The 71056-nt window shown below is 40.6% G+C and overlaps 2 protein-coding genes and 1 long non-coding RNA gene across 4 annotated transcripts; all 3 read right to left on the bottom strand.

Annotated features, from left to right (window-relative positions):
- Positions 1-9966: 9966 nt before the first annotated feature.
- Positions 9967-10896, bottom strand: LOC142139779 (odorant receptor 131-2-like). Its single transcript, XM_075197649.1, has one exon. It carries the CDS (start codon positions 10894-10896, stop codon positions 9967-9969), a length of 930 nt encoding a protein of 309 aa, XP_075053750.1.
- A 36008-nt stretch (positions 10897-46904) lies between these two features.
- Positions 46905-53662, bottom strand: LOC142140035 (odorant receptor 131-2-like). Of its 2 annotated transcripts, none has more exons than XM_075197896.1 (3): positions 53603-53662; positions 51054-51194; positions 46905-47945 (listed from the first exon to the last, which is right to left on the bottom strand). In XM_075197896.1, the coding sequence occupies exon 3, from the start codon at positions 47907-47909 to the stop codon at positions 46992-46994; it is 918 nt and encodes a 305-aa protein (XP_075053997.1). In that variant the 5' UTR covers positions 47910-47945; positions 51054-51194; positions 53603-53662; the 3' UTR covers positions 46905-46991. The 2 variants fall into 2 exon arrangements, with proteins under 2 accessions (XP_075053997.1, XP_075053998.1); XM_075197897.1 differs by lacking the exon at positions 53603-53662 and adding an exon at positions 51661-52142.
- Positions 53663-63195: 9533 nt separating this feature from the next.
- LOC142140698 (uncharacterized) lies at positions 63196-69558 on the bottom strand. The gene is made up of 3 exons (XR_012688555.1): positions 67510-69558; positions 67109-67184; positions 63196-63934 (listed from the first exon to the last, which is right to left on the bottom strand). It is a non-coding gene; the product is annotated as an uncharacterized LOC142140698 (long non-coding RNA).
- Between the last annotated feature and the right edge of the window lie 1498 nt (positions 69559-71056).

Here is a 71056-nt window from a genome sequence, read left to right on the forward strand (position 1 = left end):
AGAGAAAATCTAAATATAAGAGATTTAATAAGGTAAGTGTTCTCTTCTCATAGCTATATGGTGCATCTCTATTACTGCACAGCTGGTACCATTTAAAACACAAGTAAGGCCAAGCACTGGCTTATTTCTTCCTCTGTAAAATCAGTGAATATAATGCAGGACAGTTAATGTCGTACAGTGTTCTATGTTTTATTATGTGCTAGATATGAACATTATAAAAAAATGTAAGAATGTTGCTGATATCCTACTATATCATAGTATCCTCCTTTATCTTACTAAATTATAGTTAAAATATTATGTTGCAAAATATCATAGTTGTAGCTGTTACATTTAACCTCCTGACAATTGGTGGGATAGGAAGGCAGGTGTAGTTCACGTATTTCATGTCTGTAATTGTTCATAACAAATCAGAACAAATAACTTTCTATCTGAACCTCTTACAGACAGATCAGTGGCGTCATTAAAAGTCTTGGGACCCCAGTATAAGATATAAGCCAGTGACCCTGCCACATCCCTGCAGCACTAATAACTCCCAGCTCACAGACAGCCATCACACACATACTTAATCAGTGGACAAAGCTCTGTCTTTCTGGGGACCCTCCAAAATCTACCTTTAGTCTTTTGTCTGATATTTGAAAGTGGTCATAATGTTCACATACACTGGTAGACATGTAGACCCACAGGCCCATTGGCCCAGTATCAGTTGTCATGGTTACCCCTATTGTGATGCAATTGAAACAGAGCAGCGAAATTACTAAGCATGAAACAACATTTTTCACAGCTGTTTCTATATCAATAAAAGAAAACAAAATAATTGGAAATGTTGATTTGAAAACCGCCCTTTCTAAAAAAAAATTAATGTCATTTTGGATAATAATTTTATGTAGTAATAAATGCCATATAAATACATATACTCACATACTCACAATGGTGATGCTCATTACACTGTGGTGTGTGTAGAAAGCTCAGGACATGTCAGTCTGGTTCCTTACTGCAGGCGTTCATGTGATATCAACTTATATACCTGTTTCATGCTCCCTGTAGTATTTTACACCATTGACCTTTTGCTTGGATAATTAGCATATTTTGCAATTAACTTTAGCTGTACAAAAGTTCCTTTGGGGTTTAATGTCTTGCTGCGTTTAGGGAAATTGTTTTGCACGAAGGATCCTGGTGGAGTCACAGACACACAGGCACACAGAAATTGTCACCAGTCAGAGAATTCAGGAAGCCTAAAATATTTTATTATATTTGGTTATGATGAAGAAGCAACAATATAATCACTATGGGCCTGATTTATTAAGGCAAAATAGGTGTATGTTTTCTCCTGGACAAACCATGTAACCATGCAAGGGGTGTAAATTAGTTTATTGTTTTGCACATAAGTTAAATACTGGCTGTTTTTTCATGCATCACACAAATACTTGATAGCTTTATTTGTACACTGACATTTAAAGTTGATCTAGGACATGCCCTACCCCAACTATAAGTCTCTCCCCACATTTTAAATTTACCTTCCTTTCCAATGCAACATGGTTTTGCCAAAGTGCAAAGTTACACCTTTTTTTTACTTTAAATTCCTTAATGAATCAGGCCATGTATCTCTCAGGGGAACTTTAGTAGTCCAAGCAAGTGAGAGACATGATGACATTTCAGTCACAACTTTGTCCAGCATGAGGCTCAATCAGGGACTCCGTATTTTGTATTTTCCTACTCACAATATTTTCGGGTTTGTACCAATTATATTTAATTGTGCGACATAAAAGTAGCATAATTGACAATGATAAACTTTGCATGTGACACCACAGCACAATTTGCATCTGTTAACAAAGTTATGCTTTGTGGTTTATGCCTTACAAAGCTGTGACATTACGTTTCATGAGCTATTTCTGTCACAGATATAATAAAACCAGCATCAAGCTTAACAAACCACCATTTTGTTTTGAGGCGGCTTAACCTCTGAGTATTTATCTGGGTTGTCATTCATACACTGTTGATAATACACTTCAGTAAAGAATGACTAATATAAAACCACCCTAGAAATGGGTCTGCCAAGCAGATGACTGTAAGTTTTTTTACTTTTAAGACATGTTCCGAAATAAATTTATTATAGTTTTGTAAACCCTTGATCCCATATAAAATCCAGCAACATGTATCAATCTTTGCTGATCAGTTATTAAATGGGTGTATATCCAACAATTAAAAGAAAGTTAAACTCTATGGTGATTCACATCCACAAGTATTCAGTGTATAGTCTGGTGGACTATGGAAACCAACCTGTGGGGAGGAAATTATTTATGTTAAGTTTTATCAGGACAGTAGTGCCCTGCGTCCGACAAAATGTCTCCCCATACATTATAGCTGCCATTTGCCAGAAAGCAGGGATAATCCCAACGTTATAACTCACATGATACTGTTCCATCCCCTCTCTACTTTTTTCCTGATTTCTATAAAAACTTGACAAGATGTGTTCCCTTGTGGAATGGTCAGGTTTGAGTTTCCTGACCCTTTTCCCCGCAGGTCATGTGGTTCCAACTAACCAGTTGGTATCCCCACCTGACTCTTCATCATCATCACCATTTATTTATATAACGCCACTGATTCACAGCACTGTACAGAGAACTCACTCACATCAGTCCCTGCCTCATTGGAGCTTACAGTCTAAATTCCTTAGTACACACACACACAGAGACAGACAGAGAGAGAGAGAGAGAGAGACAGAGAGAGAGAGAGAGAGAGACAGAGAGAGAGAGACTAGGATCAATTTTGATAAAAAAAAGTTTTTCTGCGAAGGCTAAGACTATCTCATCTCTTCCTTTTAAAGGAACCCTGATGCCTAACTATACTAATGTCTCCATTTTTACCATGCGTGGTGTTCCTTCTATACAAATGTCTGTTGAGACTGCCAAATTCAGAATTCCCCAGAGTAATGTTTACAACATATTTGACTAGAAATCTTCTAGATCTATAACATTAACCGGACATAAGGTGTTTGTGTACATGTTTAAACACACAACTGCCTGCACTAATAATTTGTCCAACTTCCTCAGTGTGTGTGTTGGTGTAAAATTGCCTATCAATTATTTCATTTCAGTAGGACATTCTTGTGATCAACAAGAGTGGCAGCCTGAGTGTGGTATAGAATGTGTAACACTCAGTGCACTCTAGTGTCTTTGGTCCAGTGTACAAAATGTATTATTAATATTATTATTATTATTATTATTATTATATTTTATTTATAAGGTGCCACAAAGGGTCAGCAGTGCCGTACATGACATATACTGAAAACAGTGATTCATGACACAACATGATACATGAAGAACAAAGTACAAAGATCAGACATACTGAATGAATAAATAAAATAAAAAAATACAGATAACACAGTAATGCAGATCAAAATATTTCTGGAACAGTGAGTGAGAGTGATGGTAGTAATCAGTGAAAAGTAGGCCAAAGCTAAGAAAACAAGGCTAGGGAAGCAGGCCAAGATAGAATATTAGTAGGAGAACACAAAGAATGAGGGCCCTGATTGTGAGAGCTTACATCCTAAAGGAAAGGGGGGGACACAAATAGGGTGGTACTGACAAGGGTAGAAAGCAGGAACATGGAAGTTAGGAGGAGAACTGATAGGCTTGAACAAAGAAATGAGTCTTAAGGGCGCGCTTGAAGCCTTCGAGAGTAGAGTCTAACCTGATGGAATGTGGAAGATTATTCCACAGCTGGGGAGCAACCCGAGCAAAGTCCTGAAGACGGGAGAGGGATGAAGTGATTAGTGAGGTAGTGAGGCGGAGATCACTTGCAGAGTAGAGGGGGCGGCGAGGTTTGTAGGTAGAAATGAGGTTGGAGATGTAGAGGGGGGAAGGATTGATTGAGAGCTTTGAAGATGAGAGTGAGTAGTTTAAATTTAATTCTGTAGGCCATAGGGAGCCAAAGTAGGGACTGGTGGAGGGGGACAGCAGAGATTGAGCATCGGGAGAGAAAAATGAGGCGGGCAGCAGCATTGAGGATAGACTTTTTGAGGATCAAGGTGAGAATCGGGTAGGCCAGAGAGAAGGAGGTTACAGTAGTCAAGTCGAGAGATAACAAGAGAGTGAACAAGGGTTTTGCTGGCTTCCATGACGAGAAAGGGTCATATATTGGATATTTTCCAAAGGTGGAAGTTTAAGGATTTTGAGAGGGACAGAATGTGAGGTTTGAAGGAGAGGGAAGAATCAAGGATGATCCCAAGGCATCAGACTTGAGGGACAGAAAAGAGATTAGTGTTATTAACAGAAATAGAGAGAGGGGGAGGTGGGAGAGCCCTGGACAGGGGGAAGACGATAAGTTCAGTCTTGGAAATATTGAGTTTAAGAAAGCGCTGAGACATCCAAGATGAGATGGTCAAGAGACAGCAGGAGACACAAGACAAAAGGGAAGGGGAAAGGACAGGGTATGAAAGATAAATTTGGGTATCATCAGCATAGAGGTGGTACTGGAGGTCAAAGGAGCGGATGAAGACGCAAAGGGAGGAGGTGTAGAGGGAGAAAAGCAGGGGGCCAAGAACGTCGACAGGTAAGGGAAGAGGGGGGGATGTGGAGTCATGTTTAGAGACTGAGAAGAAGCGGTAAGTGAATAAGAGGAAAACCAGGAGAGGACAGTATAACAGAGGCCTATAGAATTGAGAATTTGCAAAAGGAGTGCATGGTCAACGGTATCAAAGGCAGCAGAGTGGTGAAGAAGGATAAGAAGGGAGAAGTGTCTTTTGGATTTAGCAAAGAGAAGGTCATTAGCGACCTTAGTAGGGCAGTTTCAGTGGAGTGGAGGGGCAAAAACCGGATAGGAGTGGGTCAAAGAGTGAGTGAGAAGAGAGAAAGAAGGTTAGATGGTTAAAGACAACCCGTTTTGTATTCAAAAGATATGTGTTATCTGTCTGTATCTTCTGCAGTAGTCCGTAAGCAATTGTCAAGTTCTTGATTGCTGTTTGGTTAGTGTGCTTTCAGAGGTTGCTAGTACTCCCAAGAATATGTTTACAACTACACACAAATATTGAACTTTTCTTCAGCTCTAGTAGGCCAGGTCAAGTGGCTCTGCGAAGCACCATCTGTGGCTTTCTTTCCACTACGACTGATGGAACAGTTTGCAGATACAGTCTTTATAATGTCTATTGTCCCCATGTTTTTGTGCCCATTTTTTCAAGGTCTCTCTCCCATGTCCAGATTTGATGTTGGCTATATTTAACATGTGGTACAAATCCAGCTGCATCAATTCTGTCAGTTATATATTGTTGGGGTTGTTGAAATCTGGTATCATCAGTAAATTTGTATCTACATGGCCCACCAGTAATTCCGTCTCAAAGGCAGTTTTCCAAATAAAATCCCAAATATCTAAACCACCTCTAATGGGTATCAGTACCAGCAGTCTTGGCCTCCTCCAACACTCAGCTGTCCACTGATTGCTGCCTTCCTAACTAGAAACCTTAAAAGAACCCAGCTGGGCTCAGCCTCAGGCTACAAATGACATCACACCTCTCTCAGGTGTTACCACTAACCTCCAGTACTGATGACACATGTGGGGAATCACCAACCAGCCACTGTAAGAACCTGCTCAGTGTACTCCTCAGCGCCTGAGTATTAATTGTGTCCAACATCAATAATCCCATTCAAGCAATATACTAGGAAGTATAGGAGCTATTTGTGTTTCTTATCTGCTGTCCAATCAGTGCCAACACCTCTGTGTACCTTTTTGCATGCTACTCTTTCTGTCTGATCGAGCAGCAAGGAACGATGCTGCAGAACGGTGCCAGCAATCACAACTAAAGGTAAGCTAGGGAGCTGTAAATAGAACTATAATGTGGGGGCTGTAACTAAAACTAAAGGGAGGGGGCTGCAAATAGAACTATAGGGAGGGGCTGCAAATAGAACTATAGGGAGGGGGCTGTATAGAAAACTATAAGGAGGGGGCTGTAGCGAGAGCTACAAAGAAGGGGCTGCATTTAGAACTACAGGGGATCTGCAATGAGAGCTTGAAGGCAGCAATGAGAGACATGGAGGGGTCTACAATAAGAGACACATGCAGGGGCGAAAGTAGAGACACAGAGGTGACAATGGGAGAGGCATGAAGGGGGCAATGGGAGAGACATGAAGAGGGCAATAGAAGAGATATGGAGGGGGAAATGAGAGAGATGAGGGTAAGAAAAACAGTTTTTCTCTTTCTTTTTTTGTGTATGATGACACTATGCCCATAAATTTAGATCATAGGGACCCACCTGTCTTTAGTGCCCAGAGCCCCCTAAAGCCTTAATCCAGCCCTGCTCTAATGAGACTTTATGCAGTGCTGTTCTGTTTCTCCCAGACAAATGTCATCTGCGCCATGGAATCAGAGTCAACAGCACACATGCCTAAACAGGTAGGAACAACAGGCAGCAGACTAACATGCTAATGTAAAAAGTACACATAAAATACATACATTATATTGTTGAGAGGGTTTTTTTAGGGCAGCTTCATTTTTTTCTTGTTTTTGTCTTAATGTGATGGCTTTTTTTTTTATCAATAATGGCTATTTGGTTTCCTTACATCAACATTACAGACATTAATGTGTCATAGAAATAGCTGATAATGTGATATGTGCTTGCAAAATACAACCTTACATCCGCAATTAGACCCCAAAAACCTACAACAGATTGTAATATTTGTATAAATTGTAATATACTTGTTAAGTTAATTGTGCAAAGGAAAGCACATCTGATATAGCAGTAAAATAACTTATATTGCGGAAAATAGTTGTAAATATGACTCAGTCTACCACAATATGTCTATGGATAACTATGCTAACCCCGCCTACTTTAGTGTTGGCCCCACCTACAGTTGATTTGGGCTCACCCACTTGAGGCCGCTGCCAGAATTTTTCCCAGGGCCATTTTAAGTTCCCAATCGTCCCTGTCCTCACTCACTTTAACCTGTCACACTTTAACCAGTGCACTCATGACTTGGCTACTGTAATGGGCCACACAGATTTCCAGCACCCTCTGCATACTGATAGCTAAAAGAGTTAACTCTTTCACACTTGCATTTAAAGAGTTAACATAGCCAAGCAATATATCTTTTCTAAACAGACTATGAATTTGCTTAGGTCAATAAGAATATCCACTTATTAAATTGAAATTTAGTATATGAAAAAAGTTACAAGGCTTACAGAATGTAAAAACAATTAAGAAAAATGACATACAACATACTGCAAAACCAATTATAAAATAAAAGGAGATTATTCAGAATATAAACTTACATACAAGTTATATATCTGGTACCTGGGTCTGTCAGGAGAGCTTGACAGCTTACATTTTGATTGTGTTCCCAAAAGACTGACCCCCATAATTAGGTGAGCTGGTCTTTTTAAATATTGTTTCTCACTGCCCTCCACCCCGTAATGTAATGGTCTGTGACAGAATTCTTTCTCAGCTTTATAACTTCCCCAATGCTCATAAGTAGCATCGCTATTTCTGGTGAGTGTCATGCCAACCCATTTTTATCATAAATCATTCCAGTATAAATTTACCAATGTATAGATACCAAATAAGGCTATGTATAGATGATCAGTTGAGCCAAATCTCATTTTCTCCACTACCTGCGTGACAGACACCTTTATTCAACGTATGGGTTGCGGATCATCTTCCTATTTTGGAATATATGTTTGGTCACTATTAATATCATTATAGGAGCAACATTTAGGAGGAAATATGTAATTACTATATGTTATAGGGCAGCCATTATTATTATTATTATTATTATCCTTTATTTGTTAGGCGCCACAAGGTTTCCGCAGCACCGTACACAGTACAAACAGTAGACTAAACAGGGTAAAACAGTACAAACCAATAAACAAAAATACCAATGCTTCAGAAACTTTAGGCTGGCCGATGTAGTAAACAAGGAGCAGAAGAACGGTAAGGAGGCAGGAGGGAAGAGGGCCCTGCTCATGTGAGCTTACATCCTAAGGGAGGGAAAACAGACTGGCACAGGGGGAGCCAGATAAGGCACGGGGGAGCCAGCTAAGGCAAGGGGAGAGCGAGTGGAGTATAGAGAAAGGGGTTATGTGGATGATTGGTAGGCTTTGAGGGATGTGGTTTGAGGTGCTCTCAAACCACATCCCCCTTTGCGTGTGAATGGCAGGTTCCCCCTGAGCCCTTATGTACACATGTCCACTTTCCTAGAATGTCCGGGAGACACCCGAATTCCTGGCAAGTCTCCCGGACTTCTGGGAGAGCAAGCCATTCTCCCGCTTCCTGCCCATTTATCTCATAGTTCCAGAGTTTGTAAATACCCTGCTGGATACTGTCACAGGCTAACACAGGCAAATTCATCCCTGATATCACATTTCATATAAGATCTGTGTTTGATAGCACAACCTATTTGTGTCATTTCTACAGGAACCTCACATCACTGCTCTGCGCTCAATGCTGTTGGAGGACCTTGTTTCTTCTTCTATCTAACTCTTAGACTGATACTTTTATTTCCTCACACTATGGCAGGCTCTATCACATGGAGCCCTGTCCTCATACAATTGGAAGTGGTAACTGCTTTCCGTAAGATCAGCACCTCTATTTACTGAAATACTCTGTGATCCAAGTTGTTCTATGCCTACCTGCTTTACAACTGGTTACATGCAGATTAGTAGGAGATTAAGATCTACAAGGTGATCAGGCTCTAGTCCAAGGTACTTTAAAAATGCTAATTAATTTATTTTGTTTTATGGTAACAAAAATCATACTTCTACTTATGTATATTATTATTTATTTGTTAAAATATTCAGTACTTTGGTTTCTTTCAAACCCTGAATATCTTAGTAAAAATAGACCTGGTAAAAATTGGTACAAACTCACCTTTCTCTTTTATCCTTTTTAAGTATAACTGAATAAATTAAGGGATGTGCCTAGAACATTTTTATTATTCTTATAAAAGTCTGGCATTATATGTTCTTTGTATCGTTGTGCTTTTTGACCACTAAGGCCAAGGGGAACTCATTCTCCTATAAATGAAGCACTAGCTCCTTCAATCCTGCGCCTCCTGTAAACAGGGTATACGTTTTTTAAAAAGTGCTGTGCAAAACAGTGCTGCTTTAAATATCCATGTAAAAAAAGCCTACATAAAATTATACATTTAGAAATGTAGACGTGTTGAACAGTGGTTAGCATTGCTGTCGCACAGCGCTGGGGTCATGGGTTAGATTCTGTCCATGGCCATAACTGTTTGGAGTTTGTATGTTCTCCTCATGCCTGCATGGCTGTACTATGAGTACATTGGCATCCTCCGACACAGTCCATGAACATACTTTTAAGTGAATTGGCTTCCAACAAAAATGAACCCTAAAAGTCTACACACCCTTATTGAAATTATATGTATTTGTGATGTAAAGCATCTGACATCATTTATCTTGATTTCAGGCTATATATCACAAACACCTGCAATTTCAATAGGGGAGAGTAGACCATATGTAGCTTAGAGTTCTCCTTAACTCTTCTCGTTACTGTAGTAAGGGAGTCTCTAGACTCTTCACATGTGGAGAGAATATCTTATCTTTCAGTGAGGAGACAAAACTGTAATGGGAGGTCTATAGAGGGTTGTCCTGTGAGACCACAAGCCAGTGTGTGCCATGCTCTTACGAAACCCAGTGGGTGGGGCATTCATTCAGAATTTTGACATTAAATGAAATTAATGACTCTTGCAGAAGGTTTATTATCCTATTGAGTGTTTTAGATTGTAGCTGGAAATTTATCTTAACTTTTCTCGTTGTCTTAAAAAATAAACATACATATTGAAATATTGCATACATGTACAGTATATGTAATTCTAACATAAACTGCTTATTATAGAGTTATGTGTATTATGACTTTTTAATGCATATTGGGATTATCAGGTTTGCAATGATCGACATAATGACCAATGAGTAAAAAAAAAACTGGAAGACTTGCAATATAAATTTTATTTCCCTCTTTTAATTTTGTTGAACAGATTTGTCGCTACAGATTGTGGAAAACATATTTCTTATGCATTTTCTGAACACTTCATCTCTTACGCCATATATAAGAGGGCTGAGAAGCCGTGGTACACACATGAACACCAGGAAATTGACCAGGGTCACGTAACCTCCGCCATACGACTCCGTAATTGTGGAGGTTAGAGATACCATGCATAAAAGGAGCTGAAACGCGTGGAGCATGATAGTTTTTCTAGCTTTGGAGGCTGATGATTGGCCAGAGCCAGTTTTCCGAGCTACTAACATAACTTTGATGTAGGTGAACAGAATAACAAAAGCCACCAGAATTAAAATGCCTATGAAGGTGAAGGATCTTATAGTGTTTTGCACAGGATGTACGATAAAGTTTTCATGTTTGCATACCAAGCTCTGAGAAAAAAAATTCTTCTTAGCCAAGGTGCTCAGGACGATGACGTCAGCTATGTTAGGGAGTAATCCAAGATACCAAATAACTATAATAACAGAATAGGACCTTTGTACTGTACAAAACATTAAGTATCTCAGCGGGTAGCAGATAGCTAAGTAGCGCTCAAGGGCCATGGCTGCCAAGTTGTACGGTGTGACTCTAAATGTGGTTGTTGTAATGACAAGGATAAAATAGCAAATGGATGCGGGAATATATAAAAACTGATAGGCCAAAGCAAGAAACAGTCCCAGCGACAGATACATTGTGTCATTGATGAGCATGTGAGCGAAGAGGACATATCGGGAGTTGTCTCGCACATGAGCGGCTGTGAAGTAGACAATCAGCACAATACAGATGAAATAGAGGAAGAAGCAAAAGCAAATCACGGTCAAGATGAGGAAAACCATCATTATGATTTCAAATGTTCTACTGTTGTGAATTGGCATTTGAGTGACATTATTGTATGATCCTGTGATATTCATTCCCTTTGCACAATAGGGACAGATCTGTCGTCTTCAGATTTTCTCACTGAAATAATACTAAAATGTAATTTAGTAATTTTACAAAGTAAGTTTTTTTCCTCTAGTTTGAAAAATAATAAAAATGAAAAAATAAACTTTATTGGACTATGAATTCTTAGTCCTGAATATTAATGTACTTGAATTGCAACCTACTAAGTACTGAAAAACAAATAGAAAGTAAAGTTCAATTCAACATATCTGAAAGGTTCCTGACCAGGTTAAGATGAAGGATACGTATAAAAATAAACTGGAAACAATGTCCTGCATTTGGCAACATAGGATTAGCTCTACCGGCTGCTGACCATTGCACTTTCCATGTCTTGTCATTGTCTGTCCAATGCAGAACTGAGTAACAGACAGAAGCAGGTGTGACTGGTCCTGGTGTGATACCCACTAGGACCCAGTGAATCAGGACTGTCTCACAGCAGGATACTGGAGAGACTTTAAGACCCAGAAAAGTCCAGTCTGTGAGGGCTGCTGGAAAGTTCTGTGTTGTGTGTGACAGGAAAAATTATGAGACTGTGGAGATAGTGATTCAAGGAAGTAGAGTAACAGAGAGAGGGCTGAGGAGCCTTGTTGAAAGAGAATATTGAGGAAAACAGATAAAAAAGACAGCTAATGTATTGGAGTGACAGCAGCAGTGACCAGGAAAACTGACAGAGTGCCAGAGGAGCAGCAGTGAGCAGAGGTGATGTGACACAGTGAGAAAGAAATCTTATAAAGTTTAAGAAAGATAGCATTATAAAGAGAGATTGATAAAGAGGAAAATAGATAACAGAAGAGGACTAGACAGTGAGATATATTTACCTGTTTGCAAGTGACATTTACTCTGACAGGAAAACAACAAATGTTTCACATATTTATCAGAATATCAGTATTATTTATTCCTCCCAATTTATAAGAAGAAATGTACCTAACATTTGGCTGAAAGTTATTTTTAATCACCAGATAAGTGTGATGTGTGTCCAGTGACAGAGACTCTTACCTCACAGTCACACAGAAACTCCATTATAACTGTAATCAACTGTCACCTCAGAGATACCCTCCATCTTGTGGTTGTCACCTCAGAGACATCCTCCATCTTGTGGTTGCCATCCCTATTGCCTAGCTACATTCATTACCACAAAGACTACTGATTTTTCATAGAGAAAGGAGAATAGTAAGTGTTCTATCTGATATGCTGTATGTGGAAATGTAAAAATGTGTTTAAATCCGCTGTGATATTTCTGTAACTGTTGCCAAAACACTCAAAGGCAGTGAATATTGATTTAGATTAAGAGTAAAATATTTGTGAGTTGCATTTCTTATAACTAGAAAATTGTAATTATATGGCATTTGTAGCTAATCGTTATTTGACACCCCCCTCCCCCCCCAAAAAAAACATTTTTTCGTAATATATTGTCCCTGAATAATAAATTTGACGTTAATCTTTGGTGTCCTACTTGTTTTGGGGACCCGAGGGTTCTCTGTCCCACTGCTATGTCGTGATGCAAAGAAGAACATCCAGAGACCAGGTATGATCCGCATTACACCAATAGAAGTGTTAGACTGGAGTCGGCAGTTACCGCTTCATCAGACAGGTCTCTGGAGACAGGGCCCTGCTGTCTACTACTTGCTTTGTCCGGGAGAGGGGCGTGCCTGGTGGGCAGGAGGGGGCAAAAATGTTGTTTTGTCGCGGGGGCGGTACCAAAATTACGCGATTCACCCGCGAACCGCTCCATTTTGGGGTGCCAGGTGCGGGTTGCGGGAGATTTCCCAGCTCTCCCGGGAGTCCGTGAGACTGACCAGAATTTCGGGAGTCCCGGGAGAGATGGCAAGTATGATCTATGTATGATATGGAATGGGGCCAGCAGCTGGAAGGGCCTCTGGTCAAGGAATGAGAGACTAACAATTGCTGACATTAGAGGACACAATCCATGTCTGATAAACAGCTACAGGAACTGTGACAACCTGGGTTATTACATGTTCATAATCCATTTTTATTCTTGAAATTTGTAATTCAGACCCAAAATTGTTTGCAATGACATATATTTGGTGCATCATGAAAAAGAAAAAGAAAAGCACAGTATAAAATAAACACCTAAGGGTATATTTACTAAACTGCGGGTTTCAAAAAGGGGAGATGTTGCCTATAGTAAAAAAATCAGATTCTAGCTCTCATTTTGTTGAATGTACTAAAGAAATGATAACTAGAATCCGATTGGTTGCTACAGGCAACATCTCTACTTTTTCAAACCCGCAGATTAGTAAATATACCCCCATAGAGACAGAAAAAGAGACTTAAGGCAAATAAAATTACAGATTGCACTGGAATCCCACACTTTACCAAATCCAAGTTAATGGTGAGTCCATCGGACTGTTATGCTACGTTATGTTCTGTTGTCTGGGGTGTTATGACATCTATTTCTTTTAAGTTAAAAAATCTCTATTTTAATGGTATAATATTATATAATATTATTTGACATATAGCAACAATGGTACTGAGAACTAACAAGCTAGCAAAACATTGGTTTCAACAGATAAATTGCCAATATTTCTCAAACCCTATATGACCTCTTGCATCTTAATGGCTCATTTGATTTAGATATTGAAATAATCTATGAACGCTAAAAAACTGCAGCCTCACTATTTCTACTTATATGCACAAGTACATTTACATGTCTGCTTAGCGCATTTGAAGGTGCTTGAGCAGAGCCGTATCTTAGAATTCTAGCGTCTGGGGCGAGAAAGACAAATGCCGCCCCCCTAGCCCTCAATTTTAACCAAATTAACCTAAAATATTATTAAATTGCACCCCCCTTTAGCGTTCCGCCGTGGGCGGCCGCCCCTGTCGCACAGCCCTAGTTACGGCCCTGTGCTTGAGCACTGCACAACGTTTGGGGAGCCTGCCCATAGTTTGCAGGGCTTTGGCAAAACCTGAAAATGTACATGGTGGAAACAGTAAAAACATTGCATCAAAGTTCAGCAAAATTTAATTTCAGAATCAATCATTTCATTTACTTTTACATTTTTCTTCTAAAATAATGCTTGGCTTTGCCTCATTCATGCCTTGAATGAATCACGAGAGTGAGAGTCTTTATAACATGTCACTTAAGTGTGTTTTAAAGTTTTTGGCGAAAAATAAGCTGTGTGCCTTCCCAACAAGCAGTAAACCCCCCTATAAATGTGTTCTCTCCTTCCTTTTCGCTCATTCAAATAATTCTGACCTGCAAAATGAAGTCTTGGTTCTCCACTTCAGCACAAAAAGCAGCACAAACTTTTACATCCCTGCAAATACCTTGGACCGCTGTGTTAGTCTGGAAATAAATTATTTTACCTGTAAAAACCATACTAGTTGTGCACAAATAGAGATTAGGGGCCTGATTCATCTTCAAACGCAATGTGAACTCAATTCAAGTACAAGCGTATCTCAAGAAACATTTTCATTTGAATCTGGGTACAAGTACAATCTGGGCCCGAGTCATTAAGGAAAGTAAGGGGAACAAAATGAGTAAGTTTTCTCCTGGACAAAACCATGTTACAATGCAAGGGGTGTAAATTAGTTTATTTTTTTGCATATAAGTTAAATACTGTCTGTTTTTTCATGTAGCACACAAATAGTTGATAGCTTTATTTTTGCACTGAAATTTAAAGTTGATCTAGGACATGTCCTTCCCCAATTATAAATCTGTCCCTACATTTTAAATTTACCTCCCCCTCCAATGCAACATGGTTTAGACAAGGTGCAAAGTTGCTTCTTTTTTTTGCTTCAATTTTCTTAATGAATCAGGCCCTCTGGCTCTAGGCTACTTGCCATATGACAGACAGAACACAGTGCAGGATACACACATGTATATGTGCAATATAAAGTCCTATCAGTACGCATGCACCAAAAAAGATTGATAAAATGAATTTACAAGCTATTAATGCTAAAATCATTAATAAAAATATATGTATTTTTATATGAAATACATAACTCAGGATGTTATTAATGTGTACTGTACATAAAATGTCTTTTTATAGTTTCTCTTACTTGCAAACACGTCCTGGCATGATTACATTTCAGTCATCACCATCAGTCGGCACTTACATCTGCCCTGTAGCTGGAGCAAGTTATAACGCTAAAATACATGTACCTCAGAGATGCCCAGAGCTTGAATCGGATAATTGTGTGTACTCTCGTTCTCTCCACCCCCTTACTGTACATTGTGTGTACCCTTATCCTCTCCACCCCTTACTGTACACTTTGTGTACCCTCGTCCTTTCCACCCCCTTACTGTATACTGTGTGTACACTCATCCTCTCCACCCCCTTACTGTACATTGTGTGTACCCTTATCCTCTCCACCCCTTACTGTACACTTTGTGTACCCTCGTCCTCTCCACCCCCTTACTGTATACTGTGTGTACACTCATCCTCTCCACCCCCTTACTGTACATTGTGTGTACCCTTGTTCTCTCCACCGCCTTACTGTACATTGTGTGTACCGTTGTCCTCTCCACCACCTTACTGTACATTGTGTGTACCCTCATCCTCTCCACCCCCTTACTGTACATTGTGTGCATCCTCGTCCTCTCCACCCTTTTACTGTACATTGTGTGTACCCTCATCCTCTCCACCACCTTACTGTACATTGTGTGCACCTTCATCCTCTCCACCCCCTTACTGTACATTGTGTTTACCCTCGTCCTCTCCAGCCTCTTACTGTACATTGTGTGCACCCTCATCCTCTCCAACCCCTTACTGTACATTGTGTGTTCCCTCGTCCTCTCCACCCCCTTACTGAACATTGTGTGCGCCCTTTCCTGCCCATGTTTCACCCTTCAAGTTGTGGGCAGTTGCATGTGTCATATGCGCTTGAACACGAATTGAATGTAATTGCATTCACTGGTGTAAAGTCTGTTTCTGAGCATTGGAAGATCAATTTCACGCTAAATACTGCACGAAAAATGGACTTACGTTTGAAGAAGAATCAGAGCCTAGATGTCACAATAGGGCATTTCTGCTGAAATGTTTATAAATGACTTTAGTGGTAAGAAATAATAACTTTATACTGTGGGTTCCTAGCTACATACTCATTCACTGTCTACAATATTCCAGTTTTAAACTATATGGTTTTGAAAACATACATAAAAGAAACAGCCACATCAGGACATCTCTTCTAGGTTGGTCACTACCACAAACAGAGCACCCGACCTCTGCATTTAATAATATCAAACATCAGTCAGTTACATATATCAGTCAGTTACACACACCAGTCAGTTACACACATCAGTCAGTTATACACATCAGTAAGTTACATACACCAGTCAGTTACACACATCAGTCAGTCATACAAATCAGGCAGCTACACACATCAGTCAATTATACACATCAGTCAGTTACAACAGGCCATTTCTGTATTTGAATAAAATAATTTTGTTTCTGAAGTTGAGAAAAATAGCTTTCTCTTTAATGAAGTTGGGAATTGTGTGAGTGAGCTTTTACATGCAGATATTACAAGCGGTTTTAATCTGTGTGAAAATGGTGCTTATGAATGTTTGCAGAAATTAGGAGGGTTTGTTATGCCCATAAAGAAATGTTACGAGATAAAATGCTGTCTGTGAACGAGACTTGCTTAAGTGAATATATTTGTACTTTCGACATTGAAATCACAGAACCTAGAAATATGTGTGAATATTAGGTGACGGGAGATTCTGTTGAGAAAATGCTGAGTGATTTGCAGACACAATGTGAGGTGTCTAGCGAGAGTACTCTGATTTATGAGAGGAGCAGTGTTGCTTCCAAAATGGCTGAATGCTTATAAAGTTTTCTGGGGGCTGTTGATGATGAATGATTGTTTCTTTGTGGATTTCAATGGAGTCATTCAAGGGGGCTGTACTAGGTGATGATGAGAAAGGAGTGACTTTGAAAACTCGCCCAGGTCACGTCACTTTGACATACGTTGTTTGTGAGATTAGGGACTGCCCCTTTGAGGAAATTATTTTCATGGCATGGAATGCATAGCGTCACAGTTAAGCTACACAGAGAAACACGTAAACAAGTGTCTTATTAGCAGCTCTCCGTTGAACAAAAATATTCATTGGTTACCTGATAATGGTGTACAAGCGTATTACATGCAAAAACACGCACTGATTGGGAAATGTGAATTTAATAACAGTTACTGTAATCCCTAATGAATAAATGTTAATCTCTATGCAAAAGGTTTTTTCTTCACAGAAGGTCTCCAGCTACAGAGAAAGACCCTTTCAATCCAGATTGAATTTATCCAACTTCCAATAAATAGTAGTTTGCAATATGTTTTGGTCCACAGCCACAACAAACATAAGTAGAAACTAATGAAGGATTTAAATAACGTAGACTCTTCTGAGTAATGATTTCTGTGTTTTGGAAAGAGATATTAGACTTCATGCGCTATTCGCATAGCAAATGGATGAACTAGGTGTTTTTTCTCTATGTCGTAGAAGGCCAGAAGGTATGTTTTTAAAGAGGAAAGGAGAAATGGACTAAAATAGATGAATATGAAATAGCGTTTGGGTTTGTTTTTGGGTTTTTTTAACCAAATTTTATATTAGTTGGTTTGAAACAAAGTAATGCTATGTAATGTCAAATTATGGCAGATAACAGAAGGTTTTTATTTTTATCTTCATAAAAGTGTTGAGTCAATCAGTGTTGTAAACACATTCACTGCCCTTATTTACTGTGCTATAATCGTCATATACTGTAAAAAAATTATTTGTATCGTGGGCACGGTAATGCATTGTTGGGAATTCAATGTTTGTAAATAAATAAAAAAGACTTAAGACTTTATGAGCTATTATCTGTGCTCCTGCATTAGCACTTCTGGATGATAGCAAGCCATTTACACTCTGAGCAGAACCAAATGTTTAACCAATTTTAAGCTGAAGTAACTTCAGCGCCAGCACTGACTTTGCCAGATTATGACAGGCCTTTCACATTATTTTGTCATGAAGTCAGTGCACATATACAAGGGGTACTGACACAAATACATGGTCGCAAGCTAAGGTCACTTGCATACTACTCTGCACAATTAGACCCAGTTATACCAGCAGCACCCACCTGCGTAAAAGCAATAAGCTGCAGCTGTTTAGTGCTTGAAAAGAGTATAGATATTGTGCTAGGACACCTAGTAACCCTAGTGGTGCCATATGCATTAACAGCAAGTTTCAAAAAATGGGAGAAGTACCTGTATATATCGGGGTTCACTTGGGATTTGGGGGAATCCTATCCCAGCTTGAACAGAAAGAAAAAAATTGCAAACACAAAATTTTTCTGAACATGATTGTATAGAACTAATGATACAAGGATCTTTGATTTTATCTGACATTAATGATACATCGCTACCAAATGCAGACATGTTACGCTACCACATAGATGGTGTTTTTTATACAGGGTGTGCTGTAGTCACATATACAGAAATAGTAATTCAACAGACTCTACCGCGTCACGTCAGCACAAGAAGCTGAACTGAAGGCCCTGACACTTGAATGTATACATGCAGAAGGACAGTCAGAAAGAGTAAATATTTACACTGATTCAAGGTATGCATTTGGAATTGTGCATGACTGTGGACCCATATCGAAAAGTAGGGACTGATGGGTTCAGCAAGCAAACCAGTCAACATGCTGAACATACCAGGGCACTGTTCACCGCATTCCAGCTGCCTCCAAATTGTCAGTGATGAAGATGAAGGCACACATAGAGACACTACCCGGAAAGCTAAGGGAAATACACTAGTAGACCAGGATGCACTAGAAGTCTCCATAGCCCCAGTACCCCAAGGGGAGTCTATTTACATGGTGACCTCCTGACCCCAAGTTTGACTGAACCACTCTCCAAATTATGCAGAGACAAGCAACAGAGAATGAGAAAAAGACTTGGGTAAAACATGGAGCACTATAAGTGGTGTAAAGGTCAGCATTTGTGTCTGCCAAAAGCACTTTATCCCATTATGGCCAATATAGCACACGGGAAAGTGCATCTGGGGAAAGATGCTATGGTTGTAGCCACTAACAGTTTATGGATAGCACCAGGGTTTGCCCAAGCAGTACAGGCTTTAGTGGCAGGATGCCTAATCTGGGCATAGAATAACACGGGTAAGTCTGTCCCAACTCCATGGAAAAGCACAGCCCAGACACAGTATCCCTATAAGAGGATACAGGTAGACTTTATACAACTTCCCAAATGCTCGGGCTTTGTGAATGTGCTAGTCTGTGTCGACTTCTTTAGTCACTGGCTGGAGACATGGCTGTACAGGAAAGCAAATACTAAAGCAGTAGCCAAAAAAATTACGAGTGAGGTAATCTGCTGATATGGGGGACCAGAGGTCATTGAAAGTGACAGAGGGACACACTTTATGGAGCAAGGATTTCAGGAACTGTTAAAAGACATGGGAATCATATCTGCCTTTCACACCCTGTACAGACACGAAAGTTCGAGATGTGTGGAACGCCTTAATGGTATTCTGAAATTGAAAATGCAGAAAATAATGGCTGAAACAGGCCTGTCATGAGTCTCATATTTACCTATGGCCTTGCACTCAGTAAGAAACACTCCTAGGAAAGACACAGGTTTAACACCATATGAGATCCTGATTGCCAGAGCAAACAGAACAGGCTGCTATTTTCCACAGCAACTGCAGCATGTACATTGTGATTTGTTGAACTATGTTGCCTTATTACAGAAACAACTAGCTGAAATACATGGTCAAGTGTTCTGGTCCATTCCAGACACTAATTTTGATACAGGTACCGACATACTGCAACCTGGGGACTGGGAGGTCGAGAGAAAGCACGTAAGGAGAAGTCTTGAACCCAGATACAAGAGTCCTTATCAAGTCCTGTTGACGACTCCCATGGCAGTGAAAGAACGGAAAAAAGACACCTGGATTAACGCATCACACTGCAAAGTCTTCAAATCAGGGGAGTCTTGTTCTGATAAATAGAAATGACTGTCTTCTGGTGTTGATATGTCTTGCCAGAATAGTATTGAAGTAGGGATCAAGGCCTTCCTAAACCCAGTGTGAAACAGACAGATAAGTGACAAATTGCCTATGCCACTGTGAGAAACAGAAGGGGAAGGAGTGCTCCTCAATTTGCACTCATATGAGAGTAAACTCTGAAAATGCCTTTCTACAGAAGCATAACCTTATTGGCAAAATTGTCAGTAATGTAGGATATTGGGAATATTGGCATTAGTAGCAAAGGGTTCGGCAATCCTGTTGATCGTATAATGAAACTAAATATATGGCTGATTAAGAAGTTACTGACACTTGACTGTTGTCTCTCCAATAAGGAAACCACTGAAAATCCTGAACCTCTGATCATCACAGAAATAACCGCTGAAACCAGACCTGACGATGAGTGTCATGAATTATTTGGACTAGCAAAGCCAAAGAACTGCACAGTTTGCAACAAGAAACTACTAAAGACTGAACGAAGAACATGCAAGGTCTGCAGAACTACTATAGACTCATTAACTACCTCAGAAGAAACCATCTTTTCTAGACATGGTCATTTGCCAAATTGCATCTCCTCATAAATCAAGTCAGGATAAGGAGGATCACAGGCTTATTACTAGTGGGGGATGGGTTGACAGCTCCCTAAAAGGAACAACTCTATGCATGTGGCCTTCTAGCAGGATACATGTGTATAACCACCTGCTTAATCAACAATAAGAATGTGGTTCTACAGATAGGCAGGATAAGTAGGAGGAGAAAAGGCCTAAAATTGAATAAAAGATGGGAAATGTTAAATATGATTTTTTTTTGTAAAGGTCTCATAAGGTCCTTGTTCAGCCATTTTTGTAACTCGCATAGAAATATTATTTGCTAAAAGATATTATTCATTTTTCTGCTGAAATGCAGTTTTGCAAGATGTAAGCCCACGGCCTTGAGGTTAAGCTGACAGAGAACTCCTGGAAGAATGTAGCAACATTTGTGAACAATAGGTAGTTTCATTTTCAGCTCGTAGTGTGGGAGCTGTGCCCATGATTTTGGACATGGCAGAAAGGAGATAAACCTCCAGCCCCCCTTGAGATAAGAACAATTGACACATCTATCCTGAGAAGGGGGAGAAAGTAAACACCTCAAGAATACGTGAGATAGTTAATCAGTAGCGCATCCCATAGACTATTGTATGCTTATGACATAGGATTCATATATTCAGAAGGCTATAAAAACGTGTATCTTTGTATCAATAAACAGAGAATATTCCTTGTATACAGAACTTGGTCTGTGCCTATTCTCTCCAGCTGATTGAACACTTCCAGATATACTTGACAGCACAGGCAAACTTGGATCAGATTTTACATCTAACACACACATCAGTCAGTTATACACATCGGGCAGTTGCACACATCAGTCAGATATACACATCAGTCAGTTACACATATCAGTCAGTTACACACATTAGGCAGTTACACACATTGGTCTTGCTGCCCAACACTGGTCTACAGAATCCTCAAAGCTTGCAGTTTGTTTTTTCTTTATCAATCATTAACACAAATCCTGTGCTTATCCATCTCTCATAACACATTTGGTAAGAAGGTATTGTGCTAAGACCCAAGTTTGAACCTTTTAGTTACGTACTTTATGCTTCATGTATGAGAGCATTAAATCCTGGTTGGCACATCCTGTCTATCAGATCCTGCACATCTACAGTCTGTAAACTGACTGTCCAGTCTAATGGCTGAACTGGCCTAAATGGAGTGAGAGAATGAGCAGCTCCTCCACCCACCAGTTTTGAAATGCAAACAGCTCAGACAAAATTCTCCTGTTTAAATGAACATAGAAATTCATAAGACTTGGATATTTAAAGGCTATGTTTTGGGAACGTTATTCAGAATAATTTATAAAATTAATAATGGCTCTTCTAGACCATTTGGACTGAGCAAAAGATGATGTGCCCCAAATTATAGGAAATATACAGTACATGCTACCTGGCTGGTTCGTAATTAGTCCAGATCACATTCTGCCTGTCTGCAATTGTTAGTACTCAGGAAGGAGTGTCAATATGTACATTTATAATGCATCCAGATAACTTATCTATCTCATGTAGCATGTGGCAATGATTTACAAGAGCAAAAGGCAAAATAAATGTAATTGTGACGTCACAAAACTGTGTCTAGTGACCATGAGAATATTTTACAGGACAGTGTATGGATTTGTGCAGGAAAATATCTTCCATTATGTAGGGAGTAAATCTTGTGCAGAAATATGAAATGACATAATTGGGACAAATATCTCACCACTGTCACAATGATGACACAGACTATACGCCTAATACGCTAAACTAGTGAACTGTCCAGCAGAGGTGGAACAAACGTTTACACAACTTTTAGACACTTGCTCTGTATATAAATATGCACACATGAACCAGTGTGTCTAAAAATAAAGACAGCTGCAGTATCCTCATTACTTTTATGTCTTTTAAGAAACGTAAATGAGGACCAAACAAGCATTGTACTGGTAGAAAAACAGAATTTTTTGTGAATGTAGGACTGGATAAATGTGAGAGTCGCTTAATAGGTCGCCCCATTAAGTTCCTCCAAAAGTGAGTAAATCACCAATGTAAGGTGAGTTGTTGAGTTGCATTTCAATTTCACTGTAAATACAACTCCAGAGCATTTTTACTTACACAGAAGCTGCAATCCAGCAAGTTGATGTGTCTTGTCCAGTCTGCACTATCTGCATCATTATTCCTGCAGCAGAAAGTCAGACAGTCTTATCTTCTGCCATATATTCTCTGAACCTCTAAAAACTGGCTCCTATATATACCTATACATCTGTATCATTACCTGGTTTCCCAGAGGGCACAACCTCTGTTTTCTTCATAATTCATACATCTGTCAAAGTTCCATAGCACACATGACAGCCTAATGGTCTGGCTAATTAGAGAACTCTCTTGAGTCTGTATGGAGAAGTGTTTTGAAATGTCCCAAGATGTAATGATCTTCCATATGATCTTTGATAAATATACCCAGCTATTTCTACAGATGCAACAAACAAATCAAACTGTAGGTGGTATGTAAATCCATACCACTTACAAAAAGATAATTATTTGAATTATAACTAATTCTGGCTGGTTCTGTCTTGTAAACACTACAATGCAGATCGTTAAAGAGGTCCCATCACCACAAAGTGAACTCTGGGCGTTGAGTTGTGGCCCTGTGTCTAATGTCCTACTTAGTTCAATGGTGATTCTGCATCTTGCACACTACATTGAGTAAAAGGCACTCGATATTAGCATTTGCCACAACAAAATTTGCTCAATTTGCACTGCAGTGGGGGGGGGGGGGGCAAAAGTAAAATGTTTTGACAGATTTGAAGTTTGGAGGGGGAGTAGATGCTTAAGCAAATAGTATTATTATTTATTATTATTAATTTTATTTATAGGGCGCCACTAGGTGTCCGTAGCTCCGTACAGGGACAAACGAAATTACAATACGAGGTGAGACAGCACAGTACAGTAAACAATAAGCACAGTAACTCAGTGAGCTCAAAGCACATCTAGGGGCGGGGAAGGGAAGAAGGGAGAGGGTAAGGTCCGCATATGATGGAACCCAAGAGGGAGGGTACAGATGACAGGGAGACCCCCAGAGGGGAGAGGAGGAGGGCAAGGTAGCTGGAGAGCAGAGTTAAAAGTGGTGAAGACAGGAGGAGAGATGACCCTGCTCAAAGGAGCGCACAATCTAAGGGGAGGGGTAGACAGATAGAGAGACACGGGGGAGAGAGAGGGAGAGAAGGAGGAACGGAGGATAAGGATAAGGGAAGGGGAATGAAGGGGAAGAGACAGAAGAAAAGATAGGAAGTTAAGTGGGAGACTGGAAGGCTTTAAGAAAAAGGTGGGTTTTTAAAGGCTGTTTGAAACTGGACAGATTAGGGGAAGTTCTGATGGAGGGAGGGAGCTTGTTCCAGTGGAGGGGGGCAGCGCGGGCGAAGTCTTGGATACGCGGATGGGAGGAGGTGATCAGGGGGGAAGAGAGGCGACGGTCATTGGCAGATCGGAGAGGGCAGGATGGAGCATGAATAGAGAGTAGGGTGTAGATGTAGGGTGCAGTGGAGTTGGCGAGGGCCTTGTATGTAAGAGTGAGGAGCTTGAAGAGGATTCTGTAGGAGAAGGGGAGCCAGTGAAGGGATTGGTAGAGGGAGGATACAGACGAGGAGCGGCGACAAAGGAAGATAAGCCTAGCGGCAGCTAGGCTTATCTAGTTCCCAAATATGGGAACAGCTCTACACAGATAGCAGAATCGAATCGGGCAGCACGATGACTTAGTGGTTAGCAGATCTGCCTTACAGCACTGGGGTTATGAGTTCAATTCCCGACCATGGCCTTATCTGTGAGGAGTTTGTATATTCTCCCCGTGTTTGCGTGGGTTTCCTTCGGGTGCTCAGGTTTCCTCCCACACACAAAAAACGTATTAGTAGGTTAATTGGCTGCTAACAAATTGACCCTAGTCTTTATGTATGTGTGTGTGTTAGGGAATTTATTATTATTATTATTATTATTATTATTATTATCATTTATTTGTTAGGCGCCACAAGGTATCCGCAGCGCCGCACACAGTACTAATAGTAGACTATACAGGGTGAAACCATACAGAACAATTAACAAAATGTACCAATACTTCAGAAACTCCGGCCAGTCATATGCAGTAAAGGCGGAGCGGAAGAACAGGTATGGAGACAGGAGGGGCAGGGGCCCTGCTCATACGAGCTTACATCCTAAGGGAGGGTAAACAGACCAGGCACAAGAGGAGCCAGTTGAGGGAACAGGAGAGAAGGGAGGACGAGCAAAAGGGAGGAGATGGGGGTTAAGTAGATGGTTGGTAGGCTTTGAGGAAGAGGTGAGTTTTGAGTGCACGTTTGAAGGAGCACAGAGTAGGAGAGAGACGTTCCAGAGAAGGGGGGCTGCACGGGAAAAGTCTTGGATTCTGGAGTGGGAAGAGGTGATAAGAGTAGAGGAGAGGCGGCAGTCGTTGGCCGAGCGCAGGGAGCGGGCAGGAGTGTAAATAGAGAGTAGGTTAGAGATATAAGGGGCAGTAGAGTTGGAGAGAGCCTTGTAAGTGGTGGTGAGGAGTTTGAAAAGGATTCTGTAGGGGAAGGGGAGTCAGTGTAAGGCAAGGCAGAGAGGGGAGGCAGAGGAGGAGCGGCTTGAGAGGAAGATGAGTCTTGCAGCCACATTGAGTATAGAGCGGAGGGGGGGAGAGACAGGAGTGGGGGATGCCAGTGAGGAGGAGGATACAATAATCGAGGCGGGAGATGATGAGTGTGTGGATGGTAGTTTTGGTGGCATCCTGAGAGAGAAAAGGACGGATGCGGGCGATGTTGCGAAGTTGGAAGCGACAGGCTTGGGCAAGGGAGTGAATGTGGGGGGCAAAAGAGAGAGAGGAGTAGAGGGTGACACCCAGGCAGCGAAGTTGGGTGACAGAGGAGATGGTGATGTTATTGACAATAGAGAGGTCATGGTGGGATGGGAGTCTGGGCGGAGGAAAGACAATGAGTTCAGTTTTAGAGATATTGATTTTGAGAAAGCCCTCGGACATCCAGGAGGAGATGGCAGAGAGGCAGTCTGATACCCGAGCGAGGAGGGTGGAGGAAAGATCAGGAGAGGAGATATAGAGTTGAATGTCGTCAGCATAAAGGTGATACTGAAGACCAAAGGAGGAGATGAGAGCACCAAGGGAGGAAGTGTAGAGGGAAAAGAGTAGAGGGCCAAGAACAGAGCCCTGCAGGACTCCTATGGGGAGAGAGTAGGGGGAGGAGAAAGAACCAGACGTGGATACAGAGAAGGAGCGATTAGCGAGGTATGAGGCGAACCAGGAATGGACAGAACCAGAGAGGCCGAGAGAGTAAAGAGTTTGGAGCAGGAGGGGGTGGTCCATGGTGTCAAAGGCTGCAGAGAGGTCAAGGAGGATGAGTACGGAGAAGTGACCCTTGGATTTGGCTGATAGGAGATCATTAGTAACCTTGGCCAGGGCAGTTTCGGTAGAATGGAGGGGGCGGTAGCCAGATTGGAGAGGGTCGAGGAGGGAATTGTCCGTGAGGTGCCTGGTTAGGCGGCTGCAGACAATCCGCTCAAGTAATTTGGAGGCATAGGGGAGAAGAGAGATAGGGCGATAATTAGCAAGAGAGGTGGGGTCAAGATTGGGGTTTTTTAAGATAGGAGAGATAAGAGCGTGTTTAAAAGAGGAGGGTACTACACTAGAGGAGAGTGATAGGTGGAAAAGCTGTGCTAGGTAAGAGCAGGCCGTTGGAGAGAAAGAGTGAAGGATGTGGGAGGGGATGGGATCGAGAGGGCAGGTAGAGGATGGAGAGGAAAGAATAAGGGAGCGAACTTCTTCACCGGTTGTAGGGCTGAAGGAACACCAGAGTTGGTTGATGGGGGGAGGTGAAGCGATGAGGGTGGCGGGAGAAGAGGAGGAGATGTTCAGTCTGATGGCCTCAATATTGGAAGAGAAGAAAGTGGTGAAGTCAGAAGCGGAGAGGGAACGCGGGACAGAGGGGGGGCGGGGGAGAGAAGGGAGCTGAAGGTGGCAAAGAGGCAGCGGGGATTGGAGGACTGAGAAGAAATAAGGGACTTAAAGAAGGATTGTTTACCGAGGGAGAGGGCAGAGAAGAAAGAAGAGAGTATGAATTTAAAGTGGAGGAAGTCAGCCAGGGAGCGAGATTTTCTCCAGAGGCGTTCAGCAGTGCGAGAGCATCTTTGGAGGAAGCGGGTGAGTTTTGAGTGCCAGGGTTGGGGAATAATGTGCCGTTGGCGGATAGAAGAGGCCGGGGCAACAGCGTCCAGGGCAGTGGTGAGGAAAAGATTGTAGAGAGACGAGGCCTGGTCGGGACAGGTCAGGGAGGGAAGGGGTGAAAGGAGAGTTTCAAGAGAGGAGGAGAAGGAGGTGGGGTCAATAGCATCCAGGTTACGTCTAGTGAGGGTGACTTTGGGGCGAGGCAGGAGCAGGGGAGGAGGACAGAGTGAAGGAGAGGAGGTGGTGATCAGATAGTGGGAAGGGAGAGTTGGAGAAGTCAGAGAGATCACAGAGATGAGAGAAGACAAGGTCAAGGGAGTGACCAAGACAGTGAGTGGGGGAAGAGGTCCACTGAGTAAGGCCTAGGGATGAGGAAAGGGCGAGAAGTTTAATGGTGGCGGGGTCAGAACAGTTGTCAATAGGGATATTAAAGTCACCAAGTATGATGGAGGGAAGGTCAGAGGAAAGGTAGTGGGGGAGCCAGGCAGCAAAGTTGTCAAGGAAAAGGGAGGAGGGGCCTGGGGGACGGTAGATGACGGAGACACGGAGGTGGATGGGGGAGAAGAGATGGATGGAGTGTACTTCAAAGGAGGAGAAGGAGAGGGAAGGTACAGTAGGAATGACACAAAAAGTGCAGTTAGGGGATAGTAGGAGGCCCACTCCGCCTCCTGGACGCTCGTCTGGTCTGGTAGAGTGGGTGAAGGAGAGGCCCCCATAGGAGAGAGCGGCGGATGAAACGGTGTCAGAAGAAGTAAGCCAGGTTTCAGTGATGGCAAGAAGATTAAGAGAGTTGGAGATGAAGGTCATGGATGGAGGAAAGTTTTTTACAGATGGACCTGGAGTTCCAGAGGGCACAAGAGAAAGGGAGGGAGGGAATAGGGGAGATGCGAATGAGATTATCAGCGTTGATGGAGCGAGGGGGAGGGGGAGGGGTGGGGCAGTGAGAGTTGGGCGAGAGACTGTAAGCCTCAATGGGGCACGGACTGATGTGAATGAGTTCTCTGTACAGGGCTGCGGAATTAGTGGAGCTATATAAATAAATGGGTTGGGTACGGTTTTTCGGTTCTGAAAAACCTGACACCCAGTTTACCTACAAAGAAAAAACAAAGGAATTAAAAACCGACATATTAATAGACTTACCTTTAAAGGGCCTCCACACAGGTTAAGTGTTTAAACACTTAACCTGTGGTGGCCCGACATTGCCGCTTTAAATTCAGATGAGTACAAGTCGCGATGACAGGAAACAATTGTGTCGGATAGCTCTTCAGTAGATATCAGTTGCGGTCAGAATTTTGCATCAGCGGTGATCATCACAGTCGCTTTAAAGGTTAGTCTATTAATATTTGCATCGGTTTTTAACTCCTTCGCTTTTTCTTTGTAGGTAAAGTTGGTGTCGTAATTGTGGTAATCGTATTAACGATTACCACCAAAATAAATGGTAATAATAATCCATGGTTTCAGTGTGGCGGCCCAGCAAATCTAGTCACAGTGTCAATTTCCCTGCCTTATTATACATAGACGCACGATGGCAGCCCACACTTCATGCATCTGCCCAGGATCCAAAGCATCTTTCAAGGGAAAATATACCTCCAAATTGGAAGCTCAGCTGCCACCAAAGAACTTGGAATCCCACCGATCTATAGAACTTTTTTATTATGGTCCTATCTCTACTCTTCCTAGCTGACCTTACAGTAGTATTATAGCCAAATAACGAATTGTTGTCAAATTCATTGTGTGCCCTGAACAATTTTTAGTGATGCATGCTGGCTTCAGCTAGACCTCCTTGACTTACATAGTTGTGCATATAATTTTGCCTAGTTCCACAGTTTGGACCATGGGCACTCGGAATAGGAAAGTGATTTCATAAATAGAGTTTAATCCTGTGACATCACAAGTTATTGTCACCAAAACAACCTCTTAGAGCAGCTATTCCAGGCAGGAGCATAAGATAATTGACTCAGGCTTCCTCAGCCAGGCAGCACTCTTAGTTTTATATAAACTGAATCTAATAGATCCATAATACCCTGATTCAGTTGCGGCAATATAGGAGACTTATTAGAGTCTACTAATCAAGGTCCCACTATAACAAATTTAAACTGCAAACAGTGGGATGACAAATTTCAAGAATAGTGGTGGAACTACAATGGGTGAGGGTGCTATGGGGCCTGGGTTTAACCAAAAGTAAGTAAGTAAGGCAAAACCATGTTGCATTGGAGGGGGAGTAAATTTAAAATGTGATGGCAGATTTATATTTTGGGTAGGGCATGTTCTAAATCAACTTTACATTTCAGTGTACAATAAGCTATGAACTATTTGTGTGTTACATGAAAAAACAGTAGTTTCATTATGTGCAAACATTAACTAATTTGCACCCCTTGCCTTGCAACATGGTTTTGTCCAGAAAGCTTGAGTAAGAAAACTTACTCAATTTTTTGCTTAACTTTCCTTAATGAATCAGGCCCATGGAGGTTAATATCATAATAAATAAACCATGGGTCTTCAGCAAAACCAGGAAGAGTTCATATCTACTACTTAAAAAACTCAAAAATGTGCTTATATCCAAATCATATGCTGTCCATGTAGATAAGCAAATTACATTTTTTTACCAAAATGAATGGCCAGTTCACTTAGTAAAACCTTGTGGGGAGATTAATTAATTATGCGTCATATTGCAATTCCAATGTTCTTAAATGCTGTTAATGCAATGCTCAGTTAGCAATAGTTAAATGCAAACTCTTCTCAATTAGGGAAGAGAGAGACTAAGGTCAATTTAATAGCAGCCAATTAACCTACTAGCATGTTTTTGGAGTGTGGGAGGAAACCAGAGCACCCTGAGCAAACCCACGCAATCACGGTGGACATACAAACTACACACAGATAAGGCCATGGTAAGTTTGCAAGCTAATAACCTCAGTGCTGTGAAGCAGAAGTGCTAACCACTAAGCCACAGTGTCCGTAATCTGTTTAACACAGTTCCCAAATGATCACGAGGAGTCACTTTGATTATAAAGCAATGATATCATGAAGCAAAAATCATATAAATCACATCCTGTTTAGTAGACCCGATCATGATGTAGTAAATATAATCTCAATGACGCGTTTCGTCATTTGTTATGACTTTATCAAAGATAGTGCTTGAACCTAACTTTTGCATGTTCTGCCCCTGAACAGATGAGTGGTTGCTGTGATAACGGCATGGCATCAATGACACAGGGCATTTATCAATAGATGAGAGACAAAGGGGTCATACAAATTCTGATAGCAGAATAGAAAATGGCACAATATCATCAAATCCAACCGCACAGTTGGAAATCTCTATGCAGATGCAGATCAATGGGAGCGCCAAGCAAATATCCCATCTGCAAAGAACAGGTCACAAGGAATACTTAAATGTGACCAGTGGCCTAGATAGATCCAGTACCTAAAATTAGTATATACTGTCAATAACACAAGAAAAAGACAGTGGCAGATTCGATTGTCCGCGATGTTCCTAAGAACATCACAGACACGCTTTTTTACCAATATAATGTTAAAAAGTAATGCAGATTTTTGTTTGCACATCTGTGTGGCGTGAGCGAAAATCAGCGTTACTCACAATTCTTTATTCAGCCATGAATAAAGAATGGTACCAAAACATCCTCCAAGAGCAACTTCTCCCAACCATCCAAGAACAGTTTGGTGATGAATAATGCCTCTTCCAGCATGATGCAGCACCTTGCCATAAGGCAAAAGTGATAACTAAGTGGCTCGGGGAGCAAAACATCAAAATTTTGGGTCCATTGCCAGGAAACTCCCCAGACCTTAATCCCATTGAGAACTTGTGGTCAATCCTCAAGATGCGGGTGGACAAACAAAAACCCACAAATTCTGACAAACTCCAAGCATTGATTAGGCAAGAATGGGCGCCCATCAGTCAGTATGTGGCCCAGAAGTTGATTGACAGCTGCCAGAACGAAATGCAGAGGTCTTCACAAAGAAGGGTCAACACTGCAAATATTAACTCTTTGCATAAACTTAATCCTTCTGTCCTTCTGTCCTTCTGTCCTTCTGTCTGTCTTTCTATACAAATCCACATTTTTCAAGCGAAGATCATGAAATTTTGCATACGAGTGTATTAAAACATGATGGAGGCAACTAAAAAAATTTAAAATTGAAATTCATTACGGGGTGGGGGTGGCGAGGGGGGCAACACCTAAAAATCATCGAAAACGACCATAACTCTGGAATGTCTGTAACAATTTACACCAAACCTGGTACACATATGACTTACAGTCTGACAACAAATATTGTGGGGGCAAGACACCCCTAGCACTCCTAAGGGTGGGGGTGGCGAGGGGGGTAACACCTAAAAATCATCGAAAACGACCATAACTCTGGAAAGTCTGGAACAATTTACACCAAACTTGGTACACATACGACTTTTAAGCTGACAACAAATATTGTGGGGGCATATTACTTAAATCTCTACAGGTTCATTCTTAAAATCCCAGGCAATGGTGGCCCCAAAAACAAGGTAAGGCCTATATACTGCTGTCCCTCTATCTTTCTATACAAATCCACAGTTTTCAACACTGCGGAGGATCTTGGGTAATTCGGGCCACGGCAGAAAAATAAGAGGAAGCGGCTGTGACAGCGTCACCATGAGAACAGCAGCCCCAACAAAAGCTGAAGCCCCTGCTGCTCATCACTGCACATTACACATATAACTATCTAACCTCATGGCATAAAGGAAGTTGATGCAACGTCACCATGGCAACAGTGGCTCTAGCTGAGGCCTGGAGACTGCTGTCCTTCTGTCTTCCAATGTATTTTTCTTTTATTTTACAAATGTGTTAGCAGTTGTGCACATATTATTTTCCTTAATATTTTATTGTTCTTTCCTGGTACGCATGAACTTGAAATAATAAAATGCCACGAAAGAAAAGAGCTAGATATGGTGGAAATAAAAACAATTCCACAAGGAATAAAATGTTAGTGGCAAATAAACAATCTTCTCGGACAGTGGAATCTCAAGAACAAAGATTTAGAAGACTTGAACCTGATCGCACAGCTCATGCTGTTGCCAGAGCTATGGAATCTCCGGAAGAACGATTTGCTAGGCTGAAAGCGGATCGCACAGCTCATGCTGTTGCCAGAGCTGAGGAATCTCCAGAAGAAAGATCTGCTAGGCTGGAAGCTGATCGCACAGCTCATGCTGTTGCCAGTGCTGTAGAATCTGAGCAAGCGAGAAATACAAGGCGGGAACGTAATCGCACATCTCATGCTGTTGCCAGAGCTGAGGAATCTCCAGAAGAAAGATCTGCTAGGCTGGAAGCTGATTGCACAGCTCATGCTGTTGCCAGTGCTGCAGAATCTGAGCATGAGAGAAATACAAGGCGAGAACGTAATCGTACAGCTCATGCTGTTGCCAGAGATGAAGAATCTGAGCAAGAAAGAAATGCAAGGCTAGAAGCTGAAAGAACAAGACAAGTTGCTATGAGATCTACCAGTTTAGAATTACAAGGTGCAGCTTTTGTTTACAATCCAGGAAGTGCAGCGGCTATTTCAGAAAGCTTTGTCATTGGAAGGATGGAACATGCCTGCCCTCATAGTGGTGCTCTGAAGTGGAGTGGCGAAAGTAAAGGAATGTGTTGCTGTAATGGAAAAGTAAGGTTGCCTGTACTTCAAACACCTCCAGAACCACTAAAGTCACTTATGGCCAATGAAACGGATGCATCAAAACATTTTCTTCAGAACATCAGACAGTACAACTCTGCTTTTCAAATGACTTCATTTGGCTCAACGAGCATTGTTGCTGAAAGGGGATTTATGCCGACATTTAAAGTTCAAGGGCAAGTTTATCATGAAGAAACGAGAAATATAGTTTATCAAGCTGTTTTGAAGTATTTGTTTATCGGTTCGTTCCATCATATACAGTTCAAATACAGTTTGACATTTTCACTTTTCACCTTCTACTGGTCCAATTTTAACATGATATTTACATGTATGTTTAATATTTAGATTGATTTTTGTAAATAAACATTCTTTAAATCCCGGGCAACGCCGGGTATTCTGCTAGTTGGCAATAAAAGCCTTTTAAAATCCAGTATTTTTATTGAAATTTTTTAAGATATAAACATACTAAACAACAAAAAGAAAAGAAAAACAATCGCATACATATCGGAATTAAATGACGGAATTTACAAGATTACATTAAAGCATAATAATAATAAATGTGCTATATTCATTCAGGATCATACATCGTAAATGCTTATACATAAGTATGTTACACATGCAGGGTTTATTACATGGACTCAGATACTTTTTATAAGAACTGCGGTAGCCATACATTTAAGTAGATAGAGCATCTGTACTAGATGACATAGGATAGAATGGAGACTCTAACCATCTGTACCATATATTCTCAAATTCCTTCAGAGCCTGTCTGCTAGTATAAATAAATCTCTCGTGCCTTATGGTGGTATTGACCAGTGCCTTCCAATTTTTAACCGTGGGTCTCGTCGGGGCCAACCACAGCCTCGATATACACACCTTAGCCACCATCAATAACTGTGAAATGTACATTTTTGTCAGTTTATTAACTTTCCCCTTCAATCGGAGCCCAAAGAGACAAGTGGCCGGTGAACTAAGAGACACTTCAATTCCAGTAACCTGAATACATCTCCTGATCCTTCGCCAGAAGATTTGTATACATACACTCCCATAGAAGGTGCCAAAAGTTAGCATTGATCGAATTGCATTTCGGACAGTTAGGGGTAGCATCCGGGCGAAATTTTGCCAATCTAATAGGGGTAAAGTAGGCCCTGTGTAAGATAAACACCTGTATTTGTTGAAATTTTAATGATGAAGTATAACCTTTAGTACTGTCTGTAACCATTTCCCACTCTTTGTCTGATAAAGGGCCAATATCTATTTCCCACTGATTCCTCAAACCATCTAAATCATCTGCAGTGGATTCATACAGAAGACATGAATACATTCGAGAGATCAGACCTCTATAACCCAAGGCCTGTAATTGTTTCCTCAGTGGATCCAACCCAAACACCAAAGTCTCCCCTTTAAATTGTGTGTTTAGGGCGTGTCGTAACTGAAGGTAAGAATAAATCATTGTTCTGGGTACAGAGAATTCCCTAACCAACTGTTCGAAGGATTTAAGTACATTTGTATCATAAAGCTGACCTACCGACACCACACCCAACCGAGACCACTCCCTGGCCCTCTTCACTGTATTCAACTTCTCAAATTTCTTTGCCCCCCAGATAAGAGTATATGGATCAATGTCAGTTTGTTTCATTATTTTATTACAGATTGTCCAAATCTTAACTGCCTGAATCAGGAGCGGAGGAGCCCGCATACCAAGCCGCCCCGCCAGCAGTGACTGTAAGGGAGTGTGATTAGAATTAAATTGGTGTACCAACACCCAATGTAGCTCATGGTAATCGGGGTCCGAAACCCATGCCTTAAGATGGACCAATTGAGAGGCAAAATAATATAATTTCAAGTTAGGAAGTGCAAATCCACCAGAAGATCTGGATCTATACAGCGAGCTGAGCTTGACCTTAGCCCTTCCCCCTCCCCAAACCAATGAAATCAAATAGCTATCAATGCATCGGAAAATGGAGGGTGGAATATATACAGGTGACTGCTGGAGTATATATAAAAACTTTGGCTGCACCATCATCTTAATTAAATTTATCCTACCGGAGACAGAAAGTGGGAGCTTCTTCCATACATGAGTTTTTTCTTTAATGTATTTGATCTGGGGCCGCAAATTAAGTTCTACATATTCAGCGGGGGTATTAGAGATCCAAAATCCCTAAGTATTTGAATTTCGATGCCCATTTTAACTGTAAGCCTTCTGGCATTGTCACGGGACACTCCCATCCCAGAGGGAACACGCTAGATTTATCCCAATTAATTTTTAGGCCGGAAAAAAAACCAAATTCATCAACCACCCGCAGCAAATGTTTTAGGGAAGTGTCGTGATGTGAAAGGATCAACAGCATATCATCTGCATATAATGCCACCTTATCCTCTCTGTGCTCTGATCTAAGTCCCACAATTTCTCTATCATGCCGGATCTTACAGGCTAGCGGCTCTATTGCTAATGCAAACAGGGCCGGAGACAACGGGCATCCCTGTCTAGTACCCCGCTCTAATTGAAATTGTTAAGAAAGATGCCCATTGACACAGACCCGCGCCACTGGATGTGAATACAAAAGTTTAACCCATTTTATAAATTCTGGGCCCACTCCAAATCGGGACAATACCTCCCACAGGTATGGCCACTCCACCGAGTCAAACGCATTGGCTGCGTCCAAGGACACCACAACTTTGCTCTCAGAAGAGGGTGACCGCACCTGCAGGAGAGTATACAGCCTTCTAAGATTGATAGACGTGGACTTGCCCGGCATAAATCCCGTCTGATCCGGATGAATTAATTCCAGCACCACTCTACTTAACCTCAAAGCCAGTAATTTTGCTAGAATCTTAACATCATTTGACAAAAGTGAAATCGGGCGGTAGGACTCAGGGTACAACAAATCTTTCCCTGACTTAGGCAGCACCACCACTATTGCCTCTGTCATTGAAGGGGAAAGAGCACCAATCTCACCCAGCTCGCTGAATGTATGCAACAACCTAGACACAAAAAATTGGGATTCCATCTACTCCAGGGGCTTTACCATTAGGGAATTACATAATAGCTATATCAATCTCTTCAAGAGTAAAGGGTGAGTCCAAAAACTCCCTACTATCATCGGAGAGGACAGGAAGGGAGATACCATTCAAATACTGCTGTAACGTATCCATGTCATATCTGACCTGTGACTTATATGTATTAGTGTAATATTTATGAAATACCTCAACAATATCAGGCATCAGATACTTCTTAACCCCACTGTCATCACAGATAACCGGTACTGCTGCATCTGCACTCTCCGCCCTTGTCAGATAAGCCAGGAAGCTACCATTTCTATCGTCCTCTGCATATCGTACATGCTTAGAAAACAGAAATTTACGTTTGGATTTCTCAAATACATACTCTACCCACTCTCTCTGGGCCAACTGCCATGTTCCCCTTGCAACCTCAGTTTTGTCCGCAATGTATTGTGCTTCTAAGGATTTACACTTTTTCTCTAATATCTGTTCTTTTTGTCTGGACGACTTTTTAATTTCAGCTATGCCAGCAATTAATGTCCCCCTTAGGAAAGCCTTAAAAGCGTCCCAAACTATAGGTGGCCTTGCTGTTACCAGATTATCTACAAAGAAGCCTTCCCACTGTGTCACCAATGTCGCTCCTGTACCCATCAAGGAGAGCCAGAAGGGATTTAATTTCCAAAAGGACTGGCCTCTATCAATTGCAAAATCAATAGATAGGCAGAGGGGCGAGTGGTCAGAAATTCCCCTAGCCCTATATTCCACGCTCCTTACCAGCGGTGACATTAAAATCCCCTATACAAATGGCTGGAACATCTGGGAACAATGCCATGAATTCTCCACATTTCCTTAACACCTCACCATTATACGGTGGGGGTATATATACAGCTAACAGAATCACCGGAACCCAATTAATGACAGCCTTCATCAGTACAAACCTTCCCCCTGCATCCACCTGAATTTTTTCCAAGGAGAAGCAGAGACGTTTATGTACCAATATAGAGACCCCTCGAGAATTAGTCGTGTACGTAGAGTGGTATGCCCTACCTACCCATGCTTTTTTAAGGGTGAGTATTCTATCACCGTGTAAGTGAGTCTCCAATAGACAAACAATATCAGGATAATTTTTTCTAATTTGTCTTAGTACAAGAGAACGTTTCACAGCATTATTTAGGCCCCGCACATTCCAGGAGAGAATTTTCAGCTCCTTATCAGATGTTCCAGAATACATATAATAGTAGTCCCTCTTATCTCACTACCCCGCATCCCACACCCCTGCAGAGCATACATTGACATACTTATAAGCACATATAATCCTTGTCTATATATTTGCGATAACATTAAAACTACCCACAACTTAAATAACTTTAATACTAAACCCATACCCCCACCCTGTATACTCCACCCAACTTAAGTATACCTTAAACCCTAGCTAAAATTACCTTAAGATATTCAGCAGGCCAGCACACTACCAAAAAAGGTCACCCGCCAACCCGCAAAATACTAGAAGATAGAGGAAGGAAAAGGAAGGAAGGAAAAGGGGCGAATTGAGACAAGAGAGGAAAAGAACGGCCTTAAAGCCATGGGCTCTCCAGCCCATTACATTTTTTTTTTTTTTTTTACAGTGGACCTTTCAATATTAGTTTGAAAATCACAGACCCCACCTGAGCGAAATACATTTTTTTTTTTTTTTTTGTACCACAGAAGAGAAATTACATTATGTATAGCAAATACCATGCATACTATCAATGACAAATCAGCAATGTCCAAAGGACTATCAGGAGAGACATAAAAAAGTACTCATCCAGCATCAGCGTCCAGCAGCAGCTAGGCGGTCCAACCAAATTGCAGCCTCTCGGGGAGTATCAAAAAAGGATGTACGGCCCTCCGAAACCACTCTCAACCGGGCAGGGAAAATCATGGCATATGGGATCTGTAAATCTCTCAATCTTCTCTTCACCGGAATGAATTGAGCCCTGTTCTTTTGTACATCCAGAGCGAAATCAGGATACATTGCTACTCGCTGACCATTGTATTCCACTGATCCTTTCTGCCTAGCCAAGCGTAGAATGGTATCTCAGTCACGATAGTGCAACAATTTGGCTATGAAGGTGCGTGGGGGGGCTCCAGGAGGGGGTGCTTGAGTTGGAATACGGTGGGCCCGCTCCACTGCGAATTGGGCTGTAAATGAATCTGTACCAAACAGTTGGATTAACCACTTTTCCAAGAAGGATTCTGGGGAGACACCTTCTGCCTTCTCGGGCAATCCAACCAACCGAATGTTGCTGCGACGCAAACGCCCCTCCATATCCGTAAGCTTTTGTTTAAACAGAGAGGCTTGCGACTCCAGACTCTTCAACCGGCCCGCAACTGGTGCAGAAGTGTCCTCCAATGTAGACACACGTGTCTCCACTTCACCCACTCTCTCCCTGATTTTTTGCACGTCTTGCCGGAGAAGAGAGAGGTCCACCTGCACCTCTCCTATTTTATCCGTAACACGCTTTTCAGATGCCCCAATGGCCTCCAGGACCTGCTGTAATGTAACTTCAGGGTCCGCCAGTGGAGCCGACAAAGGGGGGGTAACGGGATGTGATGCATCTCCTGAACCAGAGGCTGTAGTGGAGGAGCGAGCAAAGCGGTCCAATTTTCCCGCTGCGGTGGACTGGTTATGTTTGCCCATAATTTCACAGGAAAGATGGGATGATATTTATCCTATAAGTTTATATGCAACCCTGTAACCTCTATAGCTTTAATTACATATAGGTGTACAGCTCAGATTGTATTGCTAGCAGTGCATTGCAGCCAGTTATCTTCACAGAGAAAGGTATATCTCCTCCAACAACACTGATAATGATAATCAAATAAGTCCAGAGCCCAATTCAGTTACTCCTCACTTGTACAAGGATATAAATGTACCTGCATCAGATGGATATCACAGGCTGTGTTCACCTAGGCCAGTATGTGGTATTACAGAGGCGCTATGTCCCAGCAGTCATCAACTGCCACAAACTGCCACAGACTGCCTGTAGTATTCCTCTACCCAGATGCTCAACTCTTTCTCTCCCAGTCTCGGGTAAAATGGCAAGAGCACTATCAAAACAGGTACACTATGTACAGCAAATATTCGGATGCACAGTTTTGGGTCCAAAAGTTTCTTTATTCCACTATAACGGAGATCAACAGGATATCTGGGATGGAGAGCTCGTAACTGTACTTGCTACTCCATGCTCGTCCAGGCCACGCCCCCAATAAAAGCCTTTTACACTTATGAAGTGCTTGCAACTTTGCTTCAGTATACCATAGCAACATCTGACAAAAAGGTCTAAAAACACTGAAGCAGCAAACTTTGTGAAAACCAATACTTTTGTCAGTCTCAAAACTTTTGGCCATGACTGTAGTGTTTTGACATTGTAATAAAAAAATATGAAAAGTCACATTTTCCACTTATAATGTAATATTATAACCCCCATATGTTGTTTGACCCTTTAAAAGTCAAATTCGAATCTTATATATATATATAAATATATATATATATATATATATATATATATATATATATATTTATATATTAGAGATGCTCAGGCTCAGTTCCCCGAGAACCGAACACACCCGAACTACCTAGGTACTTGCGCGTCCTCGAAATTGAAAATGAGGCAAAATGTCATTGTTACGTCGTCGGATCTCAGATCTCACGAGCTGTGGATTCTATAAGTACCGCCCTGCATGGCGATCCAGCGCCATTTCACAGAGGGACACAGAAGGGGTTGCACAGTTCTTGGCAGTCTCTAGTGCAGTTGGGTAGCGTCATAGGTAGAAAAGAAAGAAAAGTGGTAGCAGTGTTCTTCAAAGTCTCCAGAGACATTCAGGAGAGCTCCATTGTTCCATTGCTAATTGTCATTGCTGAAATAGAAATAATAGGTCTGGCAGGCTTGGAAGACCAAGTAAAATCACAGAGCAGAGTCAATGACTGCTAAAGTGCATGAAGGTAATGAGGGTAATCGCATGGGTCCACCTCTCCTGTGAAGCGACCAATAGTGACTACTTTCCCAAAGAAATGCACTTCATGTAAAATATCACAGCACAAGATGAGGTTATTACCACAGTGTCAAGGAATTCACAGGGATGACTTGGACTCTTTGCAGTTGCTTGGTTTGACTCCACCCACCAGAGAATCTAATGAAATCAAGGTTTTTGCCAGGAGCCCCCACAGATCATGGTCCTCTGGATGGATATCAGGCGAGACTGAGAAGAGATGATATAGCTGACAAGGAGTGATCAGAATGGGAATGTATACTGCATAGCAAGTTACCAGGAGAAGCTAAGAAGCAAACACAGGATTTGCTGTATCGGAATGAATACTCAACAAGAGGATTAGCTGAGAAACATGTGTACTGGATACCAGTAACTGATTATTAGACTTGGATAGGATACAAACAGTCACAGATATAGAATTCGGTGAGAAGCAAATAACAATGGATGCCAGGACTTGACAAATAGGCTCAGATACTGTCAGGATTTGAACCCAGAGCTCCTGGTTCTGTAGACTGCTGCTCTGCTGACTGAGCTATTCTGGTTGCTGGACAGCTTCATTCTTCACTCTGTGTTCTAGCTCATATGACCTATTCTCCTGATGTTCCAGCATGCCCTAGCTCCACCACTCTGACGTCCTATAAAAGCCTTGCCTGATCCTATCTCCTTGCCAGATTATTGTGCTCCTGCCAGTAGTCTAGTTCCTCTTGTTGTTGTTGTTTTTCTGCCTCCAGTCATCCACTATATGTGTACTGACCTCGGATTGTCCTTAAACTACACCTCTACCTGAACACTTTGCCTTATTGCTTGACTGTGTACAGACCTCGGATTTTACTTAACCTACACCTTTTACAGAACTCTTTTGCCTTATTGCTTGACTGTGTACCAAACCCCACTGCCATTGACCATTCTTAAAATATTATCTCAGTGTGGCCTGGCTTCCTTCTTGCCACTAGACCCCTATTCAGACTTCCGGACCGTTACAGATACAGGATACTAGGGTTCAGAGGAGCCGAATATTCCAGCAGCTTAGCAGACTATAGGACTTTAAGATCTGGCACCAGTTTACTAAAACAGTTGCCTTAAATAGTTTGGAGAATAAGGGGGGTGCCAAGTAATAAACCAAAGGCTGAATAGAGAAAATTATAGAAGATTAGTCTGCACATGTGCAGACCCAAATTCATGATGGCGGCTGCCATCAGACGCAGGTGGACTTATCAGAGGGAGGAGGAGGCCCAACGGAGGAGACCAGGTCTATGAGCCAAACCCCGGTAAATGAGCCAGAGGGTCTGGTGCGTGACCGTATCCCCTGCTTAATGGTGGGCACTGAACACCGTACAAAGGGTTTACTGGGAAATTTAACATGAAATTCCTTCAGAAGAGTAAGGGCATGAACATCAGAGGAGTCAGCCCAGGATCATTCGTCAGAGTCAAAAACCTTTCAATCCACCATGAACTGGACCTTCCTCTGGAACTTCTGGAATCAATGATCTGTTTTACTTTACATCTCTTTGTTGAGTGCTGATTACAGATGGAGTAGACGTCGAAGAATAAAAACTGAGTGGTTTCAATAAAAAGATATGAAAGGTATTGGAGATGCAAAGTAAAGGTGGTAATTTCAACTTGAATGCCACTGGTTGATTAATTGGAGAATTTTGAAGAGTCCAATGTACTTGGATGCAAATTTTATATACGGAACTGTCAATCAAATGTTTCTAGTTGAAAACCAGTCTTTGACCCGCTTTTTTAGAGCAGGAACAACACATTGTTTCTTGTCAGAAAAGAATTTGTAGTTCTTGAACAATTTCTTGAGATTCTTAATATCATTCAACCAAATGGTGGAGAAATTCAGACACAAAGGGCCTTACTCATTAGGGCACATATCTTCCAGTTTTGAGCGTATCAGCTGCAAAATCACTGTGCATGCTCACAATCGGCCAGTAAAATAGCCTTTTTCAGTGCAATAATGCACGGAAAGGGCTGATACTACAGCCTACGTTAAAGGGGGGGGGTGTCACACATTGCACCAGCTAAACTGCATTTTGGTCACTGTTCTTACCTGTTTCCCTTGGTTCCCATTTCCTGCATTCACTTGCTGGGAACTGAGCAAGCGCACATCTGATCTTTTCAAACTTACTAATACTAAGTTGCCAGATCTTCAGGTCTCCTTACCTGTTAGGATGATGTTCTCTCTGGCTCCTGTCTGCACATCGGTATCCTGTGTTACATGTTCCACGATCAAGACCTGAGGTATTATTACAAGAACCTTGTGCCTCCTCATCAGTCAAGTCCTCAAGCTATTTGCTTTTTAAAGTCCTCAACACTTCGGTTTACTGCCATTCACCTGAACCTCTGCATTTGTCATCCAGCAATCCTGCTCCACTCCCCGGTTCCATCTTACCCTGCTCTAATCCCCCTTAGAGGACCGTGACCTGCGGCCAGAGAGCAGTTAACTCCATATTCCCTTGCTGGGATCCCTGCTGAATACCTCTCTACCGTTAGACACCGCACCTCTATGGGGGTAAGTCTATCTAGAGTGGGAAATCGAGGCCTATTCCAAACTCAGGCTCCGTGACATGATGTCCTGGATGGCCTGTCAGTTGGTATTACAACCTGGCTCTATAAAGTGTTACAAATAGATTTAACAAAAAAAATGTGGGCTCCATCCTTCCAGGCTAGTGCTGTTTTCCGCAAAATCGAGGGAAAAAATACGTGGGGTCCCATTGATTTCACAGAAACCAGCATGATATTTGGGCAAATCCAAAACTAAAACATGAAGGGGTTTTAGAACCGAAACCGAAACCAAACCACAGGGGTTTGCATACATCTCTAATTCCTGTAGTCCTAATCAGACACCAGTTACAAATCGAGAGACCATTTATAAAAATAATTCAATATCAATCAAAATGTAATTGTTTTTGCTAGTACCCATGATACCTACTTTATGTCACCATTTAAAAAAATATGACAAAATATTGCAACATGTTTGTAAGGCTTATGGCAGGAGAAATCAAAGATTTCCCCTGATGTAACCTATTTAATGTTTCTTATCGCAGTAGATTAATATGAGGACTGTGAAATTCTGCAACATATAAAGTTTCGGAAAGCTTACTTTTTCGCAACAAGGTAACGTCATATCAGGATGGCGTTACTTGTCATTTTGTATGGGATTCTGCTGAAAATCTCCGGATTTGCAGAATCCCTTAACGCACTTCCTCCTTTCAGCGGCAGTGCTAGCCTCCTGGCAACTAGTAAAAGCAGTTCATACTAGAGGGGGGGGGGGTCGTCTGGGCTTCCAGAGCAGACTCAGCATGGTACATTTAAGTGGTGTAATTTTTAATACATAGACTCTTAAAATAATTCCTTTTTACACAATCCTGCCCCAAGGCATTGCAAATAGGGGGCCCGTTACCCTTACTTGAATCGGGGAACTGGTAGAATACATTTATGAGCTTTAGTTGATGATTTCTCAAGCTCTCTAGGATGATTTTTTTTGGATTTGTATAAATGAGTTTACAATGGCTCAGGGATTGCTGAAATTTGGGATCTTTTATGGTATCTGATGCTTCTATACATCTAAGTGTGCCTCAAAGTGAGTGGCACAATGTTAAGGCCTTTGAAGTAGTTATGGTTGCATTTACAATATCTTGACTGTTAATTACAAGATATTTTAACCTGTGTAGAAAAATATATGAGAAATTTTAGTGAGTTGTGCAATTAGTATGCTATTGATGCTCCTTACAATGCTGACCTGCCCATCTAGTATACATAATTATGCTACTGATGCCCCCCCTGCTCTTTGTCAGGGTTCAAGACAAGTGATAAACACTGCCGTACAATTAGAGAACCCACAATCCCACTGATGAATCAGGGTGAGCGTAGGAAACGTGTCTGAGAATTCTGGGTATTCGCTTTCAAACTGACTCCATTAACACCAGTTTTAAGAAAAACAGATTTACTGACTGCATGGAGTAGTGGCAGAACTACCAATGGTGCGGCAGGTACCGCGCGCCGGGCCCATGGAGATAATGGGGCCCACTGCATGGCAGGTGCAGAGGGTCGGGGGCCCCAGTTCCCTCCTCCCCGCCTGCCTGCACCGGGGCCCACAGCTCACTAGTTCCGTCTCTGGCATGGAGGATAAGTGATTCTGAAACAACTGAACTGTGTAGACCAACTACAAACACATTGTATTTTCAATAAATCATGAGAGCGATTGTCACTCTGTAACATTTGCCGTTCCCGTATGGAGTGCACCAAGAAGAGGTCTATCTGAAATAACTGTGTAGGTTGACTTTTGCCACCTCCAAGTACAGATAAATGGGGGGGGGAATGCTGTAATGTCACCAACTGTAGAAGGAACATCCGTGGCCAGGGTCTACGGGTTGATTAAACTTTGTATGCCGGGTTATGAAACATAGCACTATAGTCAGTCGGCTTTGTTAAAAATAAACAACGATTGATACAATCACCCTTTGTAGTAGAGTCAGATGATATGAATGGGTTGCCAAAAAGGAATGTAGTTTCGACGTCTGCATTTTATAAAGAGAGGATTTTAATAATGATTTGTCAATAGAAACCAGTTACTGATATGATAAAAGGACAGAGACATGATTACCTCTGTTCACTTTCTGGTTGAATTACTTCTACTTGGACCTCCCTTCCTTAGATGCATAAACTGACCAAAAGTCGGACTGGAATTATCTATATAAATGAATACGTGCACCTGTGGATGCAGCCAGTGATACGAATATTATAGCATAGGTAGTGCTGCAAATGATTTGTTAGTGTATAATGTTTAAAGAAAACACTTATGTTAAATAACGGTAAGAATTTAAATGCAAGAAAAAAAAAGTAATTTAATAAATAAGAAGAATTTATTATAAAAAATAAAAAGTAATTTATTAAATAAGAAGAAGTAATATCTTTGACAGGTTTTAGAGTAGACATAAAATCTGGGTTCATGTAATGAAAGAGGATGAAATGAACTATGAGGGTTAATAGGCGTTGATGAAGGGGAAAAGAATTGGTCTAATGTTGTCACCTATTTTTGTTTTTAATATGTTACAAATTTACTTTTAATATGTCCTATTTTTAGGTAAATTATATGTGTGAGATTTGTGCATGAGTCTATATATATATATATATATATATATATACAAAATTGATGGATTGTCACGAGACTGATGTAATGAATGACACCTGAAGTTCACTCGTTAGTAAAATCATGTTGTTCTATAAGAAGTCATTTGCTTTATTCTGGATCCACCTCTCCTGACAAAGTCGCTTCAGGCAAAAACGCGTGGAGGGATTGGATGTGGATCATTGTCTGTGAGAGCTGCTCCTATCTGAATATGTTCATCGGAGAAGTAGGAGTCAGCTGATGCGTGATCTTGATATGATTTTATTTGCTATTACCTCTGGTTCGTGTTAATCTGTTTGTTTTCTGAATAAAATTTTCTTCTTGGATAATGCACTATGGAATCTGTTTAGCATTTTTAAAATCTCTATTCTCCAGTTTAAAAAACAAAATGTTATATATAGATAAGATATTTTCCCAGAAATTACGTTTTGTCTTGTATTGAGATCTGAAATTGACCCGCATAACTGAATCATGACTTGGGGCTAGATTTACTAAGCTGCGGGTTTGAAAAAGTGGGGATGTTGCCTATAGCAACCAATCAGATTCGAGCTTTCATTTATTTAGTACCTCCTACAAAATGACAGGTAGAATCTGATTAGTTGCTATAGGCAACATTTCCACTTTTCACACTTGCCAGAAAACTCTCAGCTTGATATGTTTACCCCCAGGGCAGCTTGAGCCGAGTTCATAATTTAGGCTCTGCACATAGTGTCCTAGATGGAAAAAAAAAACAGCACTGTAAGGCAGCAATGATAACTGCTGTAATGCTATGTCCTAATTGGGCTTCTTTGTCATTCACCTTCAGATATTTGTTCCGCTTCTATCTACAGAGAGAAAGTGTTGCCTAACCCCGACACAGAGGGAGGTAAGACCCTAAAGAAATGGGACACAGTTATGTTAAACTTCTGCATTCAATATTACAAAGAGTTACTTGATATCTCTAGAGCAGCATGTCCTCTTTCAATTTTTGGTAATAAACTTCTATCAACTAATACATTTTCATATTTACTTTAATTCAGTTGAAATATTTTTATCTCTAGAGAAGAACTGATTCCTGTGGTTACACAGCCCTGGAAGGGGCATTGTTCCTCCATAATAAAGTTTTTGAACATTTTGTCATGCGTCAGTTTCTGCTTAATCTTTCATTCATTGATCATCATCATCATCACCATTTATTTATATAGCGCCACTGATTCCGCAGCGCTGTACAGAGAACTCACTCACATCAGTCCCTGCCCCATTGGGGCTTACAGTCTAAATTCTAACACACACACACACACAGACAGACACACACACAGAGACTAGGGTCAATTTGTTAGCAGCCAATTAACCTACCAGCATGTTTTTGGAGTGTGGAAGGAAACCGGAGCACCCGGAGGAAACCCACGCAAACATGGGGAGAACATACAAACTCCTCACAGATAAGGCCATGGGTGGGAATTGAACTCATGACCCCAGTGCTGTAAGGCAGAAAGGATACACACTACACTAAATTCTCTATATGCAGGAATGCCCTGAAATGATTCCCCTGGCCAGGACTTGTGTGTGGTGACACATCATTTTTCTGGACGTTTGTTAGTTGGTGGTATCACTTTTCTGTCTTGACAATTTCAGAATGAAAAGGATGAGGTTATTGATTGGTATTCTCCTGGTTGTGGGACTAACAGTTTTGAAGAGTTGTACCTGACAGTCTTGACTTCCTTCTCTCAGAATCTACAGCAATACAACCTTCAAATGACAGGAAGCAGCGCACTGTTAACACTGATAACTTTGATATGTAAGGATCTGCTGCAATACCAGTTACATACAACAGGTGGCAATGCACAGGCAACACTGACAACTGCACATTCTTTTTCACTTACTGCAGTCAGCACATTGCTAAAGGTAAAGTCTGCTATTACTAAGAAACCTCACCAGCAGCCTTTGTAAAGCCCTCAATCCTACCAATCATGAAACGAGCAAAGATGGAATTTTATTTCATTGCTGGTACCTCAAGAGTCTTGTTTCATTTGCCTGTTTATTGACTTTGGCTTTGTTCTCATGATTCCATGTTCTCCAACCCATCAACTTCAGCTTTTTCCCTCATGACCTATTCTCCTTTGTCAATTGCAATGGGACTCTGATCACTACCCTGACCTAGTAGTTCTTTCCTGGGAGCAATTTCTGCCAGGACACTTTGCAAATGCGAGGTCCTGTACAATATCTATTGTGGGGCACACCCTATCTGGACGACGAGTTTCTTTTCCCCATCCGCCTCTGTGTTTCTCTCTTACTCAAGTTATCTTTCTCTACACTGCTACTTTAAAACTTTAAACTGTTGCAGTTGTCTCTAATAATAGTATTTTCAAAAATAGTTGAAGGCAACTAAAGAGAAGGAAAATATTTATTTACTATGGGGTGAATGGTTTGTACTGTGCTTTTTGTATCATGTAAACTCTAAAAATAAATTTCACGAGACGTCAACAGAGTGCCATTAAACATTTAATCCTTAAAGTTTTGCTAAGTAAAACTGTCTTATAAATTTACTAAACACACTGTCTCTCAGTCCGTAAACTAAAGGACTCAGGTACCTGGGCAGACATGTAAGACAAATAAAGTTAATTATTATTAAGAAGGGAATATATTCTCTGAGGTATGTATCTGTAAATGTGGAGGTTAAAGACATCATGCACAACACAAACTGAAACGCGTGGAGCATGACAGTTTTAACAGCCTTGGAGGCAGAACTGCTGTCTAAACTCAAGGTCTTGGCAATATACATTACTCTAACATACGTGAGCACAATTATGAGCCCCACTAGATTTAGACTAATGATGAGAGTGATGAATCTTATGTTTTTTTGATAAAGCGACACTGTTAAGCTCTCCTCGGAACATTTGACGTTAAGAGAAAAAAATGACTTCTCACCCAATGTGCTTAGTATAATGAAATCAATTGTGTTTGGTATTAGGCCAATTAACCATATGACAGCAATAACATACTTAGATCTCTGTGACGTACAAAGTGTTACATGTCGCAGTGGGAAACAAATGGCTGCATAGCGTTCCAGAGCCATGGCCGCCAAATTGTATGGTGTGATCCTAAATGTAACTGATGCCAGAGTGACAATTATGTAACAAATGGGCACTGGTAGGTATACCAAGGAGAGGGAAGCCAGTAAGAGAATAAGCCCTGCAGTAAGATATAATGTGTCATTAATCAGCATGTGAGCGAAGAGGACGTATCGAGCGTTGTCGCGGACATGAGGAGTAGTGAAGAAAACACGCAGTATGAGCGAGATGAAGTAGAGGAAGAGGATGAAAAAAATTATTGTCAAGACTTCAAAAAATATTCTCATGATCTCAGTCGTTTTGCTGCTGGTAATAGAACTTTGGGTCAAATTGCTGAGGAAAACCGATGAATTCATTGTTGATTGACAGAACTTTTTTTGTTGGGGTCTTAACTAAAATACAGTAAAAAAAAAAAAAACATAAGTCAGGAACATTTCTCCAAACTACCATTATCTAAATGTACTGCAACTGACCATCATTTCAGAAATCATTATGTTAACTGTGAATATATATTGTGAATAACAAAATAATTATTGTTTATTAATCCAGTCTTTTGGTTGGATAAAATTAGATCAGAAAATTATTGTAGGAGTCACCAAATTAGACCATTGTCTCAAACAAAGCTACAAATTGAGTATCAAATAAAATTAATCAATATATAGACATGTGCCACTGAAATAAAGACTCTTGTCCCTTTACAGAAAAAACACTTGGCTATTCCAAATATCACTTATAAATTACTTCTTACTTTTCTCACAGCAGATACAATTCACTCTTTTCTCCCCTAAGGGATAGAACTCTGGGATTGGCTGAATTGTGCCAGATATCGCTCCTGATTGGATGTCTGGCACTCACTAACTTGTAAATAATCTGATCTACATTACAATGTAATCTGTGTATGTTTTATTTAATTAGAATGTCTGGTCTTTGTACTATATTTTTTTTCATGCATTATGTATGAGGTATTTATTATGTAATGTGTTGTGGATCATTGCTGTCTGTTTATTGTGTACTACTGTATATGTCCTCTACATCGCTGTGGACCTATTGTGGTGCTTTATAAATACTAATAAGCTAATAATAATAATGACTGACTATTAACTAGCCTGGCTTACCGAAGCTTAACCCATTTTGCAGTGTGGGCTCCCCGGGAGCAGTTGGTTCAGTCCATAGAGATTTATTAATCTGACATTTCAGATTCTGGCACTGTAATTATAGGGAAACCTCTTTCCAAAATTTCACAACCATTTGGAAAGGGTGTGACACATATGTTCGACAGTGACATGAGTGACATTTATATGGTCAACACCATAATATAGACAGAGTTGGAAAGTCGACAATAATCACTGTTAATGGTTTTATTAGGTAGAAAATTGAAATGTAGACAGTAGGTCGACAGGTCCAAATTTTGGGGTACCGAGTTATGACTTGGTTTTTCACGCTAAATTCATATTTGAAAACAGGCTTTTGGCAGCCCTTATAAAGGGTGCTCGAGAAGCCCCTGAAATGGACATTAGGCATTTGTTGAACATACACTACTATGGGCAAATCGTTAATGAGCAATTATTAAGACGATTATAGCTGTTTCTACTATGCTGCCTTTTTGAGGATATCTTTGGAAATTTAGATAATATATATATATATATTATCTGGATTTCCAAAGATAACCTCAAAAAGGCAGCATAGTAGAAACAGTTATAATCGTCTTAATAATTGCTCATTTAACGATTTTATATATATATATATATATATATATATATATATATATATATATATGAATTTCATTGTTTAGGTCGATTTCTAACGTAATTGGTATTGTTCCCATTCTATTCTCAAGCCCTGATGCACAAAGTCTATGTAAGTGACTTTTTTTGGTAAAAAGGGTTTAAGCCAGTGGTTCCCAAACTTTTGCGGTTCGCGGCACCCTTAGAGTCTCCATAATTTTTTCAAGGCACCCCTCCAAAATAATTACTGGGCAGTCCTGTTTTAGAAGTAGTTGGGTCAAAAAAACGTATAAAGTATTTAGGTCAGGACAGAAATACTTATTTAGTTGTATGCAAAAATAATACGTATAGATCCAAGGAAAAAATATTTTTATATATTTTTTTCAATTATATTTCTGTCAAAGAATAATTGACAACTAACTCACACTGTGACCTCCTTCATCTCCACACACTCTGCCCCCTCTGCATCCAGTCACGCTGCCCCCTCTCACGCTGCCCCTCTGCCCTCTCTCACGCTGCCACTCTGCCCTCTCTCATGCTGTCTTCTCACTCTGCCCCTCTGCCCTCTCTCAAGCTGCCTCCTCTCACTCTGCCCTCTCTCGCATTGCCTCCTCTCACTCTGCCCTCTCTCACGCTGCCTCCTCTCACTCTGCCCCTCTGCCCCATCTGCCCTCTCACTCTGCCCTCTCTCAGCGCTGCCCTCTCTCACGCTGCCTCCTCACACTCTGCCCCTCTGCCCTCTCTAACGCTGCCACCTCTCACTCTGCCCCTCTGCCCTCTCTCACGCTGCCCCCTCTCACTCTGCCCATCTGCCCTCTCTCACGCTGCCCCCTCTCGCTCTGCCCCTCTGCCCACTCTCACGCTGCCTCCCTCCCTCTCACTTCGCCACTCTCTCTGCCACTTTCACTCTGCCCCTTTCACTCTGCCTCTGCCCATCTGCCCCTCTCTCTCTGCCACCGTCTCTCACTCTGCTGCCACTCTGCCCCACTCTCACTCTGCCACTCTCTCTCTGACAGTCTCTGGCCCTTTCTCTATGCTCCTCTCTCACTCTGCCACCACTCTGCCCCCCTCCGCCACACTGCCCCCCCCCCGGCCGCGGCCAGCCAAAGAAAAAAGAAAAAAGAAAAAAAACTTACCAATCCGCGCGAGGTGCAAAACACAGACAATGCAAGTGTTCATTCAGTGCCAGAAATGGCAGCCCAATGGTTTCTCTTTATATTGGAATTTAAAGTTTGGTCTTGAGAAGGGATTCTGGGCACCTATACTACATTTTTAAGCATTATTCTGCAGTGCGGCACATCACATATGATACAAAAAAAACTTCATAGTGCATGAAAGGGTTAAAGCAGCGGCTGCGACCAGCCAGAAGAAAAAGAAAAAAAAAAGAAAGAAAAAAACTTGCCAATCCACGCGGCGCCTGGACCCAGTATCCTCCTCTCATCCGCAGCTTGTCACTGATTGTCAGGCGCGCTGCAGGAGTGAGGAGGACGCTGGGTGCCAGCGCCGCGTGGATTGGTAAGTTTTTTTTTCCATTTTTTTTTCTTTTTCCTCTGGCTGGTCGCGGCACCCCTGGGAGCCGCGGCGCACTCTTTGGGAACCGCTGGTTTAAGCAGTATTAGGGAGAATATTCTCCAGCTCTCTAATAAATGGGATTATTAGCAGTAATAAATGTCTAGAAATATTATATTGTTATTACTAAATTATACTAGTAAACATCAATAGACTCTAAACTTAATCTGGGTTCACATATAAAAATACTTGAGTTAATAATATTACCTTGGATTAAATCTAGATTCAGACCACAAGCAGTTTTTACTTCCCCAGTAACAGCACATTCTCTGGAGGTTTTGGGATTGCTGCAGTTCCAGGTCTCACAGTCTTTACACAACTACAATGTCTGGTAATCCCGGGTTCTCCCTGCAAAAATTATGGGCAGAATATTTGTATGGAAACGGAAAGGAATATTCTCTGTTTCTCCTGATTGTACAGAAGAACCCTCCCTAAGGTCAGTTATTGGCAGTCAGACTATGGCAATGGTGGTCTGCCAATGTGGGAGCTGTACTGATTATTGTTGTAAGTATCCAAAGGCCTCTCTTTGTAAACAACACTATAATAGTCTGTGGAGGAAATGCAGTGGCCATGCAGGTTGGTGGCAATACAATAAAATTTGATGGCTGAGGTCCAGACTGGCATGGAGTATTGGACAAAGTTTATTTTATTTTAGTTCAACAAAAAACAGAGTTACTTAGCAGTAGTCTTAGAATATGGCTGGGTACATACTAAATAAAATTTCTCCCAATGCGATATCTTTCACCAACGACTGAAAGTCCCGATCAGCATGCCCATGTATGTGTACACACTATACACGTTTTGCAAGATTTACCTTCAGATCTGTGCTCTTCATCTGTCATAACCATCGGCTGAAAATATTGTGGCTCTGTAAACTCTATGGATATCTGCTTACACTCTGGTTGTGAGGGCGTACACACTGCAGAATCGGCACAACATCGTTCTGTCATTTATAGTTTGTCTATAAAATCAAATAACGCAATGTCCTTTGGAACAGGAAAGAAGCTCAGTTGAGAACAATGGTGAAAGATTGGCAGTGATTGTCTTAAGATTTTTACATGACTAGAGCTAGGTACACACTACAGAAATTTCCACCAACTTTTTATGCCGAGCGATTTTACATGCGATCGATGGTCCAATCGCTCGGTCCATGGACTGCATACACACTAGCCTTGTTTAGGACAATAAAGGGAAGAGCAGATGTCCCTTTAGCGACTTTTTACAGCTATGTTATCGTGAACAATGACTGTAATTTCGTACTCACTGTTGTGGATCGGTCGGAAGTTTATACACACTACACAACGGAAACGAGATTGGAACGAAAATATTAAACGGTATGGCCAACCAAATGAGGCGACAATCGTCCATTTGGGCAGACTTTCAACCATCATGTCTCTACACACACTGACCCGACTTTTGAACGAGCGGTCATATGTCGGCTGATTGAGCCGATTATTGGACGAAAACCGTGTAGTGTGTACCTAGCTTAGGACAGTAACAGTAACACACCACCAGTAGCCAAACAAAAATGCCATTGGCCAATGGCTGCTTCAAAATTTGTGGTCCGGCCAGACACATTCCCCATATATACTTATGTTTCAAGTGTTTCTCAGACCACTTAGATTGTAAGCTCAAATGTTCAGGTCAATATTTTACCTTCTGTTCATGTTATTGATTATTGTTTGTTTGTATAATGACCCCTCGATGTACAATGTTCAATGTACAGCAATGTGTAATGTGTGGTGATGATGATGATGATGATGATGATATGTGTCAGTGCTTTAGTGATTGAGGACTTTATTTAGAGTTTATTTAGAATTAGGAGCAAAGGATAAAAATAATCTAATATGTACCTTGGTAAAATCATGTTGCTCTGGAGGCGGGGGAAGGGGGGATTTGAAATAGGCAGACAGATTAAGAGTTGGGAGGGTATTGTGTCTCAGCTCAACTGTAAATTAACATATAAAAATAAAGCTGTCCAATGTTACATCATCAGCTATTTGTATAGCGCCACTAATTCCGCAGCGCCGTACAGAGAACTGTATGGCGCTGTGGAATTCCTTAACAAACACACACAAACCGAGGGAGACTAAGGTCAATTTTGATAATAGCCAATTAGCCTACTATTATGTGTTTAGAGTGTGGGAGGAAACCCACGCAAACACAGGGAGAACATACAAACTGTGAGGCAGAAGTGCTAACCACTAAGCCACCATGCTACCCATCATTCTTTCTACATGTAAAAGCAGTCAGTACTTCTCTGCATTGAAATAAAAAAAAAAATGCATTTGCACCCCTGTATTGTATCATGGTTTGACCAAGACCAATTTGATCCTTTTTTTAATTTTTGCTCCTAAATCTAAATGAGGCCTTTGGTGTTGCCATGAAAGTCATCGTTGAATTGATTGTGTTGCATTACCTTACGTAAACATGCAACAGGAATAAAGCCAAATATAGGCTCACAATACAGTTAAATAACTGCTATACTTATCAAAAATTAAATATATATTTTTTAAACTTTATCTTTATGTTTAGGACATACGATTAGTGGTAATTATACCTGAATGCTGTCTATTAATGTATATACATTTATTTTTACTCTGTGTATGTTTGTTATTTTGTTATGTCAGATGTGTTTTACTTTATTTATGTGTTAAATGTATCATTTTTCTGTGCTATTCTACCTTTATGTTTGTACTTGTTCTGGTCTAATAAACATGTGGCACTTAGTGAAAGTTCAGTGTGTTAATACTCACAGTAAGGTTTGATTTCTATCCCGGGAATCACTGGCACACACTGTTGGCCTTGTCTCACTGTGTATGTGACAACAGGATGAGAGATGCTTAATGTGTACGCAGGTCATATTTATTCCTAGTCAACTCCCAGCAGTACTTGGCAACATTAACCCTTTCTCTTTCAGGTGGCAGGACGCTCACACTTTGTGATGTCCCTTAACACCTCAGTACCTGTGTGTGTGTGTGTGTGTGTGTGTGTGTCTGTAGCAGATTATTACGCTTCTCAAAGCAATCAGTCTGTGTCATGCTGCATTAGACCTCTGTGCTGATGCATTCATGATAAATGTGTAGTTAGTTACTTAGTTTAGAAACTCAAATCATAGTTTGTTGCTGATTTCATCACTTTCCATACTAACAAATCTGAGTTTGTCATCACAAATAATGAAGGGCATCTCTCATGTCTCCACTTTCGACTGACTTTACTCATTCTAACAGTACCTCATCATCATCATCATCAACATTTATTTATATAGCACCAGCAAATTCCGTAGCGCTTTACATTTGGGAACAAACATTAATAAAACAATACTGGGTAATACATACAGACAGAGAGGTAAGAGAACCCTGCTCGCAAGCTTACAATCTATGGGACAATGGGAGTTTGAAACACAAGGGCATGTGCTACATCATATTGCACACTGCACCAGCTAGAATGCAAAGGTAAAAGTATTGAGTGGGCTGTGTGATCAGTCACACAGCAATGTTGGTCAGAGGGTTGCTGTCTTGTGTTAGCTGTGTAGAGGGTGGTAATAGGGTAATCTAGGGAGATTAAGAGGGTAGTAGAGGAATATTATAAGCTTGCCTGAAGAGGTGGGTTTTCAGAGAACGTTTGAAGGTTTGAAGACTAGAGGAAAGTCTTACTGTGCAAGGGAGGGAATTCCACAAAGTGGGTGCAGGCCAAATAAAGTCCTGTAACCGGGAATGGGAGGTTGCAATGATGGTGGAAGAGAGACGCAGATCTTATGCAGAACGGAGGAGTCGAGTTGGGAGATATTTTGAGACAAATGAGGAGATGTATGTCTGTGCAATCACCAGTAGCCTCAGAAAAATGGCCGTGGTCAATGGCTGCATTAATATTGGTGGTTCTGCCTTGCAGTAGCCACACACACTTTCTCAACATATATTTAAGTATCAAGGGTTTCTCATGCCTCTTAGATTGTAAACTCATATGGTAAATTTCATCATGTTATTGTATATAATACTTCATGAAGCAGTGATACTTGGTTTCTTCGTACCCACATTTTTCAGGTTCATGGATCAACCCCACAGTGTTTCTTTTAAGGCACATTTACGAATGTGAAAAAGTCAGTGAAAATTCGTCTTTGTGTTATCATGTCCCTACTTTTATGTACATGCACTAGTTTTTGTGGGTACGTGCATAGATTTCCAGAACAAAATGGCCACTTCTGTGGGCATATGGAAGTTTGCCCCCCCTGGACCTCATTTACAAGGTGTACTAGATGTGCAGTTCTGTTCTTTTCTAAGTGCTCTTTTATTTATTTTCAATAATCTCACTTCACAAAATGAAATTTTGGATTAAGTATCACCCTGTAAAACTAGTCCCATTTAGCAAACTTTCAACAGTCAACAATATTGTTCTTGAAGAGCAGTGGCTACCGCTTTGCTATACTCCCATGCACGCTATGCTTGTTTAGTGTGTGCCTAATGATGGACTCATGAACACTGACATTACCTAGTGCTATTAAGGCCTGCAGGTCCTTTGACATTACTTTTGAGCTCTTGGAGTATTATATGTCTTGCTCTTGGAGTGATTTTTGTTGGATGAACACTCCTGGGGAGAGTAACAATTGTGTTAAAATCTGCCTAAGAGTGGATAGGTGAGGCCCAACGTCTTGAATTATTATTATAATTATTATTATTATTATTATTATTATTAACTTTTATTTACAGGGTGCCACACGTGGTCCGCTGCGAAGTACAGAGGACTAACAAGACGGTACATGATATAACAGTATAATGCAGTAAATTAATTATACTACTACTATCAACACAGTTTACTGGGGTACAGGGGGTATATTCAGTGCAGGCTGAAACCTGTGCCCATTAGTATGGGCACAACTAACAGGTTTAGAGCCACTGAAAGAGGTGTGAAGACAATGGAGGATTGGTATGAATGGGCAGAGAGCCCAAGGAAGAGGTGCTCAGTGTAGCTGGTGAGATAAAGTTATAGGTAATGAGAACAGTAAAGGACCCTTCTCACTAGAGCTTACAATCTAAATGGAATAGGTGATAATGAGGAAAGGGGCAGACAAAGGGTTGACACATGACGTGAGCCAAGGTAAGGGGATCTGAGGGCAAGAAGTAACAGTGGGAGAGATGGAGGATGAAAGAAGATTAGGTATACTACATGGTGAAATGGTTAAGTGGAATACTGGTAGGATTTTATAAACAGATGGCATTTCAATGTCCGTTTGAAGCTATATAGTGTAGGGGATAGTCTGATAGAACGAGGGAGAACGTTTCAATGATGGGGGGCAGCATGGGAGAAATATTGAATATGGTAGTAAGGGGACAAAGGAGTGTGTTGAAAGGGGCAAAATTCAGCAGGGATTGGAGGACTGTGAAGAGATGAGAGACTTGAAGAAGGATTGTTTTGTGAGGGAGAGTACGGAACTGTAGGATGTGAGGATGAACTTGAAATGAAGGAAGTGTGTGAAGGAAAGAAATTTCTTCCAGTGTTGTTCAGTGGTATGTGTACATTTTTGAAGGAACCGAGTAAATTTGGAGTGTCAAGGTTGGGGTTTAGAGCGGTGAAGGTGGTCAGAAGAGGCAGAGCAGCTAAATCGAGGTCGATGATGAGGGTTTTAATTGCTTCCCATACTGATAACTAATGATCATTTTGGGTTTTTCCCTGCTTGTCAGGCCGGATATAATACTAAATGAGCAATTGATCTGACCAAGATTATAAACAAAACAAAACCTCTAGAGATCATTTTAGTACTTGACACCGAGTAGTCTTTGATAGTGTCTATTGGAAATTTATGCTTGAATCTCTTAATGGGTTTTTTATTTTTAACAGCTATGCAAGCATTTTACAACTCTCCCACAGCTAGATTATTAATTAACGGTTCTCCCTCAACATTAGTAAACATACATTATGGTACTCGGCAAAGCTGCCAATTATCTTGCCTAATTTTCGCCTTGGTGAGTGAGCCACTAGCGGCCATGATTAGAACATCACAATTTGTAAGAGGTGGGAGATTGTGAAAGAACCTTACCTAACCCTCATACAACAAAGAATAACCCTCACCAACTTCTATACACTTATTGAAGACTATAGTAAATTCTTGGGCTATAAATTAAATTTCACAGTCAGAAGCTCTAATGCTTCACATTCCTGCTCAAGATAAATTATACTTGACCTCATCATTTAATCTGAAATGGCAAACTAGAAAAATAAATTACTAGTGCATCTCTTACACCTCATCATATGCTACTTTATATCAAGAAAATGTGCCTCCTTTTAAAAAAAATTGCAAAATAAATTTAATTGTGGGAACCTTTGATAATTCTATGGCTAGCCAGGATCATAGCCATTAAAATGAACTTAACACCAAAATGATTATACTACTTTCATGTCTCAGTTCAATATTCTGTTTTCAATTTTCAAAAAAAGTTCTTGAAAATAAGGCCCCCAAAAATAAATTAAATGATTCTCAAAAAATCAATTAAAGCAGGTGGAAGAGGTTTTCCTGATGCTAAAATATATTACTGTACCTCACACTTAATGCAGATTGTTAAAACTTTTACCCTGCCAAATACTACAGCATGGGTAGATTTAGAAACTAATTTCTTAGCCGACACTTCTCTTTCATCTCTCTGGGATAACGCAATCACATCAATTTAAGTTCACTTCATACCAACAAATTTGCTATTAAAATATGGTACTCTTGCTTAAATTTAATCTTTCATCACCCATTTATTCTATTACACATGTTTGGGACAATCCTGAATTCCCGGCTGAAATTACCTATGGACATTATGAACCTTGGATGAAATCAAATGTGCAACCAATCTGTCTGAAAACGAACTCTTCATTTCTTTAAACAATATTCAAGAAAAATATATTTTATTGAATCCAAAACTTTTTCAGTTCTTACAGATTAGAAATTTCCCTATGAATACAATAATTTTGTCTGCAAACTCCTTTACGAAACAGTATGATCTGCTCAATTTATAATATCCTCATTGACAAATTAACCGTTTTCCATAGATGACTTGGATTAGGATGGGAATCTGATCTTGGACCTCCTCCTGAAGCGGATTATTGGAAACTGATTAAAGATAGAACAGCCCAAGCTTCCATTTCAACCACAGTCAAGGAGACAGCATGCAAAAGACATTATCGATGGTACCTAAGATTGATAGACTCCATAGAATGGAGCCAGCTTGTTGGAGGAATTGTGGCCACAGGTCAAGTTTTTACCATATATGGTAGACTTCTCCTATAATCGCCCACTTTTGGGTTGAAGTACATAAACAACTTAAATCACTTTTTAAATTTCCATTAATAAAGACACTTTCTCCTCTCCTACCCTCCACTAAAGCTAAACAAATATGTTATTAAATTGATGAATCACATCTTAATAGCAGCAAAATTAATCATAACAACTTATTGTAAAAATAGTTCCTTCTGCTTTAACATTATTTAAAAATCACGTCTGTCATGTTGCATGCATGGACAAAATCACATACATGACAAACCTGATCTTTTCATTCTAGTCTGGTCCCCCTTAACTTTCCATAGAGGAACAAACTCCATAATCTCCTCCTTTATAATATTATCTACAACCTGGTTCCAATAACAATTAAGATTATTTTTGATCTTACCTAGCCCTCAATAGAATTCTTAGCTTTATTCATTTTATTTGACACGACTCTTGTTCCCCTGTAGACCATCCCCTTCCATCCTCTTCCTCCCCTACACTTCTGCATCCTAATTAAACAAGTATTGTTTTACATCAAGATTATTTTTTCTTTTAAATCCTGTAAATAATCAACTGATTTTTAATATATGTTAGAGATGAGAGATGAGAGGTTCGGATTCTGAGAAATCCAACAGATCCAAGATTTTGGGTTCTGAGTGAAGCCAAGTTAGAATTCAGTTCCTTACACCAAAATTGGATCTGAAAGTTTTAGATCTATATCATCTATGCATAGCCCTCCCTCATGTTCTCATCTGTCATTTTACAACAGACAGCATGTATAGAGGATTTGAGCTGCAGTGCTTTGCTGTGAAACTCGAGATGTTCACTGACCCCCGTGTTCTGGTTTTGGTTTTGGATCTGGATTAGCTTTGTGTTTTAATTTTGGTTTTGGTTTTGGCAAAACAGCCCTCATGTGTTTTGGTTTTGGTTTTGGTTTTGGATCTGTATTTTTTAGAAATTTTTTTAAAGTATGCTAAAATCACATAATTTTGCTCTTTTTCTTGTTCCAACATTATTATTAGCCTCAATAACACTAATTTCAAGTCATTTGTAGTCAATTTTGACCACCTCACAGGTCACAATTTTCATCCACTTTCGGACAAATACTGCAGCGTCCTGGCTGGATGCTAAGCGACAGAGCAATGACTCAAACACACGGCAGTTCCTAGCACATCTAGGGAACATTGGCACACAGCAGTGGCAGAACAGAAAAGTGGTGCAAGATGGAATTGTCTTTGGATCATGAAAACATTTATGGTTCATTTCATCGCTCCACCCGTTTCTTGGATAACTGTGGTAACTCTACAGCTAATACATGGCAATGAGCACTAACCCCCCCCCCCCCCACTACCCCCCCGTGATGCGTTCTTTGATCAGACCCAGACCAATCCAGGGTGCCAGAGAATGCAATAAAAAGAGCCACTGTAATTCCCAGCAAAATGCAAGTTCATCACTGAGCTTTGAGTCAGCCCCAATTCCCACAAAATTATAATATAGTTAGGTGCCTTTAATGTAAAGTGCAGATTGCAAACACTTGATGAAACAGCAGCAAAGTGGAAGGTAATACATATACACGTCTATTTAGACATCCATGCTTACATTACGTCTGCAAGCAATGTTGCTCTTTGTTAATAAAACTGTTGTCTCTATACCGTTCAAATTTTTTTTTAAATAATCCTCCACCATTCTTTGGATGTTGATAGTTGATAGTAGGATCAGGTGGAGTTACAGCAGAGGTGTCACTAATTCTGGTCAATTCTTTTACAGTAGACAAGACCAGGGGGTAAATGTATCAATCTCCGGTTTCTTCAACTCGCGGGAGTTCGGCAAGATGACAGCTAAACTTTATAGCGGTGCTGCCTTGTAAAGGGAAACTTGCCTTTACAAGGCAGCGCCACTTTAAATTGTAGCTGTCATCTCCCCGAACTCCCGCGAGTTGAAGAAACCGGAGATTGATACATTTACCCCCTGATGTCAAAATGTTGTGCTGAGTCATCTACATTATCAATGGGTGTCTAAAATGTTTGCTAAGCACACAACAGTAAATAGCACATGTAGGAAACATTGGCACACAGCGGTAGTTGTAATTGAAAGTGGTGCACCCTTATGTGGGATCTTAAAAAAGACATGCACACTTTAACAAAACAAGCACTTCAGCCACAAAAGTGCCACTCCTTGTGGCTGAAGCGCTTCGTTTGTTTGGGCTCCCACAAAACAAGGTAACAATGGGCTTAAGGCACCTAAGGTAACAGTGCTGTTAATGAACTCTACTGTGGCAAGATGTTGTTGTTATTATCCTCAGCCTCATCATCACCCTCATCAGTTTGTACATCATCCTCACACTTTATTAATTCATCACTGCTGAAATCCATCATTAGAGAAGTCTCAGTATTTTGATGTAATTTGAGTAAATTGGAGGGAAAGGCCTTCCTCGTGAAACTTGAAGTTCACTTTTATGAACATCATTTTTTCACATTTTGAGGAAGAAGCCTCCTACGCCGATCGCTGGCAAGGTTCCTGGCTGTGCTGAAATCTCTTTCCGAGTACACACTGGAAGGTGGACAGCTGAGGCAGTGCAAAGCGAGTTTGTACATGGGTCTCCAAATTCCATTTTTTTTCCTCCCAGTATGTAAAGGGACTGTCTGATGTGTCTATTTCTATGCTGTCATGAAAATAATCCTCCACCATCCTTTGGATGTTGATAGTAGAATCAGGTGGAGTTATGGCAGAGGTGTCATGTTTTTTGGTCAATTCTTTTAGACCAGACCAGAAATTTTGTGCTGAGTCATCTGCATCATCCCTGGGTCTCTTGGGAAAGCTACGTTTTTTCCTAGCAGCAGTTGAGTGAGAAACTGAAGGAGGAGACGCTGTTCTGCCACGTAACATTTGAGCTGTCACCTTGCTCACCAGTAACTCCTTGCATTTCTTCAGATCTGGGTAAGTTGGAAACAAAGAGAAGATATAGCTCTTAAACCAAGGATCAAGCACAGCCAAAATGTAGTGATCCGATTTTAAGATTTTGATAACTCTTGGATCCTGGCGAAGCAAATAAAGTACTTGATCTACAAGTCCGACATACTTAGCGTAATTGTTTTGTTTCATCTCCTCCTTCAGTTTCTCAACCTGCTTTTCCAAAAGTCTAATTAAGGGAATCACTTGACTCAAGCTAGCAGTGTCTGAACTCACTTCACAGGTGACTACTTCAAATGGTTTCAGCACCTTGGACAACACGGAAAGTATTCCCCACTTCGCTTGAGTAAAATACATCTCTCCCTCCTCCCAATGTCATGGCTTGTGGAGTAAGCTTGGATGGCTTTTCGCTATTTCTCCCTCCGCAGAAGCATATACAGGGTGGAATTCCACCTTGTCACCACCTTTTGCTTCAGTTGGTGGCAGGGCAAATTAAATTGCTCTTAGTGTTGCTGCAATCTCCTACATGCTGTTGCCCGAATGCCTGAAATGTCCAAATATTTTACGGGCCATAGACAGCATCTCCTGCACATCCCTGTCATTTTTCAAAAAGCTCTGCACAACTAAGTTTATTGTGTGAGCAAAACAGGGAATGTGATGGAATTCACCCAGCTGTAATGCTCTCACAATATTGGTGGTGTTATCAGAAATGACATATCCTAAGGAGAGTACAAGCGGGATAAGCTATGTTGCAATGACATCCCTTAGTTTTTGTAAGATTGTCAGCTGCATGTCTCTTAGTGAAGCTGGTGATACACAGAGTAGCCTTCCTCTGACAAAATGTGAAGCACTTGGGTACATGCTGCTGTTGTTCCTGCTGGAGAAGATGACTCACCAACCCAGTGGGCTGTCACAGTCATATAATCTTTAGTTTGCCCAGTTCCACTTGTCCACATATCTGTGGTTAAGTTTACAGTGGGTAGAATGACATTTTGTAGCCCAATAATTAAATTTTTGCGAATCTTCTGGTAGAGGTGAGGAATAGCTTTTCTAGTGAAATGGTGTTGTGATGGAATTTGGTAAAGGGGAAACAAGACCTCAAGTAACTGTCTAAAACCAGCTGCATTAGTAGTGGATATTGGATAATAGCATAGTCGCCATGGCGTCTGTGATCCGCTTTGCGACTGGGTGACAGCTTTTATATTTGCTTCATCTTGCAAAGGATTGTTTAACAGTCAATTGTTGTAAATTACTAGTACTTTTCTTCTTGGTCTGCTTCTGGAATGAAGATTCACCCCCTTCAGCAGCAGCAGCAGTGAGACGAACACTCAAGAATTTTTTTGAGAAATCCAGGATAGTGGAGGAGTCATCCAGCCTTACCAACTTGGATGCAGGACTAACTCCAATCTCTACTGAGGATATTGATGAGGACAGTGTTATGGGTGTAGATTGCAGGCATTGGGATGTAGCTGAGAGAAGGGACCTAGCTGATAATGGACTGCTTGTTGTTATATTTTTAACATAAGTAATATTACGTAAGTTGTTTTTCAGCTAAACCTAGGGTAAAGTTCGTCTTGTTTAAAAATACAGGCCTTCATAATACATAGCTCTATATATTAGTGTTATATGTGAATTTATATGTATTTCTGTTAGTTTAGTTAAAAGTTACTTTAAAGGGCTGAACATCACTGGTTAAAACTCCAACAAACTCAGAAAAGACGTCATCGTCATCATTCTGTAGCACATCTTTGTGTATAGAGCGCGTTCCTTCGCAATTGAACATTTACTATGGTTCACTACAGTATATTTTAATATAATGGACATAATTGAACAACAGCAAGGGAATAGTCTTGTTGGACCTATGAGTGGTTCCAGAGGAGGGACTCTTTTTCTCATATGCCCCTGCTGCAGGAGATACAGGACAACAACCCTGATGACGTCAAGAACGTACTGAGGATGAATGAACCCACATTCCAGGAACTGCTCCAACTTCTCACCCCACACATCAAGAAGGAGGACATCCATTTAACGAGACCCATATCTGCAGAGCCTGGTTGCTACCCTAAGAGTTTTGGCCACAGGAAAAACACTGGTTTATCTCAAATACAACACAGCAATTTCACCTCAAGCTTTGTTCATACCTGAGACCCGTGAGGCTATTGTACAAGTTCTGCGTGGACAATATACGAAGGTTGGTAAAAGAAACAAACTTTTTTATTAAAATAGAAGGTAAACATTTCAACATATTAAAAACCACAAAAAGCAAACAAAATATACAACATTTAATAGTGCATATAGAAATAGTAAAAAAAAATTGTAACTATAAAAAAACAAAATACACAAGGGTCATAGCTGTTCATATTGCAGATGTTCACTGTTTTTCAATGGTGATGGACTCCCTGTATACTGTAGCATACTTGTGCTACCCATAGGTGTAGAAGTCCTGTAGGCTGGCGGGGTAAAAGATTGACATCCCATGACGGTATGGTGCCTGTGGAGTGGTAGTGGCCAAAATGTAAATGAATGGGCTGGCCTGAAATGCCCTTGCTCCTGTGTGTGGGGAGATTGTGTCATACTATTTAGAGATCGCCCCTCGTTGACCTACAAATTATGTCATACTCCAAACGTTCCATCTCTATTCACATTTCTCTACTGGTATTTCTCATTTTCTTTGCAATAGTTACTCCTAGCAGGTCAAATTCGACTGGTTCTTTTGACATCAAGTGGGTTGCAGACTCTATCATCTTTTGTGTGAGTGAAACAATTTGCTCTTGATCACGACCCTTTTTTTTGTTCTCCTGTCACTTTGATCCCCTTGTGGCTGTGTGGGTAGATCTGTGATCTCCTGGTTGTCTACTGTCAGCTGGCTGGCATGCAGTGTTGTGCCATGTGGCTCTGCCACATCACATAATTCGGCTTCAGATAAGACAACTGGCTGAGTAATGAAAACAGAATGTAAACTAGTTAGTATAACTATATATGCATGTACCGATTTAACATTTCAACAATCTTTCTCTTACAGTTTCCTGCAACGGTTGAGCAATGGCAAGTTATTGCTGAAGGTTTTGAATCTCTTTAAATTGTGGATAGATGGCAAACATGTGACAATTATTCAACCTGCAAAAAGTGGATTCTTCAGCATTATTCTGATGGCCATCGTGAATACCAACTATGAATTCCTATTTGTGGACATTGTAAAAACTGGGAAGGTGTCAGATGGTGCGTAGCTACACAAAAAGTTAAAATGGAAGATACTCAAGCAACTATAACACAAGAAATCACAGAGATAGGAATTGGAGAAATAAAAGAGGAACTGTAAGAAGGTAATTAAAATCGTTAAAAATTTAAGAAAGCTTAAGGTGACCCTGTTCAGTTATATTAAAAAATGGCTTCCATATGTCAGTTGGTATGGACCAGCACGGCAGCACGTCTGGCCAGACCCAGGAGGGACATCAGCATAAAGTGATTTCAAGCAGTGTTCAAGGTGAGCAAATGGTATTAGTCCCACTGGTAAAAATGCTGTCTTTCATTTCTTTATTAAACATAATAAAAATACTTGTCCTTTTTTCATATAGATACCATCGTCATATCAGACGAAAGTTCGGAAGGAGAGAAGGAGGGCATACGCACTAATATTTATAGTACTTCTGGTGATGGAAAAACCGTGGTCGAGAAGATGGAAAAGCTGAACGAATATTTTAAAGAATGAAGGGCTAACATCAATGATGTTAAGAAAAAGTTCCACAAACTGGAGAAAAATTACCTGGACTTTTTTCACATGTTTGAGAAAGTAATGTTAGAAGGCAGGAACCAGATTAAACGTTAAAAGACTTTTAATTACTACAGAAGTGTTAAATATGTTAGTGGATTATGAGATTCTGCTATTTCTTTTATTTTCTACATCCATTTTTGGTGAATAATGTTTAAAAATAAATGATATTGAAAACAACTTTCTGGTTTACTGGATGCACTTGCAAGAAAGATACGCTTCAGATCAAGTCAAAATCAATTAACACGTTCAATAGAAATCTATGTTCTTAGGAAAGACACAGGGTGGATACAGGTGTACAATTATGCAAGGTGACATAACAATACACATGTATATAAATTGATTTCTACTCAGCAATTATTTTAAGAAACTTCAATACACATAGGTATTAATGGCCATAATATGTACAATCTATACTCATAATTATATGACTAATTTGCCATTATATTTAAAAAATAACTAAATATAATAATACGAAATCAAAATAGATGGACACATGTCACATTAGGAAATAAATGACACTTTAATGAGAATATATATTTTCCCATGTGATAAGAATACATTCTGTATACACTTGCATACAGTAACACATAAATGACATATGGAGCATGTAAAACAGATTTATAATTTCTTCTCCATTCAAAGTACATCATTCCCATTTAATTGACTTTTTGACACCGCACCGCATGGAAGAGGTAGAGACAACATCATAAATTTAAATATATACGTCCAGAAAGGAGTCGCTCTTTGAGTAACTATCAGCAGGTCATGATTTTGTATTTTCTGTGTGCTTCTATGTTATCAGTGATGAAGGGTCTTAGGCCCCTTAGTAGCACAGAATTCAATAGCAGTAAAAGAGGGTAACTCTTGATAAAGAGTTCAGTTTGTTCTTTAGATATATATCATCATCATCATCATCATCATCATCATCATTTATTTATATAGCGCCAACATATTCCATAGCGCTTTAGAATTGGGGACAAATGCAGTAAGAAACAAACTGGGTAAAACAGACAAAGAGGTGAGAAGGCCCTGCTCGCAAGCTTACAGTCTATGGGACAAATATATATATATGTATTTTTCCGTTCGGTTCTCTTGGTTCCTTGTTGCTGGTCTTAGTATGAGCATAGTTGAGGTAGTTCACTTGGTCAGGGATTAAGTTTAGTGTCAGTTAGTTAAATATATAAAATATGAAATTTTCCATGTGATCATTTGTCTGCTCCAGATGTTACTTTACTTACAAAGATTCCTTGGTAGTCTTTATCCATGATAATGATCCTTAAAGTGTCAGAATTCTGGACATTGGTCCTCTTCCCTTGGATTATGGTGAGGTCACAGGTGAGGTTCCCTTCTGGATTAAGCCTACTGTCCCAGTTTCCTCCGCTTCACTCCAAATTGTACTCTCTCTTCGTTAACTGTCACTGCTACTTTTACTCTGCAAATCCCTTATATTATCTCTTCCACTAGTGTAATCCCACTTCGTGCTACTATCAGCTCAATTTTCTGATTATAACGTCTCTTTTGGAAGTTTTTTCTCTGTTTCTTCTCTTTCAATTGGTCATCTCTCTAGTTACTCTGATCTACAATCGGATGTCAGACAAGCTGAAGCAAGCAGACTGCTCTTGTTCCTGTCAGCGTTGATTGAATCAATAGTGTCTGATTAAAAAGACACTGTACTGCAATTGTGTTAGGTACACACAGGGATAGGTGTAGACCTACCATGGTCTGTCTGGTTTAGCACTAACCACTACAGAGTTGCAGAGTCGAACATGAAAAAGGTTTTCCCCAGTGATCACCACAAGGAGATATACTCTTTACTGATAGTATCACGCAGGTATTGTCCCCCCAGTTACTTACAAGGCGTGACTGGCAGGTAATATGTGTAGGAAAATACTGGAGCAGGAATAGTGGTACAGAGCAAGGATGACACTGGAGCAGGAACACAGGTAAGTATTAGGGAACCAAGAAATATCTACATAACAGGGCTAAATGGACTGTAACCAACTTTACATGTATATTGAGCAGGCTTACATAGTCTGCTCTTTAACTAGTGGGTGTGTCAGAGAGACATAGCTGAGTCCTTAATGCTTGATTGTGTACATGTACCCATAAGGCACAATGGTGTCCACTATGGGATCCAAAACTGCCACCACCCAGAGCAGCCTGCCTGGGGCCACCAGCAAAGAGGCCTCATACAGCACAATGGACTCTGGTAAATACAATGTAAGGTCCAGTAATAGTGTGTAAAACTTATAGGATACATCCTAACAGATTTAGCAATACACAGTATAGAAGTGTAGACCGGGGTGACTTCATGATATGAGAAAGAGCCATATTTACCTAAAAAACCTTCAGTAGTGTTGGACATTCTTGTAAACTGTTTCTGGATTGCTACCCTGAATGATCCTCTGGATGTCTGAAAAGTATGAGGATCAGAGGGATTATTCTGACTATTATATCCAAGAACACTTTATGTGCCTGACATTGTCACACATGTTTATATGCACATATATGTATTCTAAACATGGCAGAACTATTGTATATAATTGTCATGACAACACCTACCTGGGCATGCATGTGGATCTGAAAGCGATAATCAGCACAATGCCAACTGCTATGTCTAAAACTTAAACTGACACTGATACTGCTGTAGAATTTGCATGAGACTGATACTGCTGTAAAAGTTTCATTTTTGTTGCAATTTTGGACTAGGTGGCAGAAACCCTTTTGGGAGGGCTTACCTTGGACGTCTGCGCTTGGTTTGTGTGTTGTGAGGGCTGTTGCTGCCATTACGGGTTTTCGGGGTGTTCCAGTTCCCGTGCTTCTTGGTTGTTTCTTTGCTTCTGCCGTGGCGCAACCTGGAATGGGAATAAAAATTGGCGGGGGGGGAATACGAGACAGTATATACGATACAAGCAAAATATTAGGGCTGCTGGTGTGTTTAATGTTTATAGCTTAGTTTGCTAATTTTGAGTCTATAGCTCTTTTGCTGCGTCTATAGCTCTATTGCGGTGTATACTGTGGTGGTGGCGATTTTGCTATGGGTGTTTGTTATTTAGGATGAGCAGGGGGTAAGCTAGCCCTGTTTATAGCTCAATGTTTATAGTTTTGCAGCATTTGGCTGCTTTTTGCTTTAAGGTTTTTCGTTTATAGCACACAAATGTTTATGCTCTCGCCCTCAGGGGAGGGTCTATGCTGGTAGTAATGTCTATAGCTCAGGACAGTAGTCTATCGGCTTTCAGGTAATGGAGTGAATATTCTTGGTAGATATGTGTTTATCAGGTGGGGTTTTGAATGTAGGTTGGGAAAGTATATGGGATAGGTGTTGTCAGTTAATGAAGGAATGTATTGCAGTCTATGTGGTGCAGTTATGTAAAGTGTATATGCTGCTGATGGCTCTGAGGTGGTGTGTGTATCCATATGTATTGCTGTACACTAGGTATAGTTATCTTTGCTCTTTTGCTTTTAGAAGAGCAGTTGTGGGTATGGTTTCTTTAGGTAAATTAGCCATAGCCGAGTATTTAAAAACAGTTTGTAAATAAGTGTCCCTAGAAGTATTTTTAATTGAACTGTAAGAATTTTAAAAGCACCAATCCAGTACCTGGCGTGAGCTTCACTTCCAAACCACCCTCAACAGCTGGGCTATGCCTTTCATGGCACTAATCAAATGGTCTTTTCTCTTGCCAAAGATTGGAATTACTCTTTCCATAGATGCACTGTATGTACATCTTTTGTTTATGGCTTATATCCAGAAGCTGCCAGCTTTGCACAATTTGTGCCAAAAAAATGACAGAGAATGACAGAGAAACAAAAATAGAGAAGGGGAGGGAAAAACTGAAATGTATGTCTTAAAATATTTTTAAGCATTGAGTTCTGTCCTTGGTGATTTAGTCTGTATTCTGTCTCACAGGCATAACACAGACTTACCACCTAAGTTTTGAAAAAAAAAATACACCACAAGCTGCCACCAATTAAGACCCACTTAGGCATGCATGACATGTGGTTGTGAAAACGTTAGTCAACACAAAATCACCTAGCTGTCTAAAATTCACCCCCCAACAAAAAAAAAAAATCTAGTTTATAATCACCATTAAACTCAAAATCCTGCCACCACTGTTTTAGTCCAAGAGCTGGCATTCTTAAGTAGTCCTCAGCCCTTCTTTGACATCCCAAAATGAACTCACATCTAATTTAATTAGAGTTAGTGTAAAGCCAACAATTACTTGCAATATAACATACTTAAAACCAGCTCAAACTCGCATGTGAACTATTTAAGAACTCGAAGACAGCACATTATTAAATAGAATTTAATGTGACAGAAAGTCACAATGCTCAGTGAAGAAAAATGGTTGGAACAGATTAATATACATTATATTGATGCAAAACAGTTTCTTAAAATAAAACAGAAATAATACGAAGAAACAGTAAAATTACACCCATATACTGTTTCATGTATCTGACATGTGGAGGAAGACTAGAAGGCTTGGGAAATTTCTCAGTAGCAGGTCTCTGAAGTATGTCTGTTCCCTTCATTGGAATACATTAAACCCTTATTTGCTAACACACAGTGATTTGCTGGAAACCATTTTGACCAAAATAAGTTCAGATTTCAGGAAATATCTTGACAACATTAAGATTTCATTTTCAGAATTATCCTGATAATCAGTTTGCAAATTTGACATTGTTTTTCAGAAACTCATCTCCAATAACCTCATTATGAGAATAAAAACTGGAAACAGATTCATCCAAAATGTTAAGTAGCAAATGTGATAAATGTGTAGTTGTTGATATTGTGCCAGGTTTAGAAAAGCAGAAGTCCTTACAGTTAATGTACCCCTGAAAACGGCAGTCAGAAAAATTGGAACCCCCACATTATAATCTTTAATCCTGCTGAGTACCTGTTCTGTGTATAATTATCATCATCATCATCACCACTTGTTTATATAGCACCAACATATTCCGTAGCGCTTTACAATTGGGGACAAAACATAAAACTAATAAACAAACTGGATAAAACAGACAAAGAGGTGAGAAGGCCCTGCTGGAAAGCTTACAATCTATAGAACAATGGGAGTTTGATACATGAGGTTAAGTCTACATTTTGCATTTCGGCCCAGCCAGACTGCAAAGGTAAAAGTGACTCATAAGCTAAATGATCCCGTCACACAACAATGTTGGTCAGGGGGTAGTTGTCTTGTGTGAAATTGTGTAACGGATGGTAATAGGGTAATGTAGCGAGGTTAAGTGGGTGGTTGAGGAATATTATAAGCTTGTCTGAAGAGGTGGGACATCTGGGAAAACTGTAGGGTAATTCTTTGGAAAAAAAAGATGTTGTTCCTCGTTAACAATTTGATCAAGGTGTTGACACTGACAATGATTTGTTTGTGAGGGTTCCTATGCGAACATTGTGAGAAATCAATTTGTGATCTATTGCGCATATCATTAGCATTGGCTTGCTTTGTAAGACTGCAAACAATGTAGTTAGACATCTATATTTATTTGTACAGCAATAAACAATTGGCGCAAACAACAGTATTGTATAATAATATTTCAAAAAGAGTCCACGAAAACACCTCTTCCACGTATGGAGGCAGCCTTCCTTATATTGGGTGGTAAGTCCAGAGTATATAGATAGGTATAGTGCAGGAATCGGCGCTCAAGGTGTGACAGTATTGGAAAATAAACCAAAGTTCAGTGGAAAATATAAGTCATAAATAAATGGATCTTTCAAGATTCTGGATAGTCCTCTTGGACCAAGGTTATAAGTCCAGTCTTACATATATGTAAAAGACAGAAAAACAGAGAAATCAGAGGACTAGTGTGTATATGTGATAGCCCATCACCATAATCACCACACCAAAAGATCAATAAAATAGCTTATCTGCATAAACTGCTCTTATTCAAAGGCAGGAACCGTTTAGCTGTGTAGCAACTTCCAGAATAATATAGCCAGCTTCCCCGGTATCACGACGTTTCTCCAGAAATCTGCATAATCAGCACATCTGTATGTCTGTTCCTCAATCATACACCAGTCACAAAACCTCTCCTCCACTCATCAATGTAGTACATTCCTCCTGAAGAAGTCATTTAGACGAAACGCGTTGAGGCTTTGCCACTGACTGTGCATCCCTGTCCTAAATCTACCTGGAGTATCTAACCATTAAGTTTTCTGTGCGGAGACTGTGGGAAGTTCCTGCGTATACCCGAGGGGCTGGATCTACAGCAATCAGTGTAACCTGTATAACAGATAAGCATGTTTTTGATTGATCTATTGTGAGTGCATATTCT

The sequence above is a fragment of the Mixophyes fleayi genome, chromosome 2, assembly GCF_038048845.1.
Source record: "Mixophyes fleayi isolate aMixFle1 chromosome 2, aMixFle1.hap1, whole genome shotgun sequence".
Taxonomy (NCBI): Eukaryota; Metazoa; Chordata; class Amphibia; order Anura; family Limnodynastidae; genus Mixophyes; species Mixophyes fleayi.

Coding starts and splice junctions, on each gene's coding strand:
- LOC142139779 (XM_075197649.1), bottom strand. CDS start 10,896: ATGAATATCACAGGATCATACAATAATGTCACTCAAATGCCAATTCAC.
- LOC142140035 (XM_075197896.1), bottom strand. CDS start 47,909: ATGAATTCATCGGTTTTCCTCAGCAATTTGACCCAAAGTTCTATTACC.